The 72,089-nt window shown below is 40.4% G+C and overlaps 1 protein-coding gene and 1 pseudogene across 2 annotated transcripts; one reads left to right on the forward strand and one right to left on the reverse strand.

Annotated features, from left to right (window-relative positions):
- Positions 1-16,775: 16,775 nt before the first annotated feature.
- Positions 16,776-37,144, forward strand: LOC121981402 (probable E3 ubiquitin-protein ligase XBOS32). 2 transcript variants are annotated; one of them, XM_042533896.1, is made up of 11 exons: positions 16,776-16,985; positions 17,136-17,342; positions 17,433-17,492; positions 17,558-17,629; positions 17,720-17,895; positions 17,964-18,124; positions 18,951-19,009; positions 19,076-19,122; positions 19,228-19,368; positions 19,449-19,540; positions 32,563-32,841. In XM_042533896.1, exons 2-11 carry the CDS (start codon positions 17,148-17,150, stop codon positions 32,775-32,777), a joined length of 1,218 nt encoding a protein of 405 aa, XP_042389830.1. In that variant the 5' UTR covers positions 16,776-16,985; positions 17,136-17,147; the 3' UTR covers positions 32,778-32,841. The 2 variants fall into 2 exon arrangements, with proteins under 2 accessions (XP_042389830.1, XP_042389829.1); XM_042533895.1 differs by lacking the exon at positions 32,563-32,841 and adding an exon at positions 36,502-37,144 and having other exon boundaries at positions 16,779-16,985.
- A 1,341-nt stretch (positions 37,145-38,485) lies between these two features.
- Positions 38,486-42,149, reverse strand: LOC121981403 (annotated as a pseudogene).
- Positions 42,150-72,089: the final 29,940 nt, after the last annotated feature.

Raw genomic sequence — 72,089 nt, forward strand, 5'->3', positions numbered from 1 at the left:
CTGAGTTAGCTCGCTAATGTCATGCTGGTCTCCAATACAGACAACAAATGATGGGTGTGCATCGATTTCCATGACTTAAATAAGGCGTGCCCAAAGGATTTCTATTCGTTGTCCCAAATAGACCAGATGGTGGACTCTACGGTGGGCTGCAAGCTAATCTGCATGCTCGACGTTTATCAAAGCTACCACTAAGTGTCACTCACCAAAGAGGATCAGGAAAATGTTAGCTTTATCATGGCCGAAGGAACGTTCTGCTACGATGTCATGTCATTCGGACTGAAGAACGCTGGCGCCACCTACCAGAGGCTCATGAATAAGGTGTTTCAAAAGCAGATTGACCATAATTTGGAGGTATACATCGACGATATATTAATAAAGTCAGCCCGAGCTACTTATATGTGTGCAGATATCGAAGAGACATGTTGAACCTTGAGGACATACGAGATGAATCTAAACCCGAGAAAGTGTCTATTTGGCACTAAGAGTGGATGCTTCCTCGGATATATTGTCACCGAATGGGGTATCGAGGCAAATCCAAGCAAGGTAAATGCGTTGTAAGACATGCCTCTGCCACGCAGCTTAAAGGAGGCCCAACGGTTGACCGGACGGATTACAGCATTGTCCAAATTCATATCCAAGTCATCCGACCAGAGCCTACCGTTCTTCAAGGTGCTACACCGAATGACAAAATTCCAGTGGGACACGGAGTGCGACCGGGCGTTGGAGGATCTCAAGGAGTATCTAAACTCCTTACTTGTGTTAGCTAAGCCGAGCGTCGGGGAGTCGCTTTAGATCTATTTATCATCCACAAAGTATGCAGTCAGCTCGGCATTTTTCAAGCAAAATGGACATGAGCAATAACCGGTGTACATTTTAAGTCATATATTAAAAGATGTTGAATCCCGCTACACTAATTTGGGAAAATTAGCTTACGTTTTGGTGCTTGCCGCTCGAAGACTCCGCCCGTACTTCCTCGCTCATCCGATCATCATCATGACCAACAATATCTTGGGAAGAGTCCTCCTCAACCCAGAGACATCCGGACGGCTAATCAAATGGACAACCGAATTAAGTAAGTTTAATATCCAATATCAACCCTGAGTGGCAATCAAAGCTCAGGCCTTGACTAATTTCATCACAGAGGTTCAGAACGCGAGCCAACAGCAACTTGGATAATATATATCGATGGTTCATCCACTCGACAAGGCAGCAGGATCGACATTCTTCTCATTTCACCACGGAAAGATCGGATGTAACTTTTCGTTTGGCTGGATTATCGGGCCTCCAACAACAAAGCTAAGTATAAAACCTTGATAGACAGCTTATAGACAGTGCGGTATGTCGGAGCCACAAAGTCCTCATTCACTCAGACTCTCAGATGGTCCCCCAATAGCTATAAGGGGCGTTCGAGATTAGTAGCTCTCGACTCAAATTATATGCAGAAGCTTTCAAGAAGCTAAAGACAAATTTTCAAGAGGTCACTATACAGAAGATCTCCCGATCGAAAAATCAAGAAGCAGATGAACTGGCTAAATTAGCTAGTTCATTATCCCTAGTGGAGAGGAGATCAGCAAGCCAATTGAGCAAGTCTCATTGGTGGTGCACATCGACTGGATGGAGGGAGTGGTCTTCCCGAGCGACTGAAGAATGCCGCTGATTGAATTCCTCCAATCGAATAGAACTCCGGCCGACCAGGAGACAGCGTGACTATTAAAGAAGAGGGTCAGACGATTCACCTTGATTAGAGACCAACTATATAAGAGATCTTTCTCAAGACCCCTGCTCAAGTGTGTTGGACCAGAGGACGCAGAATACATCGTGCAAGAAGTGCACCGAGTCTCTTATGGAAATCATCTGGGCGACCGTTCGTTGGCTCAAAAGATTCTCCTAGATGGATATTTTTGGCTAACTCTCCAAGAGGATACTACTCGAACAGTAGCCACATGCCTGTCCTACTAAACGTATCACAACATCCCGCACCGACCGACCGAGGAGATGAAGGCAACCGCGGTGTCTTGCCCGTTTGACTAATAGGGCATGGACATCGTGGGACAGTTTCCCATGGCGACTAGTCAGCGGAGGTTCCTGCTCGTCACGGTAGACTACTTCTCAAAGTGGGTGGAGGCTGAGTCATTGGCAAGGATAAGTGAGCATATGTTCATCAAATTTATCTGGCAGAGCATCTTGTGTCAATTTGGCATCTCCCATCGGCTCATCTCGGATAACGGGAGGCAGTTCGGAGGTCAGAGGCTCAAGGAGTGGTGTGAAGGCTATGGCATCTAGCAGGCCTTCACCTCAGTGACCTACCCCAAAGCAACGGCTAGGCTGAAGTCACAAATCAAGAGATCCTCAGAGGTTTATGAGCTCAGCTTGACCATGTTGGGGGTAGCTAGGTCAACGAGCTTCTGAGTGTCTTGTGGGCACTTCACACGACTCCAAAGGAGGCGACCGGCGTAACACCATTCTAGCTAGTATATAGGGGAGAAGTAGTGGTCCCCGTGAAGGCTGTAGTAGAATCCGATTGAGTGCAATTATACACCAAGGGAAACACCGAGCGAAGGTTAATAGAGTTTGACTTGGTGGATGAAGCGCGGGATAAAGTTGTCGTTTGGCTAATGGCATGTCGACAGCGAATGAAGCAAAACTACAATCATAGGATGATCTCGAGATCCTTCCAAGTCAGCGATTTGGTATGGAAGAGAATCAAGCCAGCCGGGGATGCCACCAAGCTCGAGGCACCATGGGTGGGACCTTACAAGGTCGTACAGAAACTCTGCTCAGGGGCATACTATTTGGAAGATGAAGATGGAAAATGGCTCGAACAGCCATGGAACGCGAATCATCTCCCATCCTACAGAGCCGGGTGAGAGGTGTGTGAGTAAATATAGATGTACTTGCATATATGCCTTCTGGATGGAGGACATACATGAATAAATGATGAAAGTTTTCCACACTCTTGAGCCGATCCACCAAGTTAAAAGTCGAGCGGTGACTATAAACCCCTGTCTACGTCAACAGTCGAGCGGTGACTATAAACCCTTGTCTCCATCAACAGTCGAGTAGCGACCTTAAACCTTTGTCTCCGTCAACAGTCGAGCAGCGACCTTAAACCCTTGTCTCCATGAACGGTCGAGTGGCGACCTTAAACCCTTGTCTCCGTCAACTCTTAGGCTCTCCCCAAAAGGCCTCATGCCAATGGAGATATCTTTTCTCTTATAAACTCATGATCTTTCCCATATGTTTTCAATGTGGGACTATGTTTGCAACCTTGCAACCCCAACAATCCCCCCTTAAACAAAGGACCACAAGCTTCACACGTACGATCCTTGACCCACCAGGTCTTCCTGCCCCTCGGTCCACCTGACCTACTAGGACTTCCTTGCCTAACCGCAACTAGGACTTCCTGCCTAGTGTCTGGTCCTTTTTATCCGAACATAGGAGTCCCCACTTTCTTTGTTCGAGATCAATATTGTACCCACATGGCTCAATTAGACCATAGCTCTTCTGCACAGTTGGTGGTTAAACCTTCTGGTAGTCTAGACTTTGATACCAATTGTTGGTCCCTTGGTGGTCGGCAAGAGGGGAAGGGTGAATTACCCTACAAAAATAAATCAACCCTTTCTCGACTTATAGCTTGAATAAGAACACTTGTAATTAAAAATAAAGAGACTAATTAAAAATAAATAGACACAAGAGGAATTACTTGGTTTGCAATCAGAAGATTGCTAATCCAAGGATAATGAAGTGCACTTTTCTGAAGATCTCCTTTGGACGGAGTATCCTCTTACAACGTTAACAGCTCACAAACAAAAGTAAAATAGAAAGAATGGAATTACAAGTTGTTGTGCTAACTGTTGAAATTAGCGCTATATTTATAGCACTGTTCCGGGCGCTTGAAAGGGTTCCGGGCGCTTAGAGTGGGATATAATTCTATCCCCAATGTATCGGTCAACGTCCATGTCACTTGTGATAAACTTTGGGTTCTGGGCGCCCGGAATGGCTCCGGACGCCCAGACCACAAAAGTCAACAAGGTTGACTTTTTACGATCCGGTTCCTCTTCTCCAATTCTGCTCATCTCGGTCCGGGTCTTCCGCTCCATCTCCGCTAGCTTGGGTGATCTCGACCATCTGGAATAGGGTTCACCCGAACCCAACTTCTAGCCTTCTCCTCGAGTAACCTTCCTCCCTGACTTCTTGTCCCTCGAATGTCGCGTACATTCTTCTCGTCCACCGGTGTATTCTTTTGCGGCACCTCGTCCCTCGAACGCACTGAGCCCGTCAGCTCTCTCCCGTGTCGTCTTTCTCGCTAGCCGCGTCTTCCACTCGACTTCTTGTGTTCATAAGCTCCTGCACACTTAGACACAAGGGTTAAACCAAACAGGACCTAACTGGGTCCAACAATCTCTCCCTTTTTGATGTGAGCAACTCAAGTTAAGGTAGGGTAAACAAATATAATGTAAAAATAAATAATTTTGCAAATAAGTGCAAAAATATTTTTCAATGAAAAAATTTAGATTATACCTGCCCCTAGACTTAACATACCTTTTTCCCTTTGATCACATAAAAAAATGAGATTATTTAAAAAGTCTAAGGTTAATTTTAAATTTTTAAAAATTTACAATAAATTAGAAAGTTTTAAGTGTTGTAAAAAAAAATTCTAAGTAAGAAAATTTTAAGCAGAAAAAAAAATTTCTCGAGTGTTATATTTCATCACTTAATTAATTTTAAAAAAAAAATCTAAGTAAGAAAATTTGAAGCAAAAAAAAAATTCTAAGTTAAAGATAAAATATTTAAGTAAAGTTTGCAAAAAAAATTAACATATGTTAGATTATTGACAAATATTGAAAGCATTTTATTTAACTATTTCATGCTTATCGCTTTGTCAATTAAATATTTTAATCCAGAAATTGCCTTTCAGGCTGTGGCAAGGCACTAGACCTTCTTGGTTATTGGATCATTAACCACTTCTAGACAAAGCCTTTTAATGAATTCAAATATTTAATTTTCTACCAGAAAGCTGTAAGTCCAATTTCACTTTTAATTTAAACAAGTTTTTGGAACCCAATATAGGTTCCTTCCTACAGAGTTAATCAGGTATTTTCTAGGAATATAGGCTTTTGTTATTTTTCTGATCTATCCTTCGTAAAATATATAATACCAGTTTAATCCTCTATAGTTTCTAAAAATAGAAACATTTGGATGTGCAGAATTTTTTATGTTATCTGTTTCTTCCTTTAATTTAGTATTTTTCAAGTTTTACTTTTTCAAAATCTTCTATCAAACATGATTTTGCTAAAATTCTTTTTATTTCTATATTTTCATTTTTTAATTTATTATTTTTACTTTTTAACTTGTACATAGATTTTGTCATAGACTTAATACCAAAATAAAGTTGATCAGGAGGTAAGAGGCATACCTCACTTACCATATCAGACTTGAAGTCTGACTCTCCCCCTGCTTCGCTGCATTCATCTGAAGTTACTCCCCCTTCATCGATAATGGCTTCTAAGGTACTTTGCTCTTCATGGTTTGCCATCAGTGCTATTCCGGCATATTCTCTTATTTCTGATTCTGATGAAGAGTTGTCGTCCCAAGTAGCAGTTAGAGTCTTGTGTTTGTTTTGCTTGGGCATCTTGTCTTTTTCCTTTTTGAGTTCTAGACAGTCCTCTTTTAAGTATCCTTCCTTTTAACACTGGTAACATCGGACCCTTCTTTTATTTCTTGAATTTTTCTTATTCTGCATTTCTTTAAATTTGTTAGATCTAAAGAATTTTCTAAAATTCCTTACCATATAAGCTTCTTGATCTTCTTCTAAGTCTGACTCAGGTTCATCCTTCTTGGTTGCATTTAGTGCCATAATTTGGCTTGAGTCTTTTGTTGTCCCTGCACATTTGGTTTTATGTAATTCTTGAGTAGAAAAAAGTTCCTTTAGGGTACTTACCTCCAGGTCCTTTGAGATATAATAGGCATCGATTATTGAGGTCCATTCTGGAGTCTTGGGAAAGGCATTGAGTGTGTAGTGTATCGTGTCCCGATTGGTTACCGTTTCACCAAGGTTTTCAAGTCCGGTGATTAGTTCTTTTACCTTCGCGTGTAGATCGACTACCTTCTCACCTCTTTCCAGACGAATATTCGTTAGTTTGTTCCAAAGTATGTCTCTTCTTACGAGCTTGGCTTCAGATGTGCCTTCATGGAGTTCTAGGAATTTTTCCCAGAGTTCTTTGGCTGATGAGTAGCTTCCGATGCGGTTGACTTTTTGAGGCGGCAGCACGCTCAGCAAGTGATATTCTACTTAGTTATTTGCTACGAAATCGTTTTGTTCTTTCTTCATCCAAAGACTCTCTTCCTTCTCCTCTCCATTTTGATTCATAGGAGCTACAAAACCGTACTTGATTATTAAACGAATTTCAAAGTCTGTTTTTAGGAATACCTCCATCCGACGTTTCCAATGTGCGTAGTCTCCCTCGAATTTAGGTGAAACGATGCTTGGTCCGGCCATTTGTTTCTTTGTTTCGGTTGGCGGTTAGTCCTTCTGAAGCGTCCTTGCTCTGATATCACTTGTTAGTCTCTTGGTGACCGGCAAGAGGGGAGGGGTGAGTTACCTTACAAAAATAAATCAACCCTTTCTTGACTTATAGCTTAAATAAGAACACTTGTAATTAAAAATAAAGAGACTAATTAAAAAGAAATAGACACAAGAGGAATTACTTGGTTTGCAATCAGAAGATTGCTAATCCAAGGAGAATGAAGCGCACATTTCTGAAGATCTCCTTTGGACGGAATAGTCTCTTACAACGTTAACAGCTCACAAACAAAAGTAGAACGGAAAGAATGGAATTATAAGTTGTTGTGCTAACTATTGAAATCAACACTATAGTTATAGCACTGTTTCGGGTGCCTGGAAGGGTTCCGGGTGCCTGGAAGGGTTCCGGGTGCCTGGAAGGGTTCCAGGCGCTTGGAGTGGGATAGAATTCTATCCCCGACGCGTCGGTCAATATCGACGTCACGTGTGATAAACTTTGGGTTCCGGGCGCCCGGACTCTATAGGCTCTGGGCGCCCAGACCACAAAAGTCAACAAGGTTGACTTTTTGTAGTCCAGTTCCTCTACTCCGGTTCTGCTCGTCTCAGTTCGGGTCTTCCGCTCCGGCTCCACTAGCTTGGGTGATCTCGGCCATCCGGAATAGGGCTCACCCGAACCCAATTTCCGGTCTTCTCCTCGAGCAGCCTTCCTCCCCAGTTTCTCATCCCTCGAACGTCGTGTGCGTTCTTCTCATCCACCGGTGTACTCTTCCGTGGCACCTCGTCCCTCGGACACACTGAGCCCGTCGGCTCTCTCTCGTGTCATCCTTCTCGCTAGTCGCGTCTTCCGCTCGACTTCCTATGCTCCTGCACACTTAGACACAAGGGTTAAACCAAACAGAACCTAACTTAACTTGTTTGATCACATCAAAACAACCTTGGGGTTCCAACAGTTTCAATATCACCATTTTCTTTCAAAAGTATAATTCTTTTGTTTGGATATTGTGAAACAATATGTCCTCTTCCCAGACATTTAAAGCATTTAATATCTCTATTTCTTGAAGATTAGATAGGTTCTTTACCTTTGACCAATGGAGAACCAGCATCTTTATTCTTCAAAAACCCGATCTTACTCTTTGATGTAAATTTATCATCTCTTTTGTTCCAACTAGATTTCCAAGTGGATGAATTTTGACCATGATTGATTGAACCCTTCCTTTTGAGTTGTCTTTCAACTTTCATGGGCATATGCACCATATCTTCCAGCTCCACATAATGTTGCAACTCCATTACATTTGTAATTTCTGAATTCAAACCTTGTAAAAATCTCGCCATGGTTGCTTCTCAGTCCTCCTCCACATTGGCTCGAATCATGGCAATCTCCATCTCCTTGTGATATTCCTCCACAGTTTTGGATCCTTGGGTTAGACTTTGTAGTTGTTGGTACAAATCTCGATAGTAATATGATGGCACGAACTTCTTTCTCATAATAGATTTCATCTCTTCCCAAATACTAACGGATCTCTGATTATTTCTTTTCCTACTTAGAATAATTTGATCCCACCAAATAATAGCATAATCAATAAATTCAACAGTAGCTAGTTTTACCTTTTTCTCTTCAGAGTAGTTGTGACAATCAAACACTAATTCAATTTTCTTTTCCCACTCTAAATATACATCTGGATCGCTTTTGCCTTGAAATGAAGGAATCTTCATCTTGATATTTCCCAAGTTTCTATCAACATAATCATTAATTCTTCCTCTTCTACCACCAATTCTATCATGACCAAATCTGCCACTAGAAACTCTATCATCAATGTCCTCAGATACGCCATCATCATCATCATCATCATTGTTGTCATCACGATTATATTGCCTTGAATTTCGTGTAGGAACTCTACCTGCTTAGCTATTTTGCAATCCTGAAATTACAGCATCTTGTCTCTTTAATCTGTTGAGGATTTGATTGAATTTGATTTCCATGCGTTCCAAGTGTTGTCTCAAGGCTCGTTGTTCAAGTGTTTCTCTAGGTCTTGCTTCCTCTCCACTTGTCGCCATTAATGCAATCTATTAACACTCAATCACTTAACTCACTAATGTTAGCTCTTTAAAGAACTTAGAATTGTGACAATTTTCCTATAAGCGTTCATTGACTAATTGAAACTCCCAAGGGTATTAGGATAAAAGATAGGAATTGATATAAAAATACAAGTTGCAGAATTGAAAACTGATATTAAGGACTAAAAGGAAATTTGCCAGAATTAATCTTGGCAGAACTTAAAAGGAAAATACATAATTGGAAACTGCAAGTATACTAGGCAAGACTTTAAAGGAGATGCGGAGTATACTAGATAAGACTTTAAAGAAAATACGGAATTGGAAAATGCAAGTATACTAGGCAAGACTTTAAAAGAGATGCGAAGTATACTAGGCAAGACTTTAAAGAAAATACGAAATTGAGAAATACAAGTATACTAGGTAAGACTTTAAAAGAAATGCAGAATTGAAAAATGCAAGTATAGAAATAACAATTCTCTATGCCCACCTTTTTTTTTCTTTCCCTTTTTTATTTAATTTCATCCCTTTTTTTTACAGAAAATATTTTTTAAAAATTTTGCCCTTTTTTTGTTGAAAATATTTTTTTTTGAATTTCGGCCTTTTTTTTTATAGCAACAAGACGACTAAAACTCACTAAGATTGAGATGATAACGATAAGTAAATAATGTTGAACAAAATAAACAAATATTCAAGCACAAAAGAAAAAGGATAACAAAATCGATTTAGAAAAATCAAAACTCTGATATCTTCCAAAGAGAAAGATATCTCAAGAATCCACAACGAATGGACGAAGAAAGAAAGAAAGAACTAAATCGATAAGATTGATGAAAAGAACCTCAACCCAATGCTTATGAAAACCTGAACCTTGGTATAGAAGATGGAAGACGCCACAACCTTAGGATGGAGGTTGATAAGTCTTCGAACGCCACAAGGAATGCCTTGATAAGTTATAATTCAATGAAGAACCAACAAGTGAGAGCCTCACCGTGCTTTAGATTGAAAAATATGTCAAAGATACATGTGTGGCTATTACCCCCTTTATTTATAGCTATAAGGTGACAAAAAAAAACCTAAAAAGCCAAAAGAAACCCCATTTAGTAAAGGCCTATGTAGACTACTTAGCCATTTTAAGTTTATGGCTTTATTACAATCCAAATAAAAGTAGAAATTAAGTCTAAATTGAGTCTACATATCCCTACTACATAGACATGAGACTTAAGTGCTAATTAAGCTCATCTAAGGCTTGAATTAGGTTGACTATGCCGAATGATTTGCTCTTGATCAAACCTTCTTCAATGGTAGTTTTAGCCTTCACATCTTCAATTAGTACATTAAGTACTTCCTTCATCTTTCTAGCCTTAGCCCTTATAATTGGGGTATGACATAATAATAAAATAGGATACAATAAACATAGATTATACTTATGAAATATATGTAGATGTGTGCCAAACAATGTCTAAAAATATATATAATCTACACATATCATCAAGGTTGACCTAATACTTGACAATATGTGAGATAAAAGTCAAGTAGGTCATGAAAGACCAGATACTTGACTGGGAAAATCCTAACTGCGATTAGGCAAAGGAAAATCCAAGTAGGTCAAGGAGGGTCGCACGTTGGTAAAGGGAAGTCTTAATTGCAGTTAGGCAAAGGAAAGTCTAAATGGATAAAGGAGGACCCCACGTTGGCAAAGGAAAGTCCTAACTGTGGTTAGGCAAACAAAAGTCTAAGTAGGCCGAGGATCACACGTTAGCAAAGAGAAGTCCTAACTGTTGTTAGGTAAAGAAAAGTCCAAGTGAGTAAGGAGGCCTGCACGTTGGCAAGGGAAAGTCATAACCGAGGTTAGGCAAAAAGAAAATCTAAATGGGTCAAGGAGGATCGTACTTAGTGATCAAAAGTCCAATGGGAAGTTGGCACGAGATGAAAAGTCCAAGTGGGTCAAAGTTTAACTGGACACTTGGTGAAGAAGTCCCAACAGGTCACAGTTGGTCGAATGTTGTGTAAGGAAATCCTAAACTTAAATTAAGTAAGTTAGGGTTGGGCAATCAATTAGGGTAATTGATTAGGATAATCGATTGACCCTAAGTTAATCGATTAGGGCTTAATTCGCGAGAGCAAAGAAGGTACCAAAATCGATTGCTCAATCAATTCTGGCATCTCTAATTGATTGGTTCAATTGATTAGGCAATATTGAATCGATTGGGAAGAAAGCTCAATCGATTGGGAGCTTCACAAAGGAAATTCGTGAGAACAAAGGATAAATCGATTGGCCCAATCGATTGGGTCAATTGATTGGCCATCAATTTATTGCAAAGTGGTAGAATCGATTGGGGTAATTGATTTTGCCATCCCTAATCAATTAGGACAATCGATTAAGGGCTAGTTCGCGAAAACATAGAGAGTTAGAGAATCAATTGGTCAATTGATTCAACCCAAGCAAATTGATTGGGGCAATCGATTAGGAGAAGCAGAAAAGAGTCATTGCGTGGTTTGGACGGCTGTATTTGATTTGATCTGACCTAACAATCGGTTGAAGGTAAGGTCAATCGATTAGAAATCTTAAATCAGCGCAATAAAAAAGATTTCGTGAAGATTCAAATCACTTCTTCTTCTTTGCTCTTCTCCACCATTTCTTGAGCTTTTGGAAGAGAAGTGTTGCTGTACTTTTCAAACATCAAGAGGCAGTCCAGAGCAACAAGAGATCAAGAGCAAGATTTTTCATTGTTGTATTTAGTTTTCTTGTTCTTGTTATATTCTTATTGTATTTCTCATGTTGAGATTGTACAAGGTTTCTCTACTTCTTGGAAGGAGATTTTTATAATATATCTATGAGTGAGAAGAGTATATCCTTAGATTAGTCATCTTAAGGAGGTAGATATCAAGAAAAATCTAATGAGTTAGCATTGCTTTGAGCTACCCGCTACAACATCAACAAGATGAACCGGAAAAAAACTATTCACCCCTCTCCCCCTTAGTGTCGTAACATATCCTTCCCCGAAAGCCCTAGATGAGAATTATCCTTAATACCCTTTAAATGCTTAGCTATCTTTTACGATCATAGTCAAAATTCATATCCTCCCTTTAAAAATTATCTAATTCCATAGCTATCATTGTACAAGATTAATTGTTACCTCACCAGCCTCATTCGACATCCATCTGAATTCATCTAAAATTTCTTTAAAGAATGTTGTCATTGATAGCGATGTCTCATCTAATTGTGGGGTCATCAATCAACTATCGTTCAATTCTAAATGTCCTTCTTTATAGGTCAAAAATCTCTATGGATCATAGAGAAAATAAAATGTGTTTATATTTAAAGTGTCAATAATTTTTCTAAAATATAAATGTAATTTTTTAAAAAATATATATTTTATATATTTTTAAATTCCTTTTTTTATAATTCTTTATATTTTAAATTGATATTTAAAAAATAAAAATACTAATATTAATTAATAAAAAAGCTTAACTATGCATAAAATTTTGGCTTATCTCATATTAGCGTAATAATAATATTAGTACATATTTTTTAAATGGTTAAAGGAGCATGAAATTATCTAAGATTTTGTTGTGAGGAACGTTATTTGTAATCATTTCAAAGGATTGAGAGTGTGATGAGGTTTACCTCTCTTCTAAATGTGCGGATGTAGTGGATTAATCAAAAAGTAACTCAACTTATGAAATCATGGGTTATGAAATGAATTTGAAATTGTAAAACCAACTATATTAGTATTAAGTACTATTTCTAATATATTTATTTTTTATACCAAATATCCAAATGTTATAACCCGATTAATCTTAGGTTAGACAGTCCGACCCCGCATTAGGTCCACTAGGTAAATTTAAGAAGCACGGTGGCTCCTGATATAATACGCTAGATTTACTAGTAGCTCAATCATTGTAAGTATATCTTGCGTGAAAATTAAACTCTTATTGCTTAGAAAATACACTCTGTCTCAACTTGACATGATATAATTAACTAATTTGCAAATGAGCATCACTCACAAATCTAAAAAGTTTGATTTATTTAGCTTGCAAGAAAAGTTTTATTTTTAGGTCAACCCTATTCGACCCTCCCTGTAACTAGGCCATATCATCTATTACAATGATAGTCGTAGTACGACTGTCATGTTGGGAAAAATAATAGTCGAATGAAAAACTTTCATTAATAATCATGAGATGCTGGTCTTTTGGATCGTCCATCGCGAGCTCTTTTCTAATTATTCTAGTAACCGATGGAAACTTTTTATAAGATTAAATGTCATTCTAGATTCAGTGTTTATTGATTCATTATTTTCTATTAGGCCATTATAGTGCTATATATTCTTTACTATTTTTTTGCAATATTTACATTAATGAAATTTAACGAGATATTAATCATGCATTGTAATTATAGGCCATTATGGAATTGAGACCATTAATGTACGTTGAATCTTATCTGATTATTATTGTTGAGATTCGTCCGATCCTCCAACCCCACACGAGAAAATGGATGTCAAGCATGCAAGGAAAATGATGAGCTCCTTATTGTTGGTGCAATTGTGCCATAAATGATCGAGCTTGGCCTTAGCTTTTGATATTTATGTAAAGGGTTCAAAATAGATTTTGCATTTGTATTTAATGTGTTAAATTTTGTAAGAAGTTAGCAAAACATACATGGAGCTTATGAGGCTCATGACAAGTGTTAATTAATGATGACTTGGCATGACCAAGGCACGATGGTGAGAAACATTAAGACGGTGTTACAGAAACTCATGGAGAATAACTTGGCGTGGCTAAGTTGGTTGTCTCAAATGGTTTGGGGTCCATGTGAGATGGTATGAGATATCCAAGTGAATCTAGGATGATGAGCATTGAGGAACAATGTTGATGGTAATAGGAAGAAGAAAGCAAAGTGAAAGATGACATGTGTAGTGAGCTGAGAGCTTGATGCATCCGAGGGACGAGTAACCTAGTTGGAGATAGCTTTAATAGCGAAGTCACGTTACAAAAGGTATGCTCTTGCATGTGATATGTAAGAATTGAGGGGCATGTAATCATCGGAGAGGGAAGATCTCAACTTTGCCAAAGATTCGATCATTGGGATGATTGAGGGAAGATTCCAACTTTGGTGAAGACTCGATCATTAGGATTAGGATGATCATAATCTGGGCTCTAGTTGACTAGAGATAATTCTAGTCGTCTAAGGATTTGATTTAGACTAATCAACCAATAAATAAAATATTTTTGTTTGTAGCTGGGCCGACTAGACAATTAATTGATTTGTGGTCAGTTGACTGATGAAAATTCTAGCAAAATTGATGCTATAGTAGGAAAGTCGGAAGGAGCTCTTGATTTGATGAAGTTGTGTTGCATTTATTGAATGACCCAAGAGCTGTAGTGAATTAGTTGACTGATGGTAAATTCTAATGGACTCATGCAGTCGTTAATAAACTACTAGATTAAATGATCAAGAAACTAATGACTGGTGATGGATCCAATCAACTAATTGGCAATTGATCATCAAAACAAGTGAAGTTTGAAGTATTTGAAAGCTATAAAAGGAGGACCAAGGGAGAGACTTTTGAAGGCTAACAAAATATTGATTGCTTTAATCTATTTTGCTTTTCTCTTGCAATCCTTTTAGCCTTCCTCTAAGCTTCATTCCAATATTCATAATGTAAGAGATGTCCTCACCTCCCGAGGTTCTCTAGAAAGGAGAAAGATTGTGAGCTTTTAAGAGGTTCTCTGTTGTATTGGACCTTACTAAGTCATTAGCAAGAGCATAAACTAAGAATTGCTATTCACCCTCTGATATACATTGTTCTTATCACTTACTTCCAAGGGTAAGAAGATACCTAATATGTTTGATCTGTATTGAGGAGATATTTTTTAAGAAAACCTCATTCCACTAGTAAGCTTCAGATGTTTTTGATGTAGCACATACCTTATCATTCAAGGACCATCAAGATTCAGTAGCTTCATCTATCGCTCTATATATAGATGAAGAGCACTTATGCTAGGACAGAGATATGTGTTAAAAAGGAAGAATAATATACATTTAGGCCCAGAGGAAATATACGTCCAATTGACTAAAAGGTATACACAAAAAGGAGGTTGGCTATTGCTAAGAGGATAGAGAAAAAACAAAGTGTTTCTAAGGTGGTTGATGTCGCTTAAGAGGAAATGTTCAAGGAACCAAAAAAAAAAAAAAAAGGAGCACAAAAGAGGGTTGGAGGATGAAGCCACAACAGATTAAAAAAATATCCTTATACAATCGTCTAAGGATGTGGAGGGTGAAAATGTGTCTGTGGAGGGTAAAAAAAATGTCGAAGGAGGGTGGACAAACTGCTAATGGGGGTGAAGAGAAGGTTGTGCATGACGAAGGAAAGCAAGTAGTGGAAGGAAAGAAAGCAAAAGAGGTACCATTACAATGTAGGATCATTCATGAGGATAATGGGAAGTGAATAGCCTATCACTTTATTTGTCTTGCTCGTGTCTACAATTTTTTTAGTACATGGTGAAATATAAGACAAACACAAATGCAATGCAAATGCTTTACTTTTTTACGTGATTTGAAACCAATAGTTCCTACTCCAAGGGCTATGGTTCATTGGCAAGTCAATCTAAAAACCTCTCTATACTTTCTCCTTCTCATATGTCCCCTAGAGGCGGGAAAAACTCTTCCATCTAAGCTAGCAAAGATGAATTAGTCAACTATTAACTTACCTATAGTTGTTGACAACATTCACCTAGGTTAACTGCACCTGCATCTATTTGACTTTTGACTTCCTAGCTCCCAACAAATACATGAGTCCATTGATCTTCAATTAGTTAAGTACTTTAGTGTAGCATCCGAATCATTTTTCTCTCAGCCAATCTTATTGACTTATTGTATCAATTGCTCTATGCTTGGATTCCGACTTTTCCATCAGTCACCTAATATTTTCATAGTTGATTGCCCAATTGGCTAACCCACAAATATAAAATAAGATGTTAGTAATCTAGCCCGATCGAGTTGATTACTTAGTTGAATCAATCATTAGGTAACTGAAGCTAATCGTCAATCAATTGACTTTCGACAACGAACCCTAAGGTTAAGTCCTTGCTTAATTCATGTACTCAAAACTCAAAGTACATGTCACTCAGAAACTCTACTCTCACTTTTAGACTTTCCTACTAAGAGGGCAGGGATCCTCTGATCTAGGATCTCTGGACCACCTCTAATCCCTTATTTATTCATTGATTGGATAAATTGGACCCCACTTATTTAACAGGTGGGACCCCACCTGTTTAACAGACTTCCCTACCAAGAGAGCAGGGATTCTTTGGTCTAGGATCCTTGGACCACCCTTGATCCCTTATTCATTCATTGGTTGGATGAACTGGACCCCATCTGTTTAGTCCAATTCATCTAACCAATAAATAGACAGGATCTCTTTTGATTTAAAATTTTTTGGACGAGAGGATGTGACCTCCTACCAAGAGGCCAAGCCTTTGGAATTTCCTTGTCTTATCAAGAGGTATTGCCTTTGAGATTTTATATGTAACAGACCTTGTCTTTAGGCGTTCCTCATCTGCAATATTAGTCAATCTTGACCCTACCAACTTTAATAATAAATATATCTTTTTTGGGGAATAATGATACTATTCTAATTATAATATTCAAGGAGAAGGAATTGTAATAAATGTTAGGAGAAAATATCTTGGATCCCCATTTGGATCAAGATTTCCATGTGGACGAGATAGAGTATTAGTATTTTGGATAGATAATTTAAATGTAATAATTATGTATTAGACTTTTCATTATGTTTAAATGTCTAATCAATTGTAATTCACTTGAATTTCATCCAATATCAGAGTGCCAATTTAAAACCAATATCAAAGTGGCAATTTAAAACCTAGAGAGATGTAACGCCGATCTAGTTATAACTTGAGTGTTTTTTTTTTAGAAATAATTGACTATTTTGGCAGGATTATAGGATTGCAGTAATAATGATACTTTAGTCAGAGATGATCCATTGCCTTCATTTGGATGGAAAAATTAACCGCGCAAGAAAACGGCTTAAACTGGTTGGCAGTTGATCTGATTTCCTTTTTCTAGATACATAATTGTATTTAGTATAATTTGACGGGTATTGTAGATTTTGTTTTTTCGGATGTGGGACAAAAGCGTGGGCACCGGCAGCAATTAACGACTGCGATTTCTGCCTATAAATGATAGATACCGTAAAAAGACGTCGTCTTTGGGCTGAATCCGATCTGGAATCAGCTCCCGACGACGAAAAAGATCGAGTTGGGGGAGATACCTCGTCGCCGATCCTTCCAAATGGAGGAGAATTTGAGGTTTGCCTTGACGAGAAAAGAAGGGATTTTTTATTTGATGTCCTCACCTGGTCGTCGATGTTGGTGAGGATTGTTGCGGACGGTAATCTTCCTTTCTTGACCAAGTTAATGTAGTTTTCCTGATAGCGATCGATCCAATTATTCTTCTTCCTCAGTCGAGATATAGACGCTAAATTTTGCTTCCAAGCGAGTGTTCTTCCAGTTAATTTTTTTTTCTTTCCGTCTCTTGTAGAATTTGGGGATCATGGGATTTCTAAGCGTCGTGGGCAATTCCTTTGGGTGTTCCGCCACCGGAGAGCGGCTGGTGTCGGCGGCGAGAGATGGGGATCTGCAAGAGGCCAAAGCCCTCTTAGAGGTCAATCCTCGACTAGCTCGGTACTCCACCTTCGGCGTTCGGAATTCGCCGCTCCATTACTCCGCAGCTCAGGGTCACCATGAGGTAGCCAGAAGCCTGCGTCGGTTGATTTTGCATCTTGTTAAAAGCATCAAAAGAATCTCTAACTTCATTTGGTGATTTGCTGTTCTCCAGATTGTCTCTCTTCTGATCGAATCTGGAGTTGATGTTAACCTAAGGAATACACGAGGACAGGTAGTACCAAAAACGGTGCTGATTTTCTTGTTATTTACTCGGTTCAACTCGTGTTAATGTTGCAGACTGCATTGATGCAAGCTTGTCAATATGGTCGTTGGGAGGTTGTTCAGACATTAATTATTTTCAAAGCCAATGTAATCTGCAATTCCACCTACACTCAAAGATTTCTTGCCAATTTCAGATTCTCATTATCTTTTTATACAATGTTTGGAAACTGGCCACAGATTCACAGAACAGATTATCTCAATGGCGGAGCAGCTCTCCACTTTGCAGCTATAAAGGGTCACACTCGTTGCATACGTCTTCTCCTTGCTGACTATGTTCCAAGCATATCTAATTTTTTGAAAATGATGAGGTCAAAATCAAAACGGGAATCATCTATTCCTGACTTCGACAAGAGGTATATTTAGGTTTGTTGGTATCCTGTGCTTCTTTTAGAAGAAGATTTGACCTCCTGCTAATTGGCAGTGCATTATCTAAGGTTGTGAACCAAAAGGCTGATGGAGGCATCACAGCTCTGCATATGGCAGCACTAAATGGGCAAGCAGAGACTGTGCATTTACTACTAGACTTGGGTGCCAGTGTTTCTGAAGTCACTGTGAAAGATGGATCAACAATTGATCTTATTGGTTCGCTTTTCTCCTCTCTTTTTTTTTTCCTTCATCTACCATCTATTTGCTTGTGGAATTACGTCTTCATACTTGGTCAGTTTTCCTCAGATTTAGAAAATTTCTTTGATCTTTGTTAAATAGGGGAACATATTAACAAGATAATTTCTTTTTCTTGGTCAAATATGGTCATGGCATACTCAATACTTAACCTTTGCAGCCTTCTTTCATTATTTTATTTGCTCCTATCATACACATCTCAGGCATATAGATAGGACTGAAATTTTACAATTATTGGACTCTCATCAAAGCTCAAGTCTGCATAAATCCTTATAACAAGTAATTGTTATATTCATAGACTTGCTCTCCTTCTTGTGGCTTTGTGGGATAGAAATGAATGCATTCCATTTGATAGTAGTCTACTTTCTCTAACACTTATCGTCTAAGGCTCATGACTTGCTTGAGAAAAGTGGGAATGAGCTGCTTCACATATTTCAGGTATCTACCAATTCTAAATGACAGGATAAGAGATACTTGGCTTTGTACTTATCTAACTGAGAGTAGAAGTTTGAGGTTATTGTCTGGTAGTACACTTGTCTAGAAATTGCAACAGTAGCTTCAATTGTAGTAAGTTCTGCAATTTTCACTATACAAAATTTTCCACTGGAGATCATTATTGCCTGCAATATGTTTCAGTTTTCTTTAGTTTCTCTAACTAGATCACCATATCCTTCAACTTGATCACAGGACATTTACATAAAGCAATTGTGTTTGATCTATTCATTCATGTAATAGAGGAAGTAAGTTCAGTTATATGAAATAACTACCTTTTAATCTTATCGAGCAGGTGCTGGAAGCACACCCCTTCACTATGCGGCTTGTGGGGGAAATGCAATGTGTTGTCAGGTATTAATTAGTTGTTCATTCTATCTGTAAATATGCTATATCAACACGTGATATATGGGCATTCAGGTTCTTATAGCAAGAGGAGCCAGCTTGAGTGCTGAAAATGATAATGGGTGAGTTCCTAAGGTTTAACCCGTGTTGATTTATGATAAATCTCATATAGAGCTAGAATTCTGCCTATTACTTGACTGCTTGCATACATTTCTTCCACCCCTCAGATGGACCCCTTTAATGGTAGCCCGTTCATGGCATAGAAATTTGATTATAGAAATCCTGAGTCACAGATCAAGTGGTCGCATAAAGGTTCTCCCCTCCCCATATTTGTCTATTCCTCTTATGAGCATCATGAAGATTGCTAGGTAAGTCTATTTGACTTTTGTTATTTACAAACTTTAACTGTACGCCTTATCTTTTGTCCTAATAAACTACTCGTACGCAGAGAATTGGGTTGGAGGAGCACAACCCAGTCACCTGCATGCACTGATCCTTGTGTTGTTTGCCTGGAAAGGAGATGCACAGTAGCTGCTGAAGGTACACTGATTCTTATTTATTAATGGTTTCAGTTTATTTCCCATCCTAATACTGTGGATTATGCCATTTCAATTGCCGATTGGGTGGCAATGTAACCCATATCAGAATGAAGTTTCCATTTTTCCCTATTTTACTTCTGTTTTGTCCTGTCAGAGTTCAATCACCATTAATAAAACTACATAATTCTAGTTACCACAACAAAACTACATTAGCATCAAGCAAAATATAGTAAAATAAATCAGCATCTCAAGGATAATCACCGATAGAATGATTGTTTTGTATTCTGTCATGCGACGGATAATGTATTCTAGTAATGCATCATGAATAATGATCTATTTCTTTATAGAAGACTTTCTGCCTATAATTATATTGGATTTTTAATTACTAAATGTTATTGAGATATGCTTTAGTAAGGTGAAAATAAGCCAAAACGGATGGCAGGAAAACACCTGGAACAAGGTATCATCAGTAACATTTATAGTTTAAAATCTTATATTTATTATGGCTGAAAGACTAGAAAAAGCTATAAAGGATTGGTATCAAAATTCAAGAGTAGCGGATCTAGAATACCTGGACTTAGCAACAGAAGTAAGACTTAAGGACATCTCTCATAATATAGACGTAGTCTATGATCGTTTGATATTACACTCCAGAATTTCTCGAAGTGAATATAGAACCTTACTGAAGGTCATCAATGAGAATCAAGCTGAGTTACTAAATTCTCTGGAAACAACATCTAAGGTACAGCAAAGGTTGCAAAAGGCTGTATTTGAACTTCAAAAGGAAATCCTATTCTATAAGCCATTAACAGTCAAAGATGTTAGAGAACTAATTCTTGAAAAGCAACCCAAATTAATTGAAGAACAGACGGTAATTGTATTGCAAAATCTACAAACTCAAGTTAGACAGTTACAGGAGGTGGTAAAGGAAATCAAGAAACAGTTTGTATGAATTTACCTCAAACAGCCTCTACAAAAGCATACTTAGAAGCTTTAGAAAATACAGAAGTAGTAAGTAATCCTGCTATTGGATTTATATTTGCTAAAGAAGCTTCAGTGAAAGATATTAATAGACAAAATAATACAATCATTGAACTGCTATTGTCTATTAATGCAAAGCTTGATCAATTACTGATAAAGCCTGTTGATACCTCTAATCAAGTTACTGATATAGCAAAGCAGTTAGAAGGACTAAGCCTGGGAAAAACAAAATCAAAGAAGGAGGAACCCTTTTTTGTGTACAAAGATCCATTGAAAATTCTAAAGGAAGAAAGGGAAAAAGCAAAAAGCCATGACGAGCAGAACCAGGCCTAATATTACTGAAATCACTACAGCAATAGAAACTTCACAACCCGCTGTATCAACCCAAGAAGATCAAATCCGAAGTTATAGGAGAATGGCCAGACTGAGGTATGAAGCACAAAGGAGATTATCTCGAAGACAAGGAAGTAACAGAACATTAGAAAGCCAGCTTAATCCAGAAGCAGAGCTAGAATTGTCTCAACAACGAAGAGCATCTTTAGTACCAGCAGAAACACTTTATACAACACATTGGTCTGAACCTAGACATCGAGTATATCAACACTACTCAGAAACAAGAGTTTTGGTAACTGAAGGGCAGCAGAATTTATCTCTTATAAATACAGAAAGCCATGGCATTCTCAGAAGAGAAGGTATGCAATTAATACATTTGGGATTAGTTATGATACGCATACATGCACTCCATAGAAGAAATGCAGGAACAAATGCGCTGATAGTCTTAAGGGATACCAGATGGAATGATGATAGATCTATAATCGGAACCATGGAAGTTGATTTATCTGAAGGTACCCAGCTTGTTTACATAGCACCAAATCTTTTAATCAGTGTAGAAGATTTTTATCATCATATTGAAATTGCTATACAAACACATGGGTACGAACAATGGAATTCTGCAGAAAGTAATCTTTTAATTACCAGAGGGATGATTGGTAGATTAACAAATACCAGTCATGCAGGATTCAGATATAATATACAAAATGTGGCTGATTATTTGGCAAGTACAGGTATTAATGCAGTACCAGCAACACCACGAACAACTGCGGTGCTTCAAGGAATGCGATGGATACTGCAACCACCAAATACACCCCAAATACGGAACCCGCAAGCAGTAAGAACAGCAACATTACTAGATGGATCAATTTCATTGGCCTTCTCTGGATATCGATCAACAGGAAATCCAAGGCCAAGTAATTATAATGAAAGGGATACGGAAGATATACATGAAGAATTTGCTGGAGTATTTCTCCAGGAACTTGGTATGCCTGATACAAATGACCGATGGGATACTTTGGGAGAACCCACAGGAAGGTATAATTTCTATGTAAACTATGCTGCACCTCCTCCTGTTCCTTTTATTCCTCCTACTAAACCCTGTTGGGATGATGATGATGATAATGATGAGGATAAAATAAAAGAAGAAGTAGTCTGTCCAAGTATTTGGGAAGATACTCCCTGGGAAGAGGATCCAGAATTTGATCCAAATGAGTTAGCAGTAACTCAAGAAGAAGAAGATGATCCAGAATCTTATTACTTGGGACTTCAAAATCAGGAACTGGACTATCCAGTATTGTAAACAAGCTGGGTACCTTCAGATAAATCAACTTCCATGGTTCCGATTATAGATCTATCATCATTCCATCTGGTATCCCTTAAGACTATCAGCGCATTTGTTCCTGCATTTCTTTTATGGAGTGCATGTATGCGTATCATAACTAATCCCAAATGTATTAATTGCATACCTTCTCTTCTGAGAATGCCATGGCTTTCTGTATTTATAAGAGATAAATTCTGCTGCCCTTCAGTTACCAAAACTCTTGTTTCTGAGTAGTGTTGATATACTCGATGTCTAGGTTCAGACCAATGTGTTGTATAAAGTGTTTCTGCTGGTACTAAAGATGCTCTTCGTTGTTGAGACAATTCTAGCTCTGCTTCTGGATTAAGCTGGCTTTCTAATGTTCTGTTACTTCCTTGTCTTCGAGATAATCTCCTTTGTGCTTCATACCTCAGCCTGGCCATTCTCCTATAACTTCGGATTTGATCTTCTTGGATTGATACAGCGGGTTGTGAAGTTTCTGTTGCTGTAGTGATTTCAGTAATATTAGGCCTGGTTCTGCTCGTCATGGCTTTTTGCTTTTTCCTTTTCTTCCTTTAGAATTTTCAATGGATCTTTTTACACAAAAAAGGGTTCCTCCTTCTTTGATTTTGTTTTTCCCAGGCTTAGTCCTTCTAACTGCTTTGCTATATCAGCAACTTGATTAGAGGTATCAACAGGCTTTATCAGTAATTGATCAAGCTTTGCATTAATAGACAATAGCAGTTCAATGATTGTATTATTTTGTCTATTAATATCTTTCACTGAAGCTTCTTTAGCAAATATAAATCCAATAGCAGGATTACTTACTACTTCTGTATTTTCTAAAGCTTCTAAGTATGCTTTTGTAGAGGCTGTTTGAGGTAAATTCATACAAACTGTTTCTTGATTTCCTTTACCACCTCCTGTAACGGTCTAACTTGAGTTTGTAGATTTTGCAATACAATTACCGTCTGTTCTTCAATTAATTTGGGTTGCTTTTCAAGAATTAGTTCTCTAACATCTTTGACTGTTAATGGCTTATAGAATAGGATTTCCTTTTGAAGTTCAAATACAGCCTTTTGCAACCTTTGTTGTACCTTAGATGTTGTTTCCAGAGAATTTAGTAACTCAGCTTGATTCTCATTGATGACCTTAAGTAAGGTTATATATTCACTTCGAGAAATTCTGGAGTGTAATATCAAACGATCATAGACTACGTCTATATTATCAGAGATGTCCTTAAGTCTTACTTCTGTTGCTAAGTCCAGGTATTCTAGATCCGCTACTCTTGAATTTTGATACCAATCCTTTATAGCTTTTTCTAGTCTTTCAGCCATAATAAATATAAGATTTTAAACTATAAATGTTACTGATGATACCTTGTTCCAGGTGTTTTCCTGCCATCCGTTCTGGCCTATTTTCACCTTATTGAAGCATATCTCAATAACATTTAGTAATTAAAAATCCAATATAATTATAGGCAGAAAGTCTTCTATAAAGAAATAGATCATTATTCATGATGCATTACTAGAATACCTGTATAAGAAATTTAGCCGGACATCGCTCTGATACCAAAATATTCCAGTGCACAAGATTTTGCGGAAGCTAGAAACTAATAACTCACTTTAAAAGTGGAAATATTACAGAGATCACTTGAGTATGGGCGCTTGAAGCTCTTGAACTCAAGATGGCTAACTAAGTAAGACTCCAAGGTACTCTCGTCTGTCTTGCAAAGTGCAAACTTACTTGGATTTTATAGACAAGTTTTTGAGCTATTGTGATAAGATCGGGTACACAGTTGGGCCCCATCGCATCTTATCATATCTAGCTTTTGAGCTGTCTATAATCCTTTACAATACTTAGCATGCAAGTAATGAAAACACACCACACATATTTACAAAAGGATGATAAAAGGAACGGCTCCCCGGGGCTCAGTTCCTAATTTTCATCCACCTGTTCCGCAATATCACTACTTTTGCTTTCACAAAAGTAGATTTCTTCACTATGTTCTTTTCCTGTTGGTGCTACAATAATTGGATCCATCGTATACGCCACCTTCTCTGCTGGTGCTGCAATAATTGAGTCCATTGTGCACGCCACCTTCTCTGCTGGTGCTGCAATAATTGAGTCCATCGTGCACGCCATCTTCTCTGCTGGTGCTGCAATAATTGAGTCCATTGTGCACGCCACCTTCTCTGCTGGTGCTGCAATAATTGAGTCTATCATACTTACCATTTTGTCTTGTATCATTGTAGGTGCATCTTTTATTTCTTCAAGGGCTGCTTCTAGTATATGGAATACTTCATTCTGATCATCATTAGGATTTAAAACAACATAATGCACTAATCTTGACAAAGCATCAGCCAGTTGATTGTTAGATCCTTCAATATGTTCAAATTTAATATTGACTCCCGTACCAGTTATGTAGTCAATGAAGGAAATCCATCTTACCCTTGATGGTTTGTTCTGAACTGTCTTATTGAAGAATTTAATGATGGCATGACAATCTGTTCTGAGTGTGATTTCTTCTTTGTCAAGATAATGTATTTTTAAAGCAGATAAAGATTCCATACACGCATGAATTTCAGCATCAATAGCAGACTTAACTGTAGGAAATTTTCCACTAGCATATGCACAAATGTGTTCTGTATTCTTTGCATCATATTTCCCTGTCTTCCATTTACAAATACCTCTCCATCCTTCCATACATCCATCTGTTTCAATAACTATATATGCATTATTGGGGGGTAACTCTAAATCTGGAAGTTCCTGGATGACTTGGCGAATTTTTTTGACAATTTCCCAGTCTGAATTTTTGAATTTTCTATCACCTGTTGGGGCTATCTTTGAGTATAAAGGACCAAGTAAAGTACTCAAGTTTTTAATATATGGTCTTGCATAATTAATAATACCAAGCCAAGACCTGAGCCCTTTAAGTGTCTGCAATTTTTGCTCATCAAAATCAAGGATTTTTTTAACAATATGCTGCTGCAATTTTATCTTCCTATTGCCAACTGTAGCCCCTAAAAATTCTATCTCAGGTTGGGCAATCTTCATTTTTGAGGGAGATAAAACTAAGCCTTCTTTTTCACAGATTTCAAGCATCTTTGTAAGATGTAATACATGATCTTTTTCTGAGTCTGAGAATACCAATATGTCATCAATATAAATAGCTAAGAATTCCTCGTAGTTTCGAAAACAGTTATCCATTTTCCTTTGAAAAATGGCAGGTGCATTTTTAAGCCCAAAAGGCATAACAAGCCATTCATAAAGGCCTTGAGGTACCAGAAATGCAGTCCATGAAATAGATTCCGGATTCATCATTACTTGATGGAATGCTGATTTCAGATCAAATTTAGAAAAGATTCTGCTATTTCCGATTTTCTTCAATATTAGATTAATCCCAGGCAAAGAGTATTGGTCCTTATAGGTGTTATCATTCAGAGTTTTATAATTAAAGACCAATCTTTGTTTTCCTTTTGTTTCCTGCCCCGTTATTGGATCTACAGTTGTTCCATATTGAACAATAAAGGTCATAGTTCGATGTCTAGAAGTACTGGGCCTAATAACCTTTAAGGTCAGAAGAGAATCTATATGAACTTTAAAGGTTGCTTCCATTGCTGGTGTTATATGTTTCAGGGGCTTATCCTGTATAGTTAAATCAGGATTTATGATGTCCAGTTTACAGACTATTCTATTTTTCAACCAAAACAAAGTTGGATTTTCACCAATATATCCCATAGTTTTTAGCCGCTGAATAGTTGGTGCAAACTGTAAATGAAAATTAATTACTATCCCCAAAAATTCCTTTCTCCCAACCTCAAGTTCATTATGCAGTGTAATAAACTCTTCTGCTTCCATTTCTAATTCAGGAATTGCATAAGCTGAAGTATTTACCTCTGGTGTTGTATTGATAGTAGTAATACTTCTGTAGAAAGTAATTTCCGAGCCTTCTATACGCAATCCTCCAGCAACAGTTATGATAAAATTACATCGCAGCAACATTTGTATACCATCTTTGAGGTTCATCTGTAACTGATAGGTAAATGGAATTCTGAATTTATGATTTGAAATTGTCATCATACCTTCCTTTACCTTCTTCTTTGTTTCTTGTTGAGAATTTATTCCAGAAAATATCACTTTGTAGTTTATCTCTTCAAAAGCTTCCCTTGGTAACGCATCCTGGCAGATACAACATTTAGTAGCACCAGTATCAAGTATAGCTTGTACCTTGGCATCAGGAATTCCTGGAATATGAAAAGTAATTTCCATGTTGTATAATCTGTTTAGAAGAGATTTTGTTGGTGCCGAGAATGCTAATTCTTCTTCTGTAGAACCAAAGGCCCCTGCTTCTCTTTCAGTGTGGGTTAATGAATCTACTGCTTCTATTGGAGGGGTCATAATTTTCTCCAGAATGAATTGGGCAATGCTTTCTCCTGCTTGAAGTGAGATTAATTCATTAGAATTGTTAAGTACTAATATTTTAATCTCACCTCTGTAATCAGCATCAATGACTCCAGTTCCAATATCAATTCTTCGTTTTGCCGCTGCGCCAGATCTAGATGCTATTCTTGCATAGCAATTATCAGGGAATTAATCTCACCTCTGTAATCAGCATCAATGACTCCAGCTCCAATATCAATTCTTCGTTTTGCCGCTGCGCCAGATCTAGATGCTATTCTTGCATAGCAATTATCAGGGAATTCCATACTTATGCCAGTTGAAACAATCATTCTGTCATGCGCAGGTATTATGATGTTTTGATCAAGAAATAAATCATATCCTGCTGCTCCTGCTGATCTCCTTTCAGGGATTCTTGCTGTTGGTGTTAACCGCTTAACCTTTAAGAATTCAAAAGTAACATTCCGTCCTCCACCCGTGAAAAAAGGTAAAATATCATTCTCCGAATCAGCTGCATCGTCAAGTAAGATGGACTTACCCTTTTGTTTGTCAAGAGTTGCTTGTAAATGCTGTGTGTAGTCAAGTAACTCCTGGATTATTTCATCCTGTTTCTGATAAGGAGGTATGAATGATTTTTCCTTCATATGCAACAACCATAAAGCATAGTAATATGATAATATCCATGAAGCATAGACATAATGAAGTATCTAACTTAAACTATCCATATCTCCCCCTTTGACACACAACAAAAAGATATATAAAGCACACTCCAGCATGAATCTAAACTCCCCCTTAATCCAACATTTCTTTCGAGATCAAGAGACAGAAAATGTAAACAATTAGACCAAATAAGTCATATCCTGAAATAGACTTACTTATCAATAAGCAAGAAGAAGAGACATAGATAACCATAGGCAAATAATAAGAACTACTGCAATGCATAGCTGTCAGACAATGTCATAGGAGGCATACAACTAACATACAACTAGCACAGTCATGAAAAATAGCAAACTAGAATAGTGACAGTAGTGTTCGAGATAAACAAGAGAGAAGTATGTCTATGCCAAAAGATTCTCGACACCAACTGGAACTTAGGCAGCATGTCTAAAAATCATTACGAGAAGGAGGAGGCGGAGGGGCCTGGTAAGCCAAATCCTAGCGCTGCATCATCTCGTACATCTCTGTCTGACGATGCTAAGAGACAGCCCAATCCTGTCAGAAACCATGAAACTCCTGAAATCCTTGACGCACTGTCTCCTCCAAATGAGTCAACTGATCCTCGATGGTCATAGGAGCAGGAGCTGGTGCTAGTGCTGGAGCAAGAACATCCGCCTCCTCATCGTCCTCAGAGTCCTCTACAGCCTGACCAAACCATACCATCTCTCCGCGGCGTCGCTCAATCCCTGCTAGAGATAGCTGTCGGGACCCGATCTGATCATAATCCTTAGATAACTGATGTTGTTGGCCCCTAGTGACATCTATACCTCTAGATGTGAAAAATGAAGTCAGGATGTGGCAAAATGGCATATATAACTTCCCTTGGATAGGGCTAGAGAAATGCAATATGGACTCAAAAATCTATAGAGCAATGTCGATATCGATCCTTTGCTCTAAGGCATACATCAGGACCAAATGGAGCAGCCTAATCTTGGCTTGCCCTCTAATGACAATAGGTAAGATACATGCAATGACAATTTTGTAGAGAATGTTACTGTGGGTGGACATAAGTGTGGAATCAAAGATGCGCCTTAGTGGAGCCCTAGGAGCATTGAAGTAATACTGATGGATCACCTCGACCGACAGATGAGAAAACGAATCAGTAAAAGGCTCAACAATAGTAGGAAAGCATGTGAATGTGCTATCTGAACCCCTACACCCTAAGAATGACTGAAGAACGCTAGGAGTGAACTCAATGTCTACCCCTCCAACACGAGACACCCATGCCTGACCTATACTGGTGCTAGGATGCAGATTATTGTAGAATTTCCTGCACAGATCCAAATTCGCTGTATGCGTGCAACGAACCAACTTATCTAACCCAAAGTACATAACGGTCTCCATGATATCAAGAACTATCTCATTAAAATATGTTTGGTTTCGATACTGACAATTCATCATAGAAAAGTCAGTATTTGCAAGCCGTTGTCGTTCGCATCAGAAGAACTCATCGTCAACCAAAACATCAAGATGGCGTTTCAAAAGGGATATAGCACCACTCGGCCACCTTTCTTTAATGGCAACTACTTCGCATATTGGAAAGGGAAGATAGAGTATTACTTAATGAATGATATTGAAAATTGGTTTAGTGTTGTAGATGGATTTGAGAACCCAAAGGATGGGTCGAGAGCACCTCTTCCAACCAAGGATTGGATAAAAGAGATGGCAAAGAAGGCCCAAGCAAATGCAAAGGTCACAACAACCCTACAATGTAGACTCTCAAAGGAGCAATTAAGCAAAGTAGGATCATTCAACTCCGCCAAAGAGCTTTGGGAAAAACTCATTGAGTTAAATGAAGGATCAAGCGAATCAAGAAGGGCCAAGAGAGATCTCTTGTTGGGGCAACTTCAAACCTTCACCATGAAGACCAATGAGACCGTAAGTCAAATGCATGGTAGATTCAAGGAGATAGTAAATGGGCTTCATGTAATAGGTGAGAAAATTGACAATCGGGACTTAGTAAGGTATGTTCTTCAATCTTTTCCTAGAACCATCTTATGGGCATCAATGGTTGATGCGTATAAGGTTTCTAGAGATCTTTCTTTAGTTAAGTTTGATGAATTATTTTGCGAATTTGAACTTCATGAACAAGCTAATGTGTCTTCGAAAGAGAAGGGTATAGCTCTCATTGTAGAAAAATAGGAGAAGAAAAAGAAGAAAGAAAAGAAGGTGGAATCCTCATCATCCGAATCCGAGCAAGAGTTATCGGATAGTAATGATGAAATGTCAGCAAGTGAAGTGGCTCATTATGTTAAGAAAATGATGGGAAGAACAAGAAGATTCACAAGAAAGGATGTGAAGAAGATGTTTCAATCCTCAAAAGGTAAAAGTAGTCAAAGTTCAAGTTTTAACACTAATGTCATTTGTTATGAATGTAATAAGAAAGGACACATCAAGCCAAATTGCCCGGAATTGAAGAAGAAAGAAGAAAAGGAAAAGAAAAAGGAGGAGAAAAAGAAGAAGGAAGTCATGGTGGCTCAAGCTACATGTGATACACCAAGCATTGTCTCATCAGATGAAGATGAGCTATGCCATGTTACCCGGCACATGGCACTTATGACGTTTGAAGATAACAAAGAAGGATCAAGCCAAGAGGAAGTGTCAAGTGAAGAGGATTCATCAAATAAAGAGGAGTCAAGTGATGAGTCATCATCAAGTGACGATGAGGTAAAAGAATCTCCCAAAGTAGAATTTTTTTATAAAACTATTGCTCATCTCAAGAATGTTTTTGTTAAATCACAATCTAAGGTGAACACCTTGAAGGAAAAACTTAAGTCTATTAGAAATGATGCATGTACATCTAGTGAGTCAAGTATGCTCAAGGAAGAAAATGAAAAATTGAAGAATGACGTGATTGAACTAAGAGCATGTCTAGAGAAATTCACAAATTGATCCAAATATCTAGATATGATCATTAGACACCAAAGAGTCGTTTACAATAAAGTCGGAGTAGGATATAGACCTAAGGAAAAGGAAGTTGCATACATGTCTCTAATCAATGGTACTAGAAATGATGCACTTAGAAACAAAGTCAAGAAGAATCTTAAAGGCAAGGCAAAACAAGCTTGGGTGTCTAAGAAATACTTGAATGATATTTCCGAATCAAGTGCATGGGTACCAAAGAGTTGTGTGCTTTATGTTGCTTAGGTAGAAGAGAAGAAGGATGCAAGTATGTGGATTGTGGATAGTAGTTGCTCGAGACATATGACCGGTGATGTGAGCAAGTTCTCCACAATAAATTAAATAAAGAAAGGAACGATATCATTTAGGAATAGTGAAAAGCCCAAGATTATAGGTAAAGAGTTTCCCAAAGCTCTTTGGCGGAGTTGAATGATCCTACTTTGCTTAATTGCTCATTTGAGAGTCCACATTGTAGGGTTGTTGTGGCCTTTGCATTTGCTTGGGCCTTCTTTGCCATCTCTTTTGTCCAATTCTTGGTTGGGAGAGGTGCTCCCGACCCATCCTTTGGGTTCTCAAATCCATCTACAACACTAAATCAATTTTCAATATCATTCATTAAATAATACTCCATCCTCCCTTTCCAATATGCGAAGTAGTTGTCATCAAAGAAAGGTGGTCGAGTGGTGCTATATCCCTCTTGAAACGCCATCTTGCTGCTTTGGTTAACGATGAGTTCTTCCGATGTGAATGACAACGGTTCGCAAATACTGACTTTTCTATGATGAATTGTCAGTATTGAAACCAAACGTATTTTAATGAGATAGTTCCTGATATCATGGAGACCGTTATGTACTTTGGGTTAGATAAGTTGGTTCATTGCACGCATACAATGAATTTGGATCTGTGCAGGGAATTCTACAATAATCTACATCCTAGCACCAATACAGGTCGGGCATGGGTGTCTCGTGTTAGAGGGGTAGACATTGAGTTCACTCCCGGCGTTCTTCAGTCATTCTTAGGGGCACATTCACATGCTTTCCTATTGTTGTTGAGCCTTTTACTGATTCATTTTCTCATCTGTCGGTCGAGATGATCCATCAGTATTACTTCAATGCTCCTAGGGCTCCACTAAGGCGCATCTTTGATTCCACGCGTATGTCCACCCACAGTAACATTCTCTACAAAATTGTCATTGCATGTATCTTACCTATTGTCATTAGAGGGCAAGCCAAGATTAGGCTGCCTCATTTGGTCTTGATGTATGCCTTAGAGCAAAGGATCGATATCGACATTGCTCTACAGATCTTTGAGTCCATATTGCATTTCTCTAGCCCCATCCAAGGGAAGTTATACATACCATTTTGCCACATCCTGACTTCATTTTTCGCATCTAGAGGTATAGATGTCACTAGGGGCCAACAACATCAGTTATCTAAGGATTATGATCAGATTGGGTCCCGATAGCTATCTCTAGCAGGGATTGAGCGACGTCGCGGAGAGATGGTATGGCTTGGTCAAGCTGCAGAGGACTCTGAGGACAATGAGGAGGTGGATGTTCCTGCTCCAGCACTAGCACCAGCTCCTGCTCCTATGACTATCGAGGATCAGTTGGCTCATTTGGAGGAGACAGTGCGTCAAGGATTTCAAGAGTTTCATGGTTTCCGACAGGATTGGGCCGTCTCTCAACATCATCAGACAGAGATGTACGAGATGATGCAGCGCTGGGATTTGGCTTACCAGGCCCCTCCGCCTCCTCCTTCTCGTAATGATTTTTAGATATGCTGCCTAGGTTCCAGTTGGTGTCGAGAATCTTTTTGGCATAGACATAGTTCTCTCTTGTTTATCTCGAACACTACTGTCACTATTCTAGTTTGCTATTTTTCATGACTGTGCTAGTTGTATGTTAGTTGTATGCCTCCTATGACATTGTCTGATAGCTATGCATTGCAGTAGTTCTTATTATTTGCCTATGGTTATCTATGTCTCTTCTTCTTGCTTATTGATAAGTAAGTCTATTTCAGGATATGACTTATTTGGTCTAATTGTTTGCATTTTCTATCTCTTGATCTTGGAAGAAATGTTGGATTAAGGGGGAGTTTAGATTCATGTTGGAGTGTGTTTTATCTATCTTTTTGTTGTGTGTCAAAGGGGGAGATATGGATAGTTTAAGTTAGATACTCCATTATGTCTATGCTTCATGGATATTATCATATTACTATGCTTTATGGTTGTTGCATATTTAAAGATCTAACTTAAATAATTTGCCAAACATCAAAAAGGGAGAGATTGTTGGAGCAATCCTGCTCTAGACATTGCTCACTGTTGATGTTTGGTTAAATAAGTTTAAGTTAGGCATTATTTGTGATCTAACATAAATGTTGAGTAAGCAGGTACGAAGAAAAGACCAAACACTTGGCAAGGAAAGTCCAAGAAGATAGTCTTGGCGGATGAAGTCCCGAAGGTGCGGCCTCCTGGCAAAAGGAGGCTTAGCATGACAAAGCCAAAGGTAGCACTTGAAGGCAAGCGCAAGGATGAGAAGCCATGGAAGCGGAAGCATTCTAAGGGTGCAAGGCTGATGGAAGATGCTTGGAGGCATAAAGTCTAAGCTAAGGGAATGGTTTTAGTGTAAAAAGAAATATGTATAAGTGCTGTAAATCTCAGGTTGTAAAATGCTATAAATCTCAAGCTATAAGGTACCAGTCGACTGGTACCACAGAAAGCAGCCAGACGGATGGCAACCCAGTACCAGTCGACTGGTACCGGTACTAGTAAGTAATCGTTATGGAATGACGGCAGAAAATCTCACCAAATCTTAAGTACCGTTGAAGCCCATCAGTCGACTGATTGGCACATCAGTCGATTAATGTCGGGAAAAACTATAAAAGCAATTCTTGGAGCTTGGATAAAAAATATACTTACTGTTCTAATCAAAAGTGCTCTCCAAGTGATTCCTAAGCTGACAGAATCTTAGTCTTCTCCTCCTAAGCTTAGCTCTCATCTTGTAAGAGGAGGAGATAATCGTGTAAAGGTTTCTCCACCTTCGTTCTTAGTTCGAAAAGGAGAAAGTCTTAGTAAAGCTTGATTGTGTGGGTGTATGCCTTGGATTAGTCACCTCAAGGAGGTTTCTATTCTATTTTGTTTGCTTCCACTAACAAGTTGTAGGTGAAGATCGAAGAAAAATTATTTAACCCCCCCCCCCCTCTAGCTGGACGCAAAGGTCCTATCAATTGGTATCAGAGCGAGGTCACTCTTCACTGGACTAACCGCCAGAAGAAGCACAGGCCAAAACCATGATCCAAGATCTAACTATGTGGGTGAAACCTTGAACGAAGTAGAGGAGACCCTGAGTAGGTCAGTGACCTGATACTTGAGGAGAGACCCTGAGTAGGTCAAGAGTGACCAGATGCTTGAGGGGAAGCCCTGAGCAGGTCAAGAGTGACTCGATGTTTGAGGGAGAATCCTATGGTCCTTTGTTTGAGGGGAGGATTGTTGGGGTTGCAAGGTTGCAAACATAGTCCCACATTGAAGACACATGGGAAAGATCATGGGTTTATAAGAGAAAGATATCTCCATTAGTATGAGGCATTTTGGGCAGAGTCCAAGAGCAAAACTATGAGGACTTAGGTCCAAAGTGAGCAATATCATGTCATTATGGAGATATCTAAATTCTTTACGATTCTACAGGAAATACCTCATATACACTAATGCGACATGGTAATACCGATTAACATATACCATTGCGTTAAGGAGAGCTAACAATTATATATAATACATATCTCAAATAGTAATACAATAAGTAGAAATGAGAACTATATTAGTGCCTTGCAACACTATATTATCGAATCATAATAACCATTGCACAAGTAGCTTTGAGTGTGAAACCTATGGATTGCCCCTTCTCTTGAACATTACGAAGAGGTACACTACATGCACTCAAACATAAGTACGATTGCATCACTAGTAATTTAAAAATGCACACACTGGCCAGCACAAATGGTGAGTAGCTTGCTAATTTGTGTTGGTCGAATCATGTAACTTACTAGGTCTTTCTTTAAGTTTTTAGGTAGGGGTGTAATCGAGCCGAGCTGAAATGAACTCTTGAATGTTTGAGTTTGGCTCGTTTATAATCGAGTCGAGCTCGAGCTCATGGTTCACGAGCTTATTCGAGCTTTTATGGAGCCTAAACGAGCTTAAAAAACATAAATTATAAATTTAAATATTCATTAAAAACTAAATTATATATTTAGAGAAAATTATAATATTCTTATTAAAATTTATAATTTTATTCTAATAAATAAATTTAATATATTTGTCTATATGTTTCATGAGTAAGTGTAAAATCTATAAATTCAATATCAAAAAAAAAAAATTATTTAAAAGTTGATTCATGAGCTTAACGAACATATTCACGAGTTAACGAGCTGAATATTGTGAAGTTTGAGTTTGATTTATTTATCTTAATGAGTCTCATTAAACGAGTTTTTATCGAATCAAGTTTCGAATAGCTTATGAGCGGCTTGGTTCATTTACACCCCTATTTTTAGGAGTTATACAGCAATACTCGAAACTAGGGACATAAGTTTTTTAGAAGCTGCCCTCTGATGTACTTGTAAATGTTTCTTTCTACTATCAATACTCACTTGCCTTGTGCAAAAAGTGTGTTATCATTACAATGCTTGCATACTTGCCAACAAATTAGTTGAAGGCCCATATAATTACATGCCTGAAGGCTCATTGGCATAAGGCTCTTAATGAAGCAAATGGTTAGGAGCCAATAAATCATAAAAATAGCAATCAGAACTAGAAAAGTATATTGTGATACTCAGCTAGTCAACTCATTGCATACATGTTCCATGTATAAACAACCCCATCACTATAATGAATAGGTATCACATTTATTTCATGATAAATAATGTATTTATAAAAGGGGCATCATGCATTCACTAGCACACATTATCTACCCACAGAATGCATGTGAATTCTCTAGAGAAATAAGCTCACAATCTCATAAACATATCATTATCCTCTATGATATAATATGTGTGTATAAACAGTCCAAAAAATACCATGAACACTAGTGAAAAGGGAAAAAATAATGGTCATATAATTTAGCAACTCTAGACAATGCAAGTGGATCAAGCACTAAAAGGAAAATAAAATATCATGTCCAAGTTAAATTGGAGAAGGGAAGGAATCAAGGTTTTGCCATCTATATATACATTTGATGGGACTCGCATTGTCTAAATGAGAGAAGAAGCAAGAGGGGTCTAACCTAGAAGACGAGAACAACGGGTGGTTAAAAATCATTACTATTGCATACCTAGGGTACCATTTACATCACCAATCATTGAATCACTAGTTTGGTAGGAGGAAAGCCTCTACTCAGATGATTGAAGGAAGAAGCATATCACATTGATTAAATATTGAAAAATTAAGAGGAAAAACAAATTGTAGAATTGATGATAGACTTTAGCACAGAAAGATTTGTACACCAATCAAATAGAAAAGAAAGTCGCAAGATCTATTATTGCCGGTGCATACCTTTTAGATTTACAATAAGGTGCTCTCATCACAAGTAGTGCCCTTATGCTATTGAAAATATAATCATTGTCACTTTGATGTCTCCACTCAAATAACCCACACAACTTGAGGTAGCAAGCACTAGTGAGCTTCTAAATGCTGCTACTAAAGGAATCATGCCATCCCATTGCTATGACTTCCAGCACCATGAAACCTCCTACGGCTTAGTAGCATAGGGAGAGGGTGAGTAAGACTCACCAAGATGGTACAGAGGATGCCTCATCAACACTTGAAAGGGAGAGGAAAGGAATTGAGATCAACAGGACCGAGTGAAAGAGAGCATTCTTTAGTGGGATATAAAGGGGAAATGGTTTGATCGTGACCTTGACTGTGTTGAAGAATGAGGTAAGCGTGATCCACATCGAATTCCGGAAGTCAACTGCAAATGTCAAACTCAAGATTTGGGGGCGATGATGGCCAAACCTTCCAAACTAGAAAAGAAGGGCTTATGAGTTTGAGAAATGATTACAATTTGCATTTTTAAATCAATTGTGATTCCTCATTATATATGCCCAAACAAAGAAATAGGTAACATCAACACTGGGTACGCCAACTTGTCATATTGTAACAGCTTGTAACAAATATAAAGTCTTGCCTATGTTGCAATAGCTTGCTACCAAAAAGATTGCATTATTTATTAAAACTTTGCTTCTATCTTATTAAGGTTTATGCAACTTGAAGTCAAATTGTGTTAAGAAGAGAGCTAAATCATATTGATGAAATTGTGCCTCATACTTATCACATCACAGGTTGCAACCATGAATTTTGCACCAGATGTGGCCTGTACCTGTGTTCCACCACCAACACCTCAACAAGCTTGTTGGTGCCACCAGGATCCATCCCTTGCCCCTTGTGCAGGCATCCTATTGTCTCATTTGCCAAAATTCCTGGAGTGAGTCCAATCAGGGAGCTGCCGAGAAGGAGCATAAGCTTGTCTCTATGCACTGCCTGCCCATCTGTGAATGGCTTTGGTGGCACTGCACCAATGACTGCACAGTTCTGTAAGCCCGAGTTCCATTTCACCAGGGCCCCTCCTTTTGGCTCCTCTTCTTTCAGGTCACTTAGCTGTCAAAGGTTTCCCTCCATGAAGATGAACCAAACACTTTGCATGGGAGTTCCTGAGACAAGCCCCTCACTCGTGAGATTTTCAAGGTCTGGTTCGAACTTAAGACGAGTCTCTTTCACATCGCAAGCCATTGTCACAAATGCTGAGAGGGGTTAGTTTTTTCACCTTCAAATCAATTCTTTTGTCACCCCTACGGTTTCTGCTATGTATATTTTTGCCTAGTTTGTTCAGTAGAGATTCATGGATTCTGTAATTATTGTTTGTAGTTAAAACAAGTTTGTTTGTGCAACTGTAGTCAAGTTGTTGCTATGCATTTTTTTAGCTAAGAAGCAGTAGAACTATCAAATCTATGTGCATTAATGTAAGATAATTTGTCCTCTCGGGATGGTACAGTGATTAATATATGAGATATTATCACATGAGATGTTGGGGTTAAAACTCGACGTATCTGAACATATCTTGCCCTATGCCTTGACCACCTGTAGTAATAGCTATTACCACATGAGGTGTTGGGGTAGAAAATCGACGTATCCGATCATGCCTTACCCTATGTCTTGGCCACTTGTAGTAATAGCTAGTAGTTATCCATGATTTATCTCTTTCGTATTGACCTAGGGAGATTGACGGAGATGCCGGGACAAGCAAATCGCCTTTTTAACCATATTAATGCAGGATAACTTGATTAAGTGTTGGGCTACTAAGCGTTTATCGTCCCGCATAGTTCAAACCTTCCCGTCTCAGAGATCATGACTGCTTAGAAAAATGAAAAGAAAGGAAAAAGAGACCACTATTTATGTTGTGTTTCCAATCGAACGGAACTGAAGAGAAGGAAATACATACACTTTCATTCTATTGCGTTCATCAGAACGGAAAGAGGAGGAATTAAATTTGAAATTGGGTCCATAAAATTAAAATAATTTTCTTTCCTTTGACATTTTAGCGGTTTTGATGAAGAAAACGCTAGTATTAAACCACCCAACTAATTGAATTTAAAAGTTCAATTAAGTTATTTTAGAAATTCAATGTTTTTAAAAATCACTAAACCGATTCAGGTGATAACTTGGCCGCAAGTGCTAGAACGATCCTCTGTATGGGGCATGGTCATGCCAAATTTCTTAGTTTCATTTGTTCTCTTAAAAAGTTCAATTAATTTAATTTCCAATTAAATTAATTTTTGTTAAAAAAATTCGGTTAGTTCAAACAATATCGATTTGTTCTATTTCAATAAATCAGTTCGGTCGAATCAGTTCAAGTTGATTCGGTTTTGAAATGCTCAGCCCTAATAGTATTTAATTCATACAGATGTCACCTTTCTTTCAGAAATGTTATCCTTAATTGAAAAATAATAATAATTTAAGGTTCATGCACAACGATGAGACCTTCTAAAACTATAAACTAAAAGGCTAAATAGAATAAGTCATTTAATCAGATTATCATCATAAAAATTATTTCTTGTCCTTTTACGTGCCATAACTTTACTAATCAAATATAAGAATTCAAATTCATTTTCTTAGAATTACAGTTAAGAATCAGAATATAATATTAATTGCAACACACAGAACACTTTTCACAAGTTTTATATTTGGTTCTCCTGGATATCAGATTCAGGTCAAGCAGGAAACTCCATGCTGTTGTTGTACATCAGTCAACTAGATCAAAAGTAAATCTTTAGGGCTAAGCTGATGAATTTTTAGTCATCCATTATTCAGCTGAATTACTCATTGGCCAAGGAACAAGATTAATTAGTATCCGTGTATGAGACACGTCCTTCTAATTCATCTAAATTCTTAATATAAAGAACAAGACTCGACAGTATTTTGGTAATTGAAAGGCAAGGGACTTCATGAAAACATACTGTTCATTCTTCCTGCCTCAGGAAGCTCATGTAGAAGACACACTCTGGGATGCAATTGAATCTGCAGCAGGAGATGGTCGAACATAGACTCTTGCCTTCCGCAATATCTCGGCCACAATCCAGTGCTTTCTTTTGCTCTAGAAGGATCCAACCTTACCTGGGAGCAAAAGCTTAAAATGCCATCAGAAAATTTTTCAAATACAAAGTCAGCTTAAGGCAATTTATTTCCGAGATAGTCGTCATATGGTTCATGCTATTTCACTCCAACTTATCAACAAGTCATTTTCTCTCAAATGAAAAAGGCAGTCAGTCACATATTTAAGATTAGAGAAAAACAACATTGGGAACAGAAAGCAGGTGACTTACCATTTACATTACAAAGAACAGCAACTGTTTGTTATTCGAGATGAGGGAAGTTAATGATAATAACACATTTACAAATTATGGTAAGATGCCTTTTTCTTAATTAACTAGATACTTCCATCTACCAGGTACAAATTATATGAAAGAATTTGTACTTGGAAAATGCAACATTATCAATAAGCAGAAGTTGCCTAGTAGTGTCTTTAAGATAGATGCATCAATGAACCGACGGATCTTGTGGAACTAGCCCCAAGTTTCATCTTTTGACAAAGAAATTTCTCTCTAAGCTCCAAATTCTTAGTGACATTGTTTAAGGTGGCAGTGGGTCACAGCGACTACTCACGATTCCTAAAATCATCCCCTTATATTCCAGCAAATGAGCACAGATCTGAAGCACCTAATGATCACAGCTATAATATCAAACACAATGATTACATAGGAGATGAAGGATATGGTTATGGAGAAGTTTATGATTTTCCATGATTCCAGAATGAGCATGATTGTTTCACATCTAGAAATATCAAATAGCTTTAAAACAAAGCGAGCACATCTACAATTATTCTTTATTTTTCCGTGATTTATCACTAATTTCATCCTTTACTCTGTTCCAAATAACTAAGAAAAATCAAGAATCAGTGTGACCTTCCAAGATTTATCCAAAAGGCGGATCACCCTGGAGATCTAGAGTTACAAAGCAGATCCTAATGGGGCTTGCATATGTTCACTAGAGGAAGATCACCCACTAAATCAGAGTGCACAACCACTGCCAGCCATTCCCCCATCACCACTACTCTCTGTGTGTAACAGCCATCTTCATCATGTTTCTCTGGTATAGACCTCAAAGCAGTGATTAAAAGAGCACAGAGTTCAACATCACAACCTCTCAATCGATTGTTTCATGAAGCCAAGAGTCCCTTATGCATCCACCTGTTCACTTCGCGTTCAAGAACTAGCTATGTTCCCACTTTCAGAACCCCCATGCATTGTTGCATTCCATCTGCCACTCACCACATATAGGACTGAGCATTTGGTTACAACCGAACGAACTAACCAAACTTTTTTTTGAGCAAACTGAATTAAAACCAAACAAATTAAACCCATACAAAATCGGTTAATTCAGTCGGTTACTGAATTAACCATTTTTTTAAAAAAATAAATGACAATTTACCAAACCGCATAGCCAAGTTTCCCAAAAACTCAAACTATGTATCCAACTATCATATTTACCAAAACATGACAATAAAATAATTATAGAATTGACCAAAATTACAATAATTTTTTTACTGAGAATTAAAGCACCAATGAAACTGTAGAGATATCACCATCTCAAAATTTGTGCAAATCATCTCCTTGGTCAAGTGTGTCTTCCATTCTGATAATCTGGAAACAACTTATATACCTAATCATCATCATCTTGTGCAATTCAAATTGAAAATAATTGTAAAATCTTCCATAGATGACAGAGATGTCTATTAGAAAGTAGTAATAACTACCAACATGTTTAAATGGGTAACATTACATGTTAAATGAGTCTAGGACGAGTTTGGATAAACTAATAGAAACTAATGACTAGTATTGGATGGATTTGGATTTACAGCCTTGAGTAATGAGTACCCGAATAAACTTAATGTATTCATAATAAATATCTATATCACTATATGAACTTAAGAATTCTTAATCCTTCAATTTTTTTTCTCTTTGTTGCATGTAGATGGGTCAAGTATTGCAGGCATTTGTCAATATTTGACCCATCTAACTGTATGGCTACCCATTTAGTATTATGGGAATAATCAAGGAATGAATGCTAACAAGGTCATGATGGGGAATAGGTTGGTACAAATAGTAGATGATATCTTGAGATAGTGATCCCATTCCAGGTCAGCAAATTCAACTTAAGTGGCTCTGTTCCATGTCAGCACTCCCACTTACAGCCTCGCATGGTTCCCTGCTCAACTTAGACTCCTAGGCCCCCTATGCAACTCAACACCACGGGTTCCTCATATAGCTTAGCATCCTGAGTTTCCATACAACTTGGCATCCCAAGCTCCTGTACAATTTGCATTTTTTCATGGGGCTCAGCTTCGCGAGTCCTCCTTACAGCTCTGCCTCTAGAATACCCTAAGCAACTCAATATCCAAGTTCCCTGGTCAACCTAATTCTAGATCAGAGCTCCCCGAGCACTCTCCTCCAAGCACTTCGAGATCCCTATGTTGGGCTCAATCTCTTGGGATCCTTGTTACATGAAGAACTGCAGGGATGGGCCATAGCTAGGCATGATCGCTTCATGGGCTATAGCTCATAATCCCTGGGGTTTAGGATGCTGATCCTTAATAAATATTAAAGTCGTGATATGAGCATCTAATCCTAATCTCTTTCTTCTCCATTACCATTTTATTTCTTCCGCGACACCATCATAATTTAAACATTTAGAGGGACTTTGTTGGACAACTCCAACGCCATCTTACGTGTGCTTTCTTGTTTGCAAGATGGCTTCCATCCCTCACATCCAGGCAACAAATTTTAGCCGCATCAATAGATACCTAGATGTATATGGATATCAGTAGCTAAATTTTTTGTGTGCGCCCAACCCATTACCATCCCTAGCACCTCTGGTTTAAGAAGGGTATTGACAGCTGAGAGAATATTTAACACCAATTTATCAATCGATCGGACCTATAAATGGTTTCGCATAAATATATCCTCCACCTCTTTCAGAGATTAGTGTTCAACAACTACCGAACTGTAGCCAATCAATGAGCCAAGGACTCGACGAAGTTAAATAAAAGGAACACATCCTAGATACCGTGAAAACAAGGCGTAGCGAGAAAAGAAAAAGAAAAAAGAAAGGGAGATGAAGTTCTAACTCGGTCACCGATGCTGCAGTCATTTTTCTCGTCGTGAGCCATGAATTTGCTGGTGCGCTTGACGTAGCGATTATAGAGCTTGTGGTGAAATAGCCGATCGACGGCCACCACGACCGACTTCTGCATCTTGTTGGAGACGACGATCCCGACCACCTGCTTCATTGTGGAAATCCTGCGCTTCCGCCTGAGCCACCTCGGATGATCACCGCTTCTAACCAGATTAGATTAGGGTTGGAGGTTTATTTATTTATTTATTTATTTTTTTTACATATAATAGCGAATACCGACTGTAAAAATAACATAAAATAAAATTTTACACACAAATTTGATATGCTTGGGGACATCACTTCAGGCGGAAAGGCAGCCACACGTGTCATACAGGGATGTCGTCAAAATAAAATTATATATATATATATTTATTTATAATATTCTTCAAATTTTTCAAACTTTACTGATCTCAAAATTTTTTACAGACGTGGAATCTAAGTAACATCGTCCTAGCTCCATTTAGTATATATTCATTCTAAGATTGGTCAGCAATGGGTAGTCAACTTGAGATGTCTTATCCTTACGTATTTTCTCCTACTCAACCACTTGTCATGCATTCGAATGAATCAAGAAGGGTAGCTATTGATCCATCTATCAGCGACAAAGAATCTCTAACATCATCATCTATTCTTGCAACTCAGTTGCCACCATACTCATCACAAGAGGAGTGTGAAGTTGAGCTGGAGGAAAATGAATCAAAACGAAGATTTTGATCTTTCGATGAAGATGTGGTCCTTGCGAAGTCATGGGCAACTATAAGCACTGATGCAATCATTGGTAATGACTAGAAGGATCAAGTTTTTTGGAAACGTATAGCTGATTACTACAACAAACATCGCCCCCACTGGATCTATGACGAGAAGTTATCAGCGGCTGAAATCACATTATTATAGGTTTGCACCGATGGTAAATGAATTTTTTACAATTTATAATAATTTTTATACTCATCGGCAAAGCGGTTGGAGTGACGAGAATGTGTTGGAGAATCAGTTGAAGTGACGAGAATGTGTTGGAGAATCAGTTGGAGTGACGAGAATGTGTTGGAGAATGCATTGAATATGTGAAAAACCAACAACAAAGGTAAGGATTTTAAGTATATGCATGTGTAGAGAGTTCTCAAAGAATATGAGAAATATACTCCACAATTAATTACTCATTACTCTAACAAGAAGGCAAGGACATCCGAATCAGGGGGAAACACTTCAACATCAAATCCAGATACAAGTGTTGATTTAGATGACTCTGAAGTCCGCATTCGTCCTATAGAGCAAAAGGCAGCGAAGAGAAAGGGCAAATCTAAAGCCAGAGAGGGTGACACAATGGAATATAGCATCGACAAAGATTGACAAGATATTAAAGAATATCAAATCCAAAAAATGGCTTTGCTGGAAGCCAAGATCTTTCATAAGGATTATGAAATTCTTATGAACGATACCAGTGAGATGACACCAAGACAACTTTATTTATATGAAAAAATGATGGAAAAAATTAAACAGAGACATGGCTTGATGTAGATAAGTTTACGTTTATTTTTATATATTATTATAATTTATGTCTTTTTATTTGATGCACTATAATATTTATGTATTTTTTTAATTATTAATGTTGTTTCATGTTAACAATTTATAAATTTAAATTTTATAAAAAAATTAATGATGTATAATGTAAAATATGAAGGAGAAATGAGAATTATATATAATGAAAAGTATGGGACCTATGAGGAAATTGTTGAGAGGGTTTTTGATAATGGAAAGAAGTATGAGGTTTTTAACTTTTGATGTAGCACAGACGTAACAATGAAGGAGCTCACAATAGGTTCTAAGTACTGTGGATGCTCTTAAATCATAGCATCTAAAATATTTTTTTATTTTGAAAATTTTTACAAAGCGAAAATTCTAAATAGCTTAATAGCAAGCTAAAAAAATAAACTTGTGCCCAGCATGGTGCACAAGGTGTATTTATATACTGCATGCTCCGTAATCGTTGGGGCAAAAGGTGAAACGTTCGTCCCAGCGTCCCCATCGTATCCAACCCAAGGCTATCACGAGGAAGGTAAATTGCAACATCTGAGCGAGCATATGACGGACAGGGTGTAATACGGGGATAGAGGATTTATTCCCTAGCTGCCCCAAGGATCGACCTTGCGACCTCATTATAGCAACACCCACCTCATACCAACTCGGATGACCTATGGGGTCCGTATGCTCTGCAATCGTGCATGATAGTTTGGTGTGCAGATTTTTTTTTATTTAATTTTTTAACATATGAATAAGACATTTAGAATTTTATTTTGAGGATTTAAGAATTAAATTATAATATTAATTATAAAAAAAATTAAATATATATATATACATATCAAGTTTTTTTTATGATTTTTTTTTAAACAATTGGTTATATCAATCAGATTTTATGTTTAAGGTCTAAGATTAAATTATAATATTAAATAAAAAAATTCAAATCTATAAAATATTTGAGATTTACATGAGGTTTACACGGTATATATGATCTTGTCCGAAAGTCGAATAGACGAACGTTGAGAACGTGGCGCTCTCTGCTGATTCCGTGTAGACTCTGGATTGACGTGGACTCCGGTAAATCTGCAGCAAAACTGAGATGGGGAGGGGATCCCGGCGACGGCCCTCCGACGCTCAAGTTAGGCGAGAAGAAATCGAAGCAGAATAACGAGGCAAAGAGCTATAGTAGATGATCATGCATACCTCCGTCGAAGTCTAGGGGTCTTTATATAAGATCCCGCGGGGGGAGGGGGGGCGTGCACGCTTCCTGAGGCGTGCACTCTCCTCAAAGCATACTTTAAAATGGATGTGTCAGAAATCTTTCACCACCGGATCACGTGCCTCCCCCTCAAGTCTAGTCGAAGGAGGCTAAAAGTCCGACTGACTAGACTACTAGTCTAGCGGTGTAGCGGCCGCTCGACCCTTGAGGTGGGTGCTTCTCTGTTCGGGCACCGTGGTGGCGCCAAGCAACCGCTCGGCAGCCTACCTGCTGGGCCTCGGAAAGTTTAGCCCGCCGCTGATTACCTTGTCGACCCGAGGGCGATTAATGCTGACGTCTTCCGGATCTCCTTGGAATTCGTGCAAATCCCCGCTATTAAGGCTGAGCACACGCCCACGCCCGCGTAATGGCATTCATTAAATGTCACCCTTTAACCTGCTGCCACGTGGCACCACCGCCATCATCGTACGGCGAGGGCGTCAGCTCCAATGGGACAGGCGGAGGTTTGAATTCGACTTTCGGATGTCGACTTCGATCCCGATGACCTGGATCAGACGACTACGGTTGGTCGAGCCTTATGTTTATAAAGCACAGGCGCTGACAACTATTCCATCGTTGCTACTTCTGCATGCTTCATCGGCTTCCTCGACCTCCGGTGCTCTGACGATCTCCCCCCTCCCTCTCCTAGGTCTACTTTTGTAAGCTCCCTGATTGATCCTATCTGAGAGTCGAGTTGACGGATGTTGGGGGCGTGGCGCTCTCTGCTGATTCCGTGTAGACTCTGGACTGACATGGACTCCGGTGAACCTGCAGCAAAACCGAGCCGGGGAGGGGGTCCCAGCGACGGCTCTCCGATGCTCAAGTCAAGCGAGAAGAAATCGAAGCAGAATAACGAGGCAAAGAGCTACAGTAGATGATCATGCATACCTCCGTCGAAGTCTGGGGGCCTTATATAGGATCCCGGGGAGGCGCGTGTACGCTTCCTGAGGCGTGCACGCTCCTCAAAGTATACCTCAAAATGGACGTGTCAGAAAAGTGTGTCTAACGTCATATCGCAACCGTCCGAGCATATCTCCGACATGACAGTGGAAACTTCCATCTTACGATCTTCTGTCCAGTCTAGTCGCTGACGATGTTGTCTGTCGGCGGCGCATGTCGCGAGAAGGATATCGTCAGCTGTCTATTTTGGCCTCTTCTCTTGTCTGTTACTAGGCCGAGCGGGTGAGTCGCTCGGTCACATACTCGGACGGGCATATAGCCTTAGTCATTTGGTAGCTCGGCTCGAGCGGACTTGCCGGGCGACGCATCGCCTCTTTTATACTAAACCCCCTGAGTGTCGGAAGTCCGACTTGTGATCGAGTTGTCTTCGCGCCGGCCTGGGCACCATTAAGGTCGATCGGCCAAAACATTGGTCTGCCCATCTTGACTTTGACTTCCATGTGTCGTTGACCACTGTACGGCTGGGCCCCCTCTTTCACCACCGGATCACGTGCCTCCCCCTCAAGTCTAGTCAAAGGAGGCTAAAAGTCCGACTGACTGGACTACTAGTCTAGCGGTGTAGCGGCCACTCGACCCCTGAGGTGGGTGCTTCTCTGTTCGGGCACCGTGGTGGCGCCAAGCAACCGCTCGGCAGTCTACCTGCTGGGCCTTGGAAAGTTTAGCCCGCCGCTGATTACCTTGTCAACCCGAGGGCGATTAATGCTGACGTCTTCCGAATCTCCTCGGAATTCGTGCAAATCCCCGTTATTAAGGCCGAGCACATGCCCACGCCCGCGTAATGTCGTTCATTAAATGCCGCCCTTTAACCTGCCGCCACGTGGCGCCACCGCCATCATCGTACGGCGAGGACGTCAGCTCTGATGGGATAGGCGGCGGTTTGAATTCGATGATCGGATGTCGACTTCGATCCCGATGATCTGGATCGGACGACTATGGTTGGCCGAGCCTTATGTTTATAAAGCACAGGCGCCGACAACTATTCCATCGTTGCTGCTTCTGCGTGCTTCATTGGCTTCCTCGAGCTCCGGTGCTCCGACGATCTTCCCCCTCCCTCTCCTAGGTCTACTTTTGTAAGCTCCCTGATCCTTTCTTGTTTTCACGTTCTGCTTCCCCTCGCTTTCCTTAGCGTCGCCTCTCTTGTTGTTTTTTTCGTCGATCTTTCTGACGAAGCCTCTGCGTTTTCACTTTCCAATCATGGCCAGTTCGTCCACCCCCTCTCCCGGCCTTTGGTATCAATCCATGGAGAGTCGGTTTGGCTCGGGAGATGCCTTTAAACTGATCAATGCATATGACATCCCTGCTGACCATAAACTCACCTGGCCGAGTCGTCCGACCGGCCTCATGACCCGCCGGCCGACACTGTTATCTTCTTCCACGACCAATTCGTAGGTGGCCTTAGGTTTCTAATCCACCCATTCATCATAGAAGTGTGCAACTACTTTCGCATCCCGCTCGGCCAGCTCGTGCCTAACTTCTTCAGGCTGTTGTGCGGCGCAGTTGTGCTCTTCCGAGTGCACAACATCTCCCTTAAGCCTCAGATTTTTCATTACTTTTACTATCCCAAGCAGTCCAAGTTGGGCACCTTCTTGTTTCAAGCTTGGATCGGTATAGTTTTCTTTGATAAAATGCCTACCTCCAACAAGCATTGGAAGGATCATTTCTTCTTTTTGAGTTTTCCCGAGCCGTCACCCTTCTGAATCCAATGGCAAACTTCGCTGCCGCCTCCCCCCGACCTGAAAAGGTACAGGATCGAACCTGCTTTTCTACATGCGGCTAGCCTACTGGCCGGGATGAAACTGGACATCCATAAGCTACTGCCTGAAGGGATGATGTATCTATTTGGCTTAAGCCCGATCCGAACGCGGCTTCCGAACGACCCTGGTAAGAAATAACTTTCTCTCTTTTTCTTTGAGTCTAACTGATTTCTTTTCTTTTTCTTACAGCTGAGACCATGATGAAATCGGTGGTGTTCGACATGCTGAAACGCAGGGCCGCCAAGATAGAGGCGGCTGCAGCGCAGGAGGAGGAGAGACTTGGCATCACCCCGATCGGCTCTCATGAAGGCGAGAGCGAAGAGGTGCAGACGGCGGGCGATGCATCTGCCGCTCGGACGGTCACTACTGATGCAGCTGGAGAGACCGCTCCATCAACTACGCAACCGGCCACTCGCCCTGAGGAAGCCGAGTCTTCTGATGACGAACTCCCTTTGGTTGGATGCAAACGCCGCCGAACGGGCACACCAACCCGCTCGGCCACCTCAGTCGTTCACGTGTCTGAGCAGATAGACGATCCTCCTCCACCGGCTCCAGTGACTGTGGAAGCGTTGTCTTCTGACCGGACCCTATCTCAAGGAGATTGTCCTTCCGACCCCGTCGCTGCTCAGCCTCTCAGCTCGCTCCCTCCGGCTCCACGGGTAATCAAGCGATCTCTTATTCGCTCTGAGCCGGTCAAACAATCTTCCGCCCCTTCCGCGTCCACTCAGTCTACTCCGGGCCAGCGCAGGACTATCAAGGCCTTATTCCATCTACCGACAGAGGAATATATGCAAGCGGCTGATCAGTCAATGAGCCCCGAACACTTAATAACCGTCCGGGGACCCCTCACGAAAGTCTAGGAACACGTCCAAGCGCGCGTGGGTCTGATACCCCCTGGGCTGCTCGGCAACAACTATCTGCAACAAACCACCGGGGTAATTTTTATCACAAGCCTTCATTTCTTCTCCTCCGTTCGGTATTGACTATTTTTATTTTAACCGGGTTGCAGCATTGGGTGGAAAGTATAGCGATATGCCACCGCTTAGCTTTCCTTGAAGAGGAGTTCAAAAAGCTCAAGGTCTCCGGTGGGGCTCCCCCTCAAGGCCCTTCTTATGCCGAGCTGAAGGGCAACTTGGATAAGACCAACAAACTGCTAGAGGCCGAGCGGCACAAATCTTCAGGCTTGCAGACTATGGTGGACCGGCTCGAAACCCAGGTCAAAACATACGATAAGAAGATCACTTTGGCCACCACCAAGAAGAATCAGGCCATCACCAACCTGGAGATGAAGAATGCTGAGGCCCGGGCGCTTGAGTTGAAAGTCAAGGAGTTAACCGACCTGCTCATTGCCGAGAAGAATGGTCGTTCAACGGAGGTGGCCGCTCTTCAGAGTGATCTGAAGACCTTTCAAGACGCACTAGAGGCCTCCCGAGCTGCCTTCAAAGAATATCAGGAGGTCGAACCTGGCCGAGTCACTGTCATGCAGCAGAATTACATCCGATCGGAGAAATTTGTTGAAAAATCTTGCGCTCGGCTCGTCCATGTGTTCGAGTTGGCCATCACTGCCACGACTGACTATCTGAAGACAAGGGGTCGACTTCCTGAGGATTTCACTATTCCCGTCCGTGATCATGCTGATCTTCTGACCATGATTCCGGACGAGATTTTAATTATTTAGAGTGAAGTCGTGCATGTGTATTGGCCGTTCGGCCTATTTCACTATGTGTACTTGTCGTTCAGCTAATTTTGATTAATGAACCTTCTTTGGCCTTTCCTTGGCTGCTCGTCCAATTGCCGTATGTATTTGAGCGAGCTATCTGGCTCGTCCGAGTCTTTGCCTCTCGATCTTCGAGCTACCGCTCGACAGTCGAGTACAAGACCATCACTCTTCTGTAAGTTCCATTAGGATTATGCGATGCCAAGGCTGAACCCTATGGTTGTCGCTCGGCGGTCTACGAGCCGGGGGTTTACAGTCGCCGGTTCAACTCTGGGATTTAACGTCGCCGCTCAACGGTCTTCGGGTCGGGGGGTTTATAGTCGCCAGTTTGACTCTAGAGTTTAACGTCGTCGCTCGATGATCTTCAGGCCGGGGGGTTTATAGTTGCCGGTCCGACTCTAGAGTTTAACGTCGTCGCTCGACGGTCTTCAGACCGGGGGGTTTATAGTCGTCGGTTCGACTCTGGAGTTTAACGTCGCTGCTCGGCGGTCTTTAGGTAGTCGCCGGTTCAACTCTAGAGTTTAACGTTGCCGCTCGACGGTCTTCGGGCCGGGGGGTTTATAGTCGCCGGATCGACTCTAGAGTTTAACGTCGCCGCTCGACGATCTTCAGGCGGGGGAATTATAGTCGCCGATTCGACTCTAGAGTTTAATGTCGCCGCTCGACGGTCTTCAGGCCAGGGGGTTTATAGTCGCCGGTTCGACTCTAGAGTTTAACGTCGTTGCTCGATGGTCTTCAGGCCGGGGGATTTATAGTCGCTGATTCGACTATAAAGTTTAACGTGGCCGCTTGACGATCTTCAGGCCGGGGGGTTTATAGTCGCCGATTCGACTATAGAGTTTAACGTCGCCGCTCGACTGTCTTCAGGCCGGAGGATTTATAGTCGCCGATTCGACTATAGAGTTTAACGTCGCCGCTCGATGGTCTTCATGGAGCCTAGCCGTTCGACGTATTCTTTTCTTTTTGATATCATTCCTGCATTCAAAGGGAGCCGAGGAATGGAAAGTACATATAACGAATTACATGAGCACACTTTTCATCCAACTCGGTACGACTGGAGATGTTTAGCGCTCCATGGTCGTTCTAGCTGCCGTTCATCTTCATCTTCAAGGTAATAGGTGCCCGATCGGAGCTTCTCGATGACCTTGAAGGGCCCAACCCAGGGTGCCTCCAACTTGCTCACATCTCCGATCGGCTTCACCTTCTTCCATACAAAGTAGCCGACTTGGAATGCCCTGGGAATCACTCGTCTGTTGTAATTCTGCTTCATTCTTTGTCGGTACGCCATTAGCCGGACGGCTGCCTTGGCTTGCGCCTCGTCTACCATGTCCAACTCCAGCTGCCTCCGCTCGGCATTACTCGCGTCGTACTGTTGTACCCGATCGGATTCTACTCCGACCTCCACGGGAATGACAGTCTCCCCTCCGTACACCAAGTGGAAAGGCGTGACCCCCGTTCCCTCCTTAAGGGTAGTGCGAATCGCCCATAACACGCCCGGGAGCTCATCTACCCAGCTGCCACCGATATGGTCGAGCTGAACTCGAAGAATCCGTAGGATCTCCCGATTGGCGACCTCAGCCTGCCCGTTGCTCTGCGGATAAGCCACGGAGGTGAAGTGTTGCTGAATGTCATACCCCTCGCACCATTCTCTGAGCTGTTGTCCGACGAATTGCCGCCCATTGTCTGACACGAGCCGTCGTGGAATGCCGAACCGACATATTATGTGCTGCCAGATGAACTTCTTGACCATCTGCTCGGTTATTTTCGCGAGCGGCTCGGCTTTCACTCACTTTGAGAAATAGTCTACCGCTACTAGTAAAAACTTCCACTGTCCGGTCGCCACGGGGAAGGGTCCTACAATATCCATGCCCCACTGGTCGAACAGGCAAGCTACTGTAGAGGCCTTCATCTCCTCCATCGGCCGATGGGAGAAGCTATGATATCTTTGACAAGAAAGGCAAGTGGCGATGGTCCGAGCGGCGTTTTCTTGGAGGGTCGGCTAGAAATATCCAGCTAGCAGGATCTTTCTTGCCAACGACCGGCTGCCCGGGTGTCCTCCGCAGGATCCTTGATGCACCTCCTTTAGAATATATTCCGCATCTTCCGAGCTGACACACTTTAGCAGCGGACGGGAGAAAGCCTTCTTGTAGAGCTGGTCCCCTATGAGGGTGAACCGTCCCGTTCTCCTTCTTAGCAACCACGCCTCATCCCAATCGGACGGAGCAGCTCCTGATCGCAAGAATTCCACTATGGCCGTCCTCCAGTCACTAGGGAATGCGAGGCCCTCCATCTTGTCAATGTGAGCCACTAAGGATACCTGCTCGATCGGTTGCTGGGTGACGATCGACGTTATCGAACTCACCAGCTTCGCCAACTCATCTGCCACCTGATTCTCCGCTCGGGGGATCTTCTGTATGACAACCTCGTCGAAGTTGGTTTTGAGCTTGTCGAATGCCTCCGTGTAGGGGTGAGCATTCGGTTAATTCGGTTAATTTGATATTAATTTTGTATAAATTCTTTTTATTATTATTTTAAACAAATTTAGTTAATTCAGTGTTAACTAAAATAACTAATTCGGTTAATTCAGTTTTAGTAAAACTTTGATTTGATTCGGTTAGCCAATATTAAATTGGTTTTTGGTTAATTCGGTTAAGTTATGGACCCAATTAACCGAATGCTCACCCCTACCTCCGTGTACAACTTCAGCCTGGAGTTGTTGATCTCGAAGGTCCCCAAGAGCTGCTGAGCGGCCAACTGTGAGTCTAAATAAATTAACACCTTACTAGCTCCTACGTGTCGAGCGGCCTGTAATCCTGCTATGAGGGCCTCATACTCCACTTCATTGTTGGTTGCGCGGTAATCCAACCGAATGGGCAGATGCATCCGCTTTTCTTGTGGTGAAATCAGCAAAAGACTGATGTCGCTTCCTTGCCGCGTGGCTGACCCGTCCACATATACCCTCCAAATGGCTTCGGGCTCGGGGTTGTGCACTTCGATGACAAAATCCGCCAAGGATTGCGCCTTAATTATCATCCGGGCATGGTATTGTATGTCAAACTCGTTGAGCTCGGTTGTTCATTTGATCAATCATCCGGATGCCTCGGGATTAAGAAGTACTCTTGCCAAAGGGCTATTCGTCATGACGATGATTGTGTGCGCGAGAAAGTAGGGTTGGAGTCTCCGGGCGGCAAGGACTAACGCAAAGGCAAGTTTCTCGAGACCAGTGTAGCAGGATTCAGCGTCCTTTAGGATGTGACTCAGAAAATACACAGGTTGTTCTTCACCGTTCCGCCTTACCAATGCCGAGCCAACAGCATGCTCGGTGGAGAATAAGTATATGCGGAGCGGCTCGCCGATAGTCGACTTGGCTAATATATGTAAAGAGTTTAGATAAACCTTCAAACTTTAAACGCCCGGTCGCATTCTTCGTCCCACTGAAATTTAGTGGCTCGGCGAAGAATCTTGAAAAAAGGCATGCTCCGGTCGACCGTTTTGGAGATAAACCGCGAGAGAGCCGTTATCTGATCGATAAGGCGTTGTAGTTCCTTCAAATTTCTGGGAGGTGGCATGCCCTGCAATGCCTTTACCTTGCTGGGGTTCACCTCTATGCCCCGCTCGGTGACGATATAGCCTAAAAAACGACCACTCTTTGCTCCGAAGAGACACTTCTAAGGATTTAGTTTGACTCCGTACATCCTCAATGTATGGAAGGTCTCCTCTATATATGCACATAGGTTGACCGTTCGGAGTGATTTAATAAGGATGTCATCCACGTATACCTCCAAGTTCCGCCCAATCTGCTTCCGGAACACCTTGTTCATGAGACGCTGATATGTGGCGCCGATGTTTTTCAATCCGAATGGCATTACGTTGTAGCAGTAGGTGTCGTCCACCGTGATGAAACTTATTTTCTCTTGATCCTTCCGAGCGATCGGGACTTGGTGGTATCCCTGATAAGCGTCCAACATGCATATCAGTTCACATCCCACAATTGAGTTCACCATTTGGTCAATTCAAGACAGAGGATAAAAGTCTTTCGGGCACGCCTTATTCAAATCTCGAAAGTCGATGCAGACCCTCCACTTGTTACCCGGCTTGGCGACCAGAACTACGTTCGCAAGCTGGCTCGGGAATTGCACCTCCCGTATGTGACCGGCCTCCAGAAGCTTCTCGACTTCCGCCCGGATGATGACGTTCTGCTTAGCACTAAAATCCCTCTTCCTCTGCTTCACCGGCCGCGCATCCGGCCAGACATAGAGCTTGTGTGTTGACCACGCAAAGACATAGTGGTTACATCGTAGGCACTTGATCAATTCTTTCTTCTGGCCCGCTTCCAGGTCGGATGCAATGAATGTGGTTGCCTCCGGTCGGCCATCGTGGATCTGCACCTCTTCTTTTTCTTCATAAGCTAAAGTTGGAGGCTTTTCAGTTATGGTGCTTACCTCCAACTGCGGTGCTTTCCAAGCGGATCTTGACTCTACTCGGACCATCTCCACATAGCATCGTCGGGCAGCTAGCTGATCTCCTCTAACTTCACCCACCTTGTCCTCTACGGGGAATTTGATCTTCTGACAAAATGTTGAGACGACCGTCTGAAACTCATTGAGAGTCGGCCGGGCAAGTATCACGTTGTAGGCGGACGGGGCATAAATCACAATGAAGTTAGAGGTCTGCGTCCTTCGAAGCGGCTCCTCTCCTAGCGATATAGCCAGTCGGGTCTGGGCGACCGGAAGAACCTCGTTGCCGGTAAATCCATATAATGGAGTTTTCATTGGAAGCAGCTCGGCTTGGTCAATTTGAAGTTGGTCGAACGCCTTCTTGAAAATAATGTTGATTGAGCTGCCTGTGTCAATAAATATGCGATGAATAGTATAATTTGCTATTACCACTCGGATGATGAGGGTGTCGTCGTGCGGCACTTCGACTCCTTCTAAATCTCTGGGCTCGAAGCTGATCTCGGGTCCTTGCGCCTGCTCCTGGCTACAGCCGACCGCATGGACCCTGAGCTGCCGAGCGTGTGACTTCCTTACATGGTTGGAGTCACCACCTGTCGGCCCACCAGCAATGATGCTGATTTCGCCCCGAGCGATATTGCTCCTGTTTTCTTCCTCTCGGGTGGAGGGTCTCATTCGCTCTTGTGAGGCCCGGGGATTGACCCTCGGCTGATGATGCTGTTGCCGTTCGGGGGACTCCCTAGCCACCCGTCGCCCGGTACTCTGGTGTCGATGTCATCGATCGGGCGAAGGCGATCAGCGCCGATAGCTTCTCGGTGCGGGGTGAGCAATCGGGCTGAGACTTCGACAGTCTTGGGTGTTGTGGGTCGCTGACTGGTGAAGCGAACAAAACATGGGAGTCCATACCTTTCCTTTTTGCTTGGGCCGATCGGCTGCCACATGTTGGACGGCATGTGGCCTTGCCTCCTAATGAGGGCGTGTTCCCTCAGCATGGGGTCCCCTCGGGGGTTGATGACTGACCAGCGGTCTCCGCTCAGTCGGAGCTGAAGGCTCGGGTGGTGCTTCTTTCCTCCTGGTCGCCTGAGCTTCCTCCACATTGATGTACTCGTTTGCCTTCTTCAGCATGTGATCGTAGTCGCGGGATGGCTTTCGGATGAGAGAGCGGAAGAAATCCTCGTTGACTAGGCCCTGAGTGAAGGCATGCATCATTGTCTCGGATGAGACGGTGGGGATATCCATGGCCGCCTAGTTGAAACGCTGGATGTAAGCTCGGAGGCTCTCTCTCGACCCTTGCTTCATAGAAAATAAGCTGATGCTGGTCTTCTGATAACGTCGGCTACTAGCAAAGTGGTGGAGGAACGCCGTTCGGAAGTCTTTGAAGCTTCGTACCGATCCGTCCGACAACCTCCTGAACCAACATTGTGCGGAGCCGGATAGGGTGGTGAGGAAGACCCTGCATTTTGTTGGGGTTGCAAGGTTGCAAACATAGTCCCATATTGAAAACACATGGGAAAGATCATGGGTTTATAAGAGAAAAGATATCTCCATTGGTATGAGGCCTTTTGGGGAGAGCCCAAGAGCAAAGTCATGAGGGTCTAGGCCCAAAGTGGACAATATCATGCTATTGTGGAGATATCTAAATTCTTTTCGATCCTACAATTGGTATCAGAGCCCGGACTGCCAGAAGGTTTAACCGCCGACTGTGTACAAGAGTTATGGTCTGATTGAGCCATGTGGGTACAATATTGACCTCGAACAAAGAAAGTGGTGGCTCCTATGTTCGGATCAAGAGAACCAGACACCAGGCAATAAGTCCTAGTTGCGACTAGGCAAGGAAGTCCTAGTAGGTCGGGTGGACCGAGGGGTAGGAAGACCTGGTGGGTCGAGGATCGGACGTGGGAAGCCTATGGTCCTTTGTTTGAGGGGGGGATTGTTGGGGTTGCAAGGTTGCAAACATAGTCCCATATTGGAAACACATGGGAAAGATCATGGGTTTATAAGAGAAAAGATATCTCCATTGGTATGATGCCTTTTGGGGAGAGCCCAAGAGCAAAGCCATGAGGGTCTAGGCCCAAAGTGGACAATATCATGCTATTGTGGAGATATCTAAATTCTTTTCGATCCTACACATTTGACTCCGTCGGTGTATTGATGTAGAGTGGCGACATTGTCGAACTTACCGAGGTGGTTGTCCGGGCCGGTTGTACCGTTGTACTCTCCGATTGATAGAGGGTTGTAATGCTTCGGAAATGGATCTTACAGAATCGACTTAGAGAACTGGCGATTGATCCGCTCGGGAGATGACTCGGTCTGAGGCATTTTCCCCCTCCTGGTGTCCCGCACGGGCGCTTCGTTAGATGACCCCTGGTTGGCTTGAGCTAGCTCAGACAACGTTTGGAACAAGGCCCGATGAAACGGAATAGGGGTGGGCGGCGCGCCTCCTGGTGTGCCGGTCTAACCTTTATTCTGTGCCCAAGTGGAGTATTGTTCCGGTCGCTCTGCTTGCGCCACTCGGCCACCTGATGCCGAGGTCGCCTGCTGCGCTAGCGGCTCGGCCAACGCTTTCTGCTGCTGCTCCACAATTTTCGCTGCTCTCGCCTCAATAAGAGCGTCGAGCTCCTCTTAAGAAAGCGTCACGGTGTGCGGTCGTCCACCACCTTCCATCTTCTCTGCTCGGATTCAGGTGCGTTCCCACAGACAACGCCAATTTGATCCTGTCCGAGAGTCGAGTAGACGGACGCTGGGGACGTGGCGCTCTCTGCTGATTCCGTGTAGACTCTGGGCTGATGTGGACTCCGGTGGACCTGCAGCAAAACCGAGCGGGGGAGGGGATCCCGGCGACGATCCTCCGACGCTCAAGTCAGGCGAGAAGAAATCAAAGCAGAATAACGAGGCAAAGAGCTACAGTAGATGATCATGCATACATCCGTCGAAGTCTGGAGGTCCTTATATAGTATCCCGGGGGGAGGGGGGCGTGCACGCTCCTCAAAGCATATCTCAAAATGGACATGTCAGAAAAGTGTGTCTGACGCCATACCGCAACCGTCCGAGCATATCTCCGACATGATAGTGGGAACTTCCATCGTACGATCTTCTATCCGGTCTGGTCGTCGACCATGCTGTCTGTCGACGGTGCATGTCTCGAGAAGGATATCGCCAACTGTCTATTTTGTCCTCTTCTCTTGTTTGTTACTAGGCCGAGCGGCTGAGCCGCTCGGTCGCATACTCGGGCGGGCATGCAACCTTACTCGTTCGGTAGCTCGGCTCGAGCGGACTTGCCGGTTGGCGCATTACCTCTTTTATACGAAACCCCCTGAGCGTTGGAAACCTGACCTGTGATCGAGTTGTCTTTGCGCCGGCCTGGGCGCAATTAAGGCCGATCGGCCAAAACATTGGTCTGGCCATCTTGACTTTGACTTCCATGTGTCGTTGACCACTGTACGGCCGGACCCCTCTTTCACCACCATATATATATATATATATATATATATATATATAAACTTATGGTTATGATATATAAGATTTAAGAGTTAAATTATAGTATTATATTTAAAATTTTAAAAAAAACTTAAGGTCATAATAATTTTTTTTTTAATAAAAGAATCTCACTTCCTATATCAGAATTGAAAAATCAAATTTAGATAAAAATTCTTTTCTAAATCCTAAAATATGAAATCTTAAATCTATATAACGGCTTGTTTGGAAAATCGGATTGGAGTGGGGAGAAAGGATTCCACCCACGAACCAAGGCAAGCATGGGACAAGTTTGGGTTGGGTCGATCATGACTGGGGCTTAGGCTCAAGGCTTGTATATTTGGTTGGGCATGACACGCGCGTTGAATAAGGCATGAATGTGTGTCCTGCATTGCTCGTGGCTAAAAGCAGTTGAATGACCAAAATATCCCTTGAATTTAAATAAAAAAATGTAGTTCGAAGGGTATTTTCGTGTTTAAAATTATCAAATTGACAATATGAATTAAAATTTATCTATAAATGCCCCTAATCGTAACTGTTGCTCATCTAAAATTTTGTTCTCTTATTCTCATTCTCTCAACTTATATTCTCTAGTCTCTCATTCTTTCAACTCACATTCTCTCTTATATTAATCTCAACATTTTTTTCTCCCCAATCTTCTTACAATCTCTCCAATCTTCTTACTAATCCTTTTACTAATGTCTCAAATTCTACTAAATCACTTATATCAAGATCGATAGTTGGTCAAGATAATTTTGAAAATGTAAATGGAATAAAGAGGCGGAGACGAAGAGACTTTATTATGCATGGATTTAGTCCCACATTAGAAGTCTCTTGGTTTTATTATTGATTTAAATTATGACACATGCATTGATATTGTAAACATCTACATGGAGAAAGACTCTCTCACGTATGAGTGCACAGGGATGGGTGTAAATCCAGGGCCCGAACCAGGGTCTCAATATTAATGAAGACATACCTATTAATAACGACATTAAACTCAGCATTTATGCTAAAACGAAAGCAAAAGAATTCCTCCACCTTCATTTCCTAATTCTTCTCTCAATCGTGACAACTAGTGCTTGATTGCGTTCATGGTTTTGCCATTATATCCTAGGAAGTAGATGACCTCGAAGCACAATCAGAGGTAGGGTGAATCTGTTTCAAGGAAACTGCGTTGAGCGCAGACCTCGACATCTTACTTGGTGAATTTTCTTTCCGACTCGACGATCGACTCCCGATTCTGCTACGCACTGCATTGACTCCGCGACTCGGACCACCGAAAGCATGGCAGAACCAGCCCGCTGGCAGCCTGAGATTATCATCTCAGGTCATCTCGATAGATAAGTTAAAATTGATTTTATGTAATTTCAATTCAGTTAATTCCTCAATATCTCCGACAACAGATTATCCAACGGATAAGAGGTAACCCAACTAGAAGGAGAGGGGTGATGAAACAAAAACAAGAATAACAAATATAACAATATCATGTAATGTGGTTTAGAAACTCTATTTAATTCATGACTTGAGACTCATTTGATAAATCATCCACGCATAGATTCCACTAAGAATTGGCCCTTTACAAGATGTAACCAGAAAAACCTCAACCAATCCCTATCCAAAATATTTACTAGTGGCCTCTCCTCTCAATTATAAAAGAAGATATGCCTTTAGCAATCTAGCTAGGCACAAATATGGAGGAGTTGTTGATGCAACCAATCCCTAAGAGGCTTGATGAAAGATTGTTGAGGTAGTTATACTTGAGTCATGGATGATGTTTGATGTGGTTGGCAAATCGATTGGCAAAAAATTCAAGTTAGACTTAATATACAATCAAATATGCATGTGTCAAGTGTCCAGATACGTAAACTTGATAGAAACTGCAATTGCAGTTGTGGAAAAGTCCAAGTTGACGCTTGGCAAGGAGAAGTCCAACAAAGGTTGATAAGTGAAGTCTTAAAGATGAGCTCTTGGTAAGTGAAAGTCCAAGAAGTTCTTGGTAAGTGAAGTCCTAAAGGAGAACTTCTAGTAGGCGGAACTTTCAGTGGTTCTTGGCAAATGAATTCTGGAAGATGAGATCCTAAAAGAGGAACTCTAGGCAAGTTTGATAGACGTCAAAGGTGATTTCCATGTTTGAAGAGGTATTGGATGAATGGCTTGAAAAACCTAGATCAAACATGACTCGAAGGCACTTCTAAGATGGTGGAAACTTGTTGATCTATTGAGGCATTAATAACATCTGAGTCTGCCTTGTTGTGGACCTTTGATCTATTGAGAACGATCTATCCAACTTAGCCACATTAAGTCAATCGTCACAACAACTTGACCACGTTAAGTCATGATATCTTCAATCTCCATGTGCATTTTGCCAAGTCCCTAGACACTTAATGAACACATCAGTATCACAAGAAAACCTAATTTAAATATTTTACTAAATGCATCAATGTAACCTTGTTGAAATTGACTCATTGATATATCACTAAATAATAATTTTTCTCTTTAAATATTTGACAATCCATTTAAATTAGGTCATAAGACGAACAAAGAAGTAGACAAATAATCAAAGCTCAAAGCTCTCTTTCAACCTAAGCTCCTTGATTTGGGATTCCATCCCTGAGGAAGCTACTATCAAGGTGATATTTGTTTTTCTATTGGGGAAAGATGTTTACTAGCTAAATCCTTTAGACCTCTTCCTTTTGATACATATAAAAAATTACCAAATGTTGTAAACAGTCGTGGAGCCCGGAGTTATAATTTACACTAGCTAATTTTTTTTTATCCAAAAATAAGACAATACATAACCATTCAAATCATAAATATGATATTTGTTCACTGTTTATTATAATGTCAAAAAGCTTTTCGTTAATAAGATCTTCAATATTTCTGCTATGGAACTCGTGAGATTCAAAAACTTTGACAATATAATCTTTTATATCTCATCCTATAAGAAATTAATAAACTTTAAATAAAATGAATAACTCTAAAATTAATCATTCAATGTTGATGATCAAATTAAACATTTCTTAACTAAAAGATACAAAATGACCCCTATAGTCATATACATACTATTGAAGTTGTGATTTATGATATTTTAAAATATAATATTCATCAAGAAATAAACTCTCTCTTAATATAGATAATCATAGAATCTATGATAAAATCCTCTCATTTTATTACTAAGAATTGTTTTAACATGTGTTATCACCTTCTGCCACCAAGAATTATTTTAACATGCTTCATAATAAAAAATGTAGTCTATGTAATTGTCGTAGAAACAAGCAAAGTTAAAATTAGATTGATCAACTTGTTGATCAAATTATAGTATTTCAATTTTTTATTTCAAATAACTCTCGACATAATTTTGAGATAGTGGACATATTTTAAAAATTCTCATGACAAACTATATCGAGCTCATAATGTTGTAGTTAACAACTCAAATAATGTATTTCTTGTTAAGTGAAGTCCTCATGATAATATTTCTTAGCGAGAGGATAAATCTTGTCAATGTCAAATCATTTAAATTTATCTTTTGGATCTAAAACAAAGCTAAGCATAAGAAGTTTTACTGTCTAATCATTGAATCTAGAGCTTAACTCTTCCAATTGAAAATTTATTACAGCATTAAATGTAACTTAATGAAAGTGATACTCAACTATGAGTGTATCTTTTTGCTAATATGAATTATTAGAATGCTTATAACGAGCACTCATCTTTGGTATCAACATCCAATCTTGTACAAAGTGATTTGACACACAAAAGAAAAATATCTAAACCATCCTTTCTCAATATTAGGAGAAATGCTTTAATCATAGAGATCAAATTCACTGCATTATGATATTAAGATAATTTTGCTGCAAGGCACGACAAAGAAAATTTATAATCCACATAATTTTATACATTAAATACAAAATAGAAATGAAATCAAAAGACTTCCTCGCTATTAAAGAAGCACCAACTTCCCCACACATCAAAGTAGAGGAATCATAAGTAATAATGCTTTCAAGACATTAATAATTGCACCATACATATCTATTACGCTACAAATAGAATCAAAATAGGTGCTTCAATGATTAGTTCTTATTCGATGCAAAGTACTAATATGATTAGCTCCTTGTCTAGTCTCACGTTCACCAGCAACAACAAAATGTACAATTTCATTAACGTGAGTATATTGTAACTCGGTATCGCATTTGGAAGAAAATATAACAAGATTGATAATAGTCATCATATTTGAGATAAAAAAGTCATATAGAAATCTCCTTTTCAATAGTTGAAACTAACGTTAGCTGAAGTCGATGGATAAAAGCAATGCATATAATATGCTTGCAATCTATTAAAGTGCCACAAATGTTGCTAGCACTATCATACCCTTAACCTTGCATATTCTAAATTTATAGATTATATCTAGTGAGGACATCACATATTTCATTCTTAAGTGCTGTAGCTGTGGTATCATGAGTATGCACAATTTGAAAAAATAATGCTCACACAAAAAATCATAGATATCAACAAATTTCAAAATTGTAGCATCTGTTTTTTGTTAGATAAATCTGTCGCTTCATCCACCAAAATACAAAACTTAAAATCTTCAATTTAATCATGAATTTTATTTCTAACTTTGTTACCAATAATATACAAGATTTTTTTTTCTAGCATTCCATTTTCCCAAAATTTTAGCATCTCAGTGAATTTTGAGAACTGAAGATTCATCATGATCTCTCAATCCATAAGCTTGCAAACTAAGTCAACAGATGCTTTCAATTATTGTTGTAAGCCTTAATTGATTCTTTTGAATCTGTTTAAAAGATTATTAATTCATAACTTTACCTATATATTGAGTTACATTCATCAATTTTTTATTGTGTATCGAGTTATAACTTCCCATGTGAGACAAAAAGACACACTTGGCTCTTTCATTGACATGTTTCCAACTTCTAAACCCTTCAACTATAAATGAACATTGTCGTGTTTCACTTGATTCAAAAAGATAGTACGAAAAATAAAAATACTATATCCTTTGAAGGAGAGTACTCTAACTATGGAAACTTTTTACACCATTTATATTGAAATCAACGATGTTGCTTTCCTAATTCAGACCATGGGTAATCCGACAATTTAGGTTGATATCACCTCAATTTGATATAAGTGTCGGTGCAGGGAGCACCAGACGATCAAACCTATGTTTTGATAATGACAAAGCGTTCAAAGTTAAGTTGTCTTGTTGTCTAACAAGTTAAACTTAGTGTGCAGCAAAGTCCTAAGTGATCTTAGGCAAAGGAAAGTCCTAGTTGAGGCTAGGCAAGTGGAAAGTCCTAACTACGGTTAGGAAATGAAGTCCTGGTCCGGGGGACTGGGTGAAGTCTTAGCGGGTCAAGCACTTTGGGCGAAATCCTAAAATCAGGGACTCTGTGTGAAAATCCTGGTGGTCGCGGACTAGGTGGAAGTCTGGACGGGTCGTGGAGCGAATGTTCAGCATGAAGACTTGAAGTTTCAGTCGCTAAGTAAAAATCCAGACAGTTTGGAGGACCGATCTGTCAAAAGGTAATTTCTCATGAGAGGAATAGGTGAGAGCGTGTTCCCCGAAGAGGGAACAGTAGGTGTGTTAGAGTGTATACTAAAAGCCTAGCTTTTGTATAAACATTTATTTAGAAATAAAAAATCACAATGGTTAAATACCTACATTTATTTGTTAAGTGTAGTTGTTCAATCAATTTATATTGTAGATAACATGGTGTGTGGTGTCACACACAGAAGATCATGTTATCAGTTCTTTATAAATTATAAACAGTTGCTCACGACTAAGATAGAAAGGAACAAACCATTGGAATAGTCGTAGTGTAATTAGGTATTAGTTTATTTTGACTAATAAATTACACTAGTACACTCTAAGTGTATTGAGTAGGACCATTTTAGGTAAGTTCTTTTTATACTGACTTGATAAAAGAACTAGACCTTAGTTATTATGGAAGTGTGTGTTCTTAATCCTAATATAATAATAAACACATATATGTTGGAGCAATCCCAATAGTCCACGGGACCATGTATTTTGGTGTTTGGGCAAAGGGTTTAAGTTAGGTTCACCCTTGTATTTGATATGTGTATTTGAGTTGTGCAGGTTTGCAGGATACACATGTGACTCAGGTTGATGGCTTCGGGTCGGGTGAAGGATGGAGCATCCGAGGGACCGTGGACAAGGCAGCGAGGACAAGGGCCGAGGGAAGAGACTTCGAGGCATACGCGAAGGATGGCATTGGGGACGAGCCGCGGGCTTGAATACATCCGAGGGACGAGAGCCAAAGGAAGTAGGCTTGAAGGCAAGAGGTCAAAGCTGCAAATGAAGTGTCAAATGAGTCGTAAGGGTGAGGGTACGAGTGCATGAGAGATTGTACTCGGAGTAAAATCATAGTTTTAGGGTTTTACTGTAGCGTTACTGCAGCAGCACTGTAGCGTTACTGTAGCAGTACTGTAGCAGCCGACTGCATGTTTTAGCAGTCGACTGGTGCAGTCGACTGGGGCAGTCGACTGGCAGCGAACAGAATGTCTCTATTCGCTCGGTTAGTGTGGAATCGAGCCGTTGGGATGTAACGGTCGAATTTCCACAGAAGGCAGTCGACTGCATGTTTTGGCAGTCGACTGATAGGCGGGGTTTTCAACCCGCGGCCTATATAACCAAGGCTTGGAAGTTTGGTTATCGCTGACGAAATTAGACTTGGTTAAGGTCTAATTAGTAGTCTACAAGTGCTCAAGAGTTTCCCTTGTGTCCAAGAGGTCTTGGTGAGTTTGTGGTGAGGTTTCTCCACCCACAAGGAGGTTTGAGCTAGCCGGAGGTCTTCCGGGGAGTAATCCATCGACGGATAGGGATCGTCCACCTTACGGACAGCCGTGGAGTAGGAGCTTTATCTCCGAACCACGTAAATCGGCGTGTGTTGGTTTGGTTGCTCTTTCTTGTTCTTTGTATTTGTATTTAGCTTTCGTATTTGTGTTTGTGTTATTTGTATTCCGCTGCGCAACTAACAAATACGTAGAAAGCGATCGATTTGGGGGCGCTGTCTATCCAACCCCCCTTCAAGTTGGCCACCAATCCCCCAACAAGTGGTATCAGAGCGAGGACGCTCTCCGTTGGACTAACCGCCAAGGAAGCACAAGATGACCGGCTTGATAGAACCGCCAAAGTTTGAAGGAGGAAGCCTTGGGGACATCACATTTTGGATGATGAAGATGGAAGTCTTCTTTGACACGGATTGGGATACAATGATGGTGATCAAGTACCCGTTTGAAGTCCCAAGAGACAAGAAGGGAAAAAAAAGGCTCCGACCATGACATTGGACGGAAGAGCAAACCACACGATCGGAGGCAAATTCAAAGGTAATATCTATATTGATTGATATTTTGCCTAATCATGTGATAAATGGTGTAGGTGAGTATAAGAACGCCCACGAGTTGTGGAGCAAGGTGAAGATGGTTCTACAAGAAGAACCTAAACCTACACAAGAGGACGAAGAACCCATTGAGATGGGTCTAGTTGCTCAAGTTGAAGAGGAGCAAACGGAAGTTGAGTCATGCTCAACTTCCAAGGAGGAGAAGGAGGATGAAGAAGCATCATCAACATCCTCAAGGATTGAAGAAGAATCCAAGACGGAGGAAGAAGAGATCTTGGAGGTCAACCTAGTGAGCACCTCCACCGAAGCAAAGTCAAAGGACCATTTCATTTGCTTCGGTTGCAATGAGAAGGGACACTACAAGAGTAGGTGTCCATTGGGTAAGAAGACGGTAACTCCTAAACCCAATCAAATTATTTTGAATACTAACATGGGTTGTAGGAATGAAGAAGCCCAAAGGACGAAAAAGCACATTAGATGCTTCACGTGTGGAGAACTTGGACACTACCACACAAGATGCACGAGGAAGGGAGAGTTCAAGAAGTTGGAGCATCTAAAGAAGTGGGAGAAGAAGAAGAGGAGCTCAAGTCAAGGCGGAGCTTCAAGGGTAAGGGAGGTATACCCTAATTTGAAGTGTAATTCAAATTTAAATTCTTATGTTCCCATGCGTGTTAGGAAAAATAATGTTAATCATTATATGCCCATGCAAAATTTTGGTTTCAAATATCATGATAGGAGTAGGGTAATTGTAGATCAAAACCCTAGGAGACCCATTCATGAAAAATCTAGAAATGATAGACCTAAGGAGACCCAAGGCATTAATCCCAAGAAGGGGAGACATATGCCTAGAAAGGGTAGGTCTAGGAATGTCCAATTTGGACAAATTAACTCTAGGGTTAGGAACCTAGAGAAGGAGAATCAAGCCTTAAGGGGAAAGCTTGATAAGTTAGAACAATTCCTTAAGAGATTCAATGTTGGATCTAAGGAATTAAATATGGTGTTGGGTAACCAAAGACCCAACCATGATAGATCGGACTTGGGATACCGATCTAGTTCCTCCAAGGCTAATGAGAGATCATGTGCTAGGGTGGAAAATGATCATGGCAAGGGAGAGTCCTCCAAGGCTAAGGGAAAGTCTTATGCTAGGGTTGCATATGACTATAGCAAGGAGAAGTCAATAAATGGCAAGGGAAAGACGTTTAATGGTAAGAAGAAATTAACCAAGGACAAGGTATCTAAGGTTAAGAAAGTTACGTTTGTAGGCCAAGTATCACCGGGGGTGGACCGATGTGGCCTAGTCATTGTGGATGAGTCACCTAGGGAGGTGGCTAAGGCAAAGAGCTCTAAGGGGAGCTCTAAGAGTCAATTTGGGACCCATGGCCAATGGATCTCAGGTGGGTTTTACTTGGGAGTTTAGGTTGGGTCATGGATTGTGTCAAGTGGTTTGGAGATGGACTTGAGTCTCAAACCTAGGGATTTGGCACAATTGGATTGTGTTTCATGCAAGAAATATGACATTGGGGTCATATAGCATGATAATTGGTTTTGGATATATAGATGCCATATAAATCAATGCTAGGGATGCATTGTGGGTTGACATGGGCAAATACATCAAGAGGAAGCCAAAACTAGGACTTTAGGTCAAGGTTCTATTGAACCATTTAAGCTAGTTTTGGATTTTGTGTCAATCTTGGGATTGGTGATAGATATATTTTTGAATGTATTTTTCCCAAGTAGACATGGGTAAAACAGACCTCTCCACAAAATTTGGGGATTTTTGAAGGTTTGTGGAATTATTGGTGCATTTCTGAAAGTGAGTCAGAAATGCTGAAAAAAGCTGAAAAACTGTGCCAGTCGACTGCTAGTTTTAGCAGTCGACTGCACCAGTCGACTGATAAAACATGCAGTCGACTGGCTGGAAACAGAACCATTTTGTTCGCTCAGCTAGTGGTGACCAGTCGACTGGTACTTCTTGCAGTCGACTGATACCAGTCTGAAATTGTCTTTAGCACTGAATTTTGACCAAGTCAACTCATACAAGTGTATGAAATCCATGGGGGATAAACACACGAGTTTAGGGTCAATTGGAATGACAAGTTTTCAACAATTTGGATATTGTTGGAGGACTTTTTGGATGTTAGGCAAAGGTGGAGAAGTAAGATTTAGTTGGGAAAATCTGAAAGTGCCTTTGCGTAGGGGGAGCCTTGGGATAGGTTCTTAAAAAACCCGTTGTAAAAATCCTAGCTCATTGGGGAGCGTAGGTGTAGGGGAGCCTTGGGATAGGTTCTTAAAAAGCCTATTGTGAAAATTCTAGCTCATTGGGGAGCATAGGTGTATGGGGAGCTTTGGAATAGGTTCCAATGCATGATGCATTGTTACGGCGGTTGCCAAGTGTGTAGCCTTGGCAACGTAAGTCCATTCGGCGTTGTAAGTCCAAGTGTGTAGCCTTGGCATCGTAAGTCCATTCGGCAGTGTAAGTCCAAGTGTGTAGCCTTGGCAACGTAAGTCCATTCGGCGGTGTAAGTCCAAGTGTGTAGCCTTGGCAACGTAAGTCCAATTATTTTTAGCATATTATTTTGCTATTTATTTTCCCTAACTTAAACGTATTGCCAAACATCAAAAAGGGGGAGATTGTTGGAGCAATCCCAATAGTCCGCGGGACCATGTGTTTTGGTGTTTGGGCAAAGGGTTTAAGTTAGGTTCACCCTTGTATTTGATATGTGTATTTGAGTTGTGCAGGTTTGCAGGATACACATGTGACTCAGGTTGATGGCTTCGGGTCGGGTGAAGGATGGAGCATCCGAGGGACCGTGGACAAGGCAGCGAGGACAAGGGCCGAGGGAAGAGACTTCGAGGCATACGCGAAGGATGGCATTGGGGACGAGCCGCGGGCTTGAATGCATCCGAGGGACGAGAGCCAAAGGAAGTATGCTTGAAGGCAAGAGGTCAAAGCTGCAAACGAAGTGTCAAATGAGTCGTAAGGGTGAGGGTACGAGTGCATGAGAGATTGTACTCGGAGTAAAATCCTAGTTTTAGGGTTTTACTGTAGCGTTACTGTAGCAGTACTGTAGCAGTCGACTGCATATTTTAGCAGTCGACTGCAGAATGTCTCTGTTAGCTCGGTTAGTGTGGAATCGAGCCGTTGGGATGTAACGGTCGAATTTCCACAGAGGGCAGTCGACTGCATGTTTTGGCAGTCGACTGGTAGGCGGGATTTTCAACCCGCGACCTATATAACCAAGGCTTGGAAGTTTGGTTATCGCTGACGAAATTAGACTTGGTTAATGTCTAATTAGTAGTCTACAAGTGCTCAAGAGTTTCCCTTGTGTCCAAGAGGTCTTGGTGAGTTTGTGGTGAGGTTTCTCCACCCACAAGGAGGTTTGAGCTAGCCGGAGGTCTTCCGGGGAGTAATCCACCGACGGATAGGGATCGTCCACCTTACGGACAGCCGTGGAGTAGGAGCTTTATCTCCGAACCACGTAAATTGGCGTGTGTTGGTTTGCTTGCTCTTTCTTGTTCTTTGTATTTGTATTTAGCTTTCGTATTTGTGTTTGTGTTATTTGTATTCCGCTGCGCAACTAACAAATACGTAGAAAGCGATCGATTTGGGGGTGCCGTCTATCCAACCCCCCTTCAAGCCGGCCACCGATCCCCCAACAATATATTTAATATTTATTTATTTGACTTATCAATGGGTGAGATTTAGCTCGATAAATCAATAAGCCCGATAAGTTGGGAAATGATATTACTTATAGTGTGTGTTGTTGATTATAGAAGGAAACTGTGTCCTAGTAATTTAGGTTGAGAATGACCCCAAGAGGAGCTCATAAGGATTGTCATGTTAAACCCTGCAGGTGGACTTAGTCCGATATGACGATGAGGTTGAGTGGTACTACTCTTGGACAAAGATATTAATTAAGTGAGTTGTTAGTAACTCATTTAATTAGTGGACATTCGACATCTTAAACACAGGGAGACTAACACACTCATAATAAGAAGGAGCCTAAAATGTAATTTGGGATTGGTGCAGTAGTTCAATAATAATTCTTTAGTGGTATAAATTATTATTGATGAAGTTAAGTTGTACGTTTGGGGCAAACACGAGAAGCTTAATTTCATCGGGAGACCAAAACCAATTCCTCCTCTCGGTCCCTATCGTAGCCTCTTGTATATAGAGATTTACACCCACCACATACCCACTTCTTACCCAACCCAAGGGGGCCGGCCAAGCTAGCTTGGAACCCAAGCTAGGGCCGCCCAAGACCCAAGGATAAAGTCAAGATTAGTGGCCGGCCCTAGCTTGGAGTCCAAGCTAGGTGTGGCCGGCCACATAGAAAATAAAAAGAATTTTTATTAGAATTATTTCTTATGCGGATATCATGGTTTTAAAAGAGAGTTTGAAATTGAAATCTTTCCTTTTATAGTTTTCTACAAAAGATTAAGAAAAGATTTAAAATCTTTCCTTATTTGTAGATTGAAAGGTAGATTTTAATTTTGAGAAAACTTTCCTTTTTTAACCATATTCATGATTTAAAAGAGAGTTTAAAAATTAAATATTTCTTTTATAAGTTTCTACAAAAGATTAAGAAAAGATTTGATATCTTTCCTTATTTGTAGATTGAAAGGAGATTTTAATTTTTAGAGATAACTTTCCTTTATGGAAATCATTCATATGTTTAAAAGAAATATTTTAATTTATAAAATTTCCTTTTTACAATCCACCATGAAGGGAAAAATTATTGGAGAAATTTTTTATAAATTTTCGGAGACAAATTAGGAAGTTTTAATTCTTGTGTTGATTAAAACTCTCTTTGTTTGAGATTTTAAAGTGGCCGGCCATGATGTTTAATGAGAAGAAAATTATTTTTTAATTAAAATAAATTTTCCTTTTCATGGTAAAAGAATTAAGAAAGTTTTTATTTAAATTTCCTTATTTGCCAAGGCCAAGGATTATAAAAGAGAGGTTAGAGGTGCTTTCATGGGTGACAACTCTATTCTTTTCTTCCTCTCTTTTTCTCCTTGGTGTGGCCGGCCCTAGAGGTTCTCCCTCTCCTCTTTTCTTCTTCTTTAGTGGCCGGTTTTATCCCCTCTTGGAGCTCTTAATGGTGGTCGGTTCTAGCTAGGAGAAGAAGGAGAGAAAGGAGGTTTTGTTTCTTGCATCCCTTGGAGCTTGGTGGTGGTGACCGGACCTCTACTTCTCTTGGAGAATTGTGGTGGCCGAATCTTGCTTGGAGAAGAAGGTGACTTAGGTGGATTCTCATCTCGGTAGATCGTTGCCCACACAACGTCTGGGATAAGAAGAGGAATATGGTAGAAGATCAAGAGGTTATTTGCTTACAAAGAAAGGTATAACTAGTAATTATTTTTCGCATCATACTAGTTTTCTTTGTATAGTTATTTTTAGAAATACCAAACATAAGAGGCATATGATTCTAGAGTTTTCGGATTTGTTTCAAATTTGTGTTTCTTTTGTTTTATTCTTTGAATTTGTGATTCGATTGTTCTTTTTGGTTAACCTAGAGTTATTTAAGGAAATTAAATATTAGTTTTCCTTAAAAGACTTTGTCTAGGCGGTGGTGGATGCTCCCATACCCAAGAAGGTCATGTGCCTCGCCATGCAGTCCTAGAAGCCAATTTTGCAAATTAATATTTAATGGAATTAATAACATAGGTGGATTTGGATCAATAGTGTTAAGTTCCGCTTGCGATCCAAATCTAAACCATCAAGAACAGATAAGTTAAATTTGGAATCAATGATGTTAAGTTCCGTCTGCGATTCCTAATTTAACTTCTAAAGAACACAATATGTTATTTAAGGAAAGGTTTGACACTTATACAAAATTTCTGTATAGTGGAACCGGTACGATTTTCCTAGGACTAATCAACAAGGCGTCGGTTCGACCTAGGATTTTTAGGAAATACGAAAGTCAACACTAGACAATATGAAGATTGCCAAAAGATAAATTTCATAATATCTGCTATTATTCTAACTATGTTTTGTAGGATGACTAACATTTTTGTAGGGTCAGATTTTGCCTTGTTCGGTCGACCAAACATCCGGATCGACGGACCGAACCTTCAAGGAAAAGGATCAGATTTCTAGCAAGTTGATCAGGTTCGACCAAGGGATAGGTCGATCAAACTTTGGATTCAATCAACCGAACCGTGGATAGGCACTGACTCAATCAGATCGGGTTGATCGGACCAAATAAGCCAGCGAGGAAAGATGGATCGGTCAACCGAACGGCGGGATCGGTCGACCGAATGAAGTCTCTATCCGAAGCGGCAGAATCTGAATGGGAAGTTAGGTAGGTTCAGAAGGTTTGGTCGACCAAACACCTAGATCGCTCGACCGATCAGTGTCGAGTCAAAGATTGATTCCGTGATCAATGGATCTGGATCAGGTCTACCTCGGCTATAAAAGGGGGTTTGACCAGCAACTTCGAAATAACTGAAACAGAACGATCTTCTAACATGCGCGTTGCTTCGAAATAACTCAACAAGGTCAAACCGTTGCTCCGACAATCGACGAACATCTTCTGAATCCTTTATTGTCAGTAACTTAATTTTATATAGCAATTGTACTTCAAGTTATAACTCTCCAAATCTATAGTGATTATCCAACGAAAGCAATCGACAATCACATACCTTGGAGTAGAAATCGTTACAGGCTCCGAACTAAGTAACAAAAAGTGTTAGCGCTTGCTTTTTGTTTTCTTTCTTTATTTCTGCTACGTTTAACTCCTATTGTTCTCCGAAAAGTGAAAAAATCATGAGTGTTATTCACCCCCGCCCCCCCCCCCCCCCCCTTTTAGCACGCATCAATCTTACAATTTGTATCAGAGCGAGGCCGCTCTGAATTGGTGAAACCACCAATTGAGTAGGGGGTTCTTTTTTTAAAAAAAATATGTATCATTTTTATTTTTAAAATATTTTTACACTTTTCATTTTTTTCCTCTAATTTTTTTTTAAAATTTACTTTCATTTCTTCACCATTAGTAAGAATTTGTGAAATATTATGTTTGACAAAATTTGACATTATAATTTTTTTATTGTATTATTTATTATAATTTTTTTATTTTTTCCTTAAAATTGATATCATCACCCCTTCTTATTAGACTTCTTTTTTGCAATCGTTTGTGTCTCAAAGTTGGTACAAGCACCACTCGAGTTATATAATCTCTTTTCATACCGTACTAATAATCCAAGACCAAGTCTTGGTACTCTTTGCTCTTTCATTTTTGTGTGTAAGATTTTTCTAAATGGCCTACGAAAAAGGCTATATCACCGCACGCCCACCACTCTTCTCCGGTGAAAATTTCGGGTAATGAAAAAATCAGATAGAGTACCAACTAAAGACCCAGGCGGAGAGATATGGACCATAATCCAGATCAGATTCATACTCCCCACCGAAGAAGGTATGTCCATCGCCTGCGACAAGTGGGATGCACTAACAAGGATAAAAATCAAGGCATATGCAAAAGTAGGTCTGGATCGGTACGGTATACCGTACCCAAAGTCGAATACCGTATACCGTACCGAAAAAATCGGTATTCTAAGAAATGATACCGATACCGTACCAACATTTTGGTATACCGAATTTCGGTATACCGAAATGTCGGTACGGTATC

The sequence above is a fragment of the Zingiber officinale genome, chromosome 5A (assembly GCF_018446385.1).
Source record: "Zingiber officinale cultivar Zhangliang chromosome 5A, Zo_v1.1, whole genome shotgun sequence".
NCBI classification, from domain to species: domain Eukaryota; kingdom Viridiplantae; phylum Streptophyta; class Magnoliopsida; order Zingiberales; family Zingiberaceae; genus Zingiber; species Zingiber officinale.

Coding starts and splice junctions, on each gene's coding strand:
- LOC121981402 (XM_042533895.1), top strand. CDS start 17,148: ATGGGATTTCTAAGCGTCGTGGGCAATTCCTTTGGGTGTTCCGCCACC. Junction 17,630..17,719: donor TAATTATTTTCAAAGCCAAT/GTAATCTGCAAT, acceptor AACTGGCCACAG/ATTCACAGAACAGATTATCT. Junction 19,010..19,075: donor GAAATGCAATGTGTTGTCAG/GTATTAATTAGT, acceptor ATGGGCATTCAG/GTTCTTATAGCAAGAGGAGC.